Source organism: Sus scrofa, chromosome 13 (genome assembly GCF_000003025.6).
Source record: "Sus scrofa isolate TJ Tabasco breed Duroc chromosome 13, Sscrofa11.1, whole genome shotgun sequence".
NCBI classification, from domain to species: domain Eukaryota; kingdom Metazoa; phylum Chordata; class Mammalia; order Artiodactyla; family Suidae; genus Sus; species Sus scrofa.
The window spans coordinates 88,923,747-88,995,835 of record NC_010455.5 but is presented as its reverse complement, the minus strand read 5'-3'; the positions used below and the strand labels follow the sequence as shown (position 1 = coordinate 88,995,835).

Sequence of the window (72,089 nt, the reverse complement as noted above, 5' to 3'; positions counted from 1 at the left end):
TTTATTGTTGCTTGTAGTAAAATGACTGAGTAGGAAGCCATGGACACTTTCTTACAGATCAGTGGAAGGATTTACTTATAGGGTCTTGAAGATGTTAGGGATTTTAGAGCTCACATAATCCAATCCCCTAATGTTATGGAAGAGGAAACTGGAACTCAGGAAGATTAAGCAACTTTCTCCAGGTCCCACAGTCACTAAATTGTGGGGTTATCATACTTCTGGACCATTTTCATGCATTCCAAGTGTTATTTCTGTGGTGTGCGGATGGGCTTTCTATGCCTAAGGTCTTTGGATTAGATAAATTCACTTATTTTATTTTATTATTAGACATCCACCTTTGCTTTCAATGCCATCATGTTCTATTTCCTTTGGGTGACATCTGGATCTTAGCAAGTATCATGCTAAAGCTATATTGGGATTAAGGATTTTGAGAAATAAAATCAGAAATTTGACATTATGGAGCTCAAAGGAAAGTAAATTAGGATTTATCGAAATGTGTACCAGGAAGCTCATCCACAAAGTTGATGGAAACACTAAGCCTGAACCTATACTTCTTCCCATATGTTTCACGGTATATTCTTTTGTGTCTGCATTACCTGTTAAATTTTTATAAGCATTTTTTTATTCAAGCCAGAGCTAGAAGAATGAAAAGTTTATGAAAGGATCAAAGCATTTATTCCTCAATTTCCTTGAGCTGTGGCAGGGATCCCTTGACATTGGTGAATCTATTCATAGAAACATGTGTCTTTCGTCTTTCAGGGAGAAAGAACAGAAAAACACTTGTTACATTCATTCACTGTGTGTGTGAGAGAGAGAAGGGAGAGAGAGAAAGAGAGGGAGAAAAAGAGAAAGTTATTATTTTCATAAACCGGTACTCTTTTTGGACTGGTGGTGGGATGTTACTCAACAAGATACCTTGAATTCATTGTGAAAATAATTTCCTCTGGACAAGTTAACAACTATTTTGTAATTTTTACCTGACTATAAATATTGAAGATATTGTAAGATAGCTCCTTAAGATATTCTTTACAGTAAATGAAAACATAGCTCAAGATATTCATTACAGTAAATGAAAACAACCTTCCAGGCTTCCGGCTTTCGTCTTCATAAAGTGTTTTCTCAGAGATAGTCTCAGGTATGTTTGTTCCATTACAGTGTTATAGGTTTCCACCTTTATATTGCATCAGAGGAGGGCTGCTCTCTAAAGTGTATATCGGTGTACTTAGAGCTGGTTTTGTTTGACACAAATTAGTTAGAATTATCAATTATTATGTAACTTCCATTTTTTATTAGGAGCCGTGGTTAAAATGGTGGCACAGGCTAATTAATTGGCCCAATTTTGCCTTGTCAGTGAGGCTAGTCCATAAAGGATTTGATGCTTTCTTTCCTGAAACAAACAAAAACAGCTTTGGAACTGTCAGGAAATAACAGCAGCTCTTGAAGGCTAATCATTACCAGCTTTTGTCATGTGGTTGTAATTGTTGCATGAATTCTGGTTCAATCAGGGGAAAATATGCTTAAGTGCTAGTAAAAGTTTTTATGCTGCTATGAAATTCTGCAATTTATGGCTTTGTACAGATCAGCCTGTGTTACTAGGCAACACTGTATGTATCATTCACTCAAATTATTCCTTAATCCCCAGCATTGCTACAAACTCTAGCTAAAAAAGCAAACAAACAAAAAACTATAATAAACTATTATAACAGGGTTAAATGTGATGACAAAATGAAAATGGAAATTGTGATGCTAAAAAAAGAAGCAGTATTTTAAAAAATACACTGGATGGAAAACAATAAGAATATTTAGAGCTTAACTGTTTTCACCTCAGGAAAAAAAAAAATTCAAAATGGATTTAATGGTCATGTAGTTCTTTGATTGGCCATTAAGTAGACCAGGTTTTTGGCACTTAAGCAATCATATTTGTGATGCTGGTTTTAATTAAGAAGTACACTGCAGGATATTCAGTGACCAGGGAAGTGTGGTATTGCTGCTTGCTTGCTGTGCATCCATATGCATTTGAGAGAACATAAAACCCTGAAAGAGGTATAATGTTTCTCTCTCTCCATCTTTTAAATAGACAGTCTGCCTGAGATTGTGCATTGCTGCTCTGACTGAGTCTTAGAATCTACTTAAAATCTGAGCATTGTCATTTAACAGGCAAGAAATTGCAACTAATTCCTCAAAGCAACACCAAATTAGAAGGCAAGAACAGAGCCATAGACACTCTCAAGATGTTTGATGACTCAGAAAGATATTAGAGAAAACCTAGAATCAGTGTGCCTCTCAGTGGAGCAGCTGTAGTCACCTTAGTTTGTGGTTTGGAAGTGTTTTCTGGTTTGAATGCTTTTTAATGTTTTAAGTTTCTGTTTATATTGTTCTCAAGCAGCAAAAATGATATTTCATAGTCACCACGTCATAAGTAACAAGAATTAAGTTTCAGGCAGATTCCCTCAAATAGGAAATGCTTGCTAGGTGGCAGCATATGGCTTACTGCTTAGGAAGTAGGTGATAAGAGTTCAAGCTTGGGCTGAATTCTGACCTCCTGTATTGCATCTTCACTTTAAAGTTTGAGAAGCACTGCTCTTGATTCCTTGCTGCCATAGGCCCTTTGCTTTGCTGGCTCATGTCTTAGGGGCTGGGAGTCAGGACCCAGTGGAAGTTGTCATCATGAGCTAATGAGGACAATCTGCTACTGAACTGAGTTCAGCTTATTAGAGCCACTTGCCCATGGAGCTAGAATTCTCTTTCCTAATTTCCTGCAAACCTACCTTCCTCTTCACTCCTTTTCCAGCTCCTCTGTGAATGACTCACCATTTTCTCTAATTGCCTTTTTCTGTTATCAGAGTTGACCTATGGTGTGATTTTTAGAGTTCTAGAAACACCTTCTGTGCCACAATTCTCTCCCCTCTGTCTGGTATTTAAGTGTTGGAATTCTAGGAAGTTCCTGTTGTGGAGCCTGACTAGTATCCATGAGGTTGCAGGTTTGATCCCTGGCCTTACTCAGTGGGTTAAGGATCTGGCATTGCTGTGATCTGTGGTGTAGGTTCCAGATGCAGCTTGGATCCCACATTGCTGTGGCTGTGGAGTAGGCCGGTGGCTGTGGCTCCGAATTGACCCCTAGCCTGGGAACTTCTATATGTTGCAGGTGTGGCCATAAAAAAAGCAAAAAACAAAACAAACAAAAAAGAGTTGGTGTTCTACTTCTGAAGTTCTGTTCCTTGTAAGATATTGTCCTTATTAAGGCAAAAAGCCTCTGAGAGGGCTGGGTTCACCTTGCAGGGCTGTAGTGTCATTGTAAAATAAGGAAGTTGCAGAAGATCATATCCAACAACTTTTCCTTTCCTATAATTGACAACATCTGAAACTTTATTATAGTCTTTCTGATGGAACTGAAACTTACCTTGATAAGGGGCAGGAGGAGAAAAATTTATAAAAGTAAGGTATTTGGTAAGTAAGAAATTAGCCAAGAAGTATATGAAAAGAATATGTAGTGCAAGGGAACAAAAATTGATCTTTAACTTCAGTAATCACCTGCCCCAAATATTTTTTAAAATGTGAGGTTATATTAACAACATCACTAATTTTTATGCCTGTATGTGGTAAATGGAGAAAATGATTACTTAGAATGTGTACATCTAGGTATTTGTTACATAGTGATTTATATTTTAAAATATAGATGAGGTCATTTAAACATTTTCAAATAGCTTAAGAATATGAGAATTTTTTAAAAACAAAACTTGAAGATATATTAAATGGATATGAGGGGGAAAAAGGTTGAAAAGGTGGTGCCATTTAAAAATGCATTGGATGAACTCCATGAGTGAATCTTCGAGTCTTCATAAGTGGATGTCCATATAGATCCTGGGGGCCCTTCCATACAGAAAACAGTGGATAGTCCCTGGTAAGTAGCAACAGCAGGAAATGGTATTACCAGAATGTCAGAGAAAACATGAGGATGGATGGAGCATGAATCCTGAATAAGTCAAATTATGGTACCCTCCATTCCATTAGAAATTTTTCTGCTTTCCCGCTACTGGGACTGTTTCTTCTACTATTTGAGGACCATTGGACTGTTTGTGACTGGGTGAACAATTCTTTATCTTAGCAGTGTGTGTGTGTAATTGGAGCTCTTTCACCTCAGTATCCTGTGAAACAGGGACATCCTACAGCATCTGTAGAACAGTGAAATGATGTCTAAAATGAGCTGTGGGGAAGCAGATGGCAATAATAAGACCATGGAAATGTAAACTTCTGAGGCTTCTGCAGAAAATTTTGGATATCTTGGACTTTCTCAGGGAGTCTGAGTTAGTCCCTTCTAAGAGTAAAATGAATCTAGAGATACCATTGATATTACATGTATATCACTACTCCAGTCAAGTACATCATTGAATGACTCTCATATCACAGTACTGGATCACCTCACATCACCATCTTTATTGAATTGTTATGCTCTTGGCTTTTATAGAAGAACATTACAAAAGCAACGTGTAAGCTTCAGACCCAAATGAAAAATGTTGCTTGAAATTGATCCCTTATGTTGCTCTACATCTCCACAATTCTATGTGAGAAATCCCCTTAGGAATTTAGCATGAAAAAGACTTCGCTCCTTTTGGGAACCAGGTCTGTTATTGCTTTGACAAAAGTTGCTGGAGATTGGCATTCCTGTTGTGGCTCATGGGGTTAAGGACCCGACATAGTCTCCAGGAGGATGCGGGTTCAATCTCTGGCCTCACTCAGTGGGTTAAGGATCTGGCATTGCCACAAGCTGCGGCATAAGTTGCAGATGTGGCTCGGATCCAGAGTTGCCCTGGCTGTTGCACAGGCTGAAGCTACAGCTCCTGTTTGACCTCCTGTCCCTGGCCCCCTGGCCTGGGAACTTCCATATGCTGCAGGCTCAGCCTTAAAAAAAAAAAAAAAAGAAGAAGAAGAAAAGAAAAAATATTGCCGGGGATGTTGTGATGTTTGTTGTTTCATTCCAAGAAGGTCAGAACCCAGAATTTTTCTCACTCATGACTGCTCTGTTAGCCTGCTTTATCAGTAGTTTCGGTTCTTCCTCTCTGCAGTCCATATTTCTGATTTCTATTATCGTGTTTTAAAGTGTTCTTCATTAGAAGCTGCTCAAATCCTTTATGGAAATATTTAGAGTAAAAATAAAATATAGCTTTGATTTTATTCAATAAAAATTTTCATTAGAATAACATCAAATGCTAGAAATAATATGGAGTGTCCTGGTGGAGCTGCCGGTTGCACTGCCATGCCCACGTGTTTCGTTTCTGCGTTTAGTGTCTTCTCTGAGGATTAGCTGTTCAGTGGCACCCGTGCCTTCATTTTGAAAGTAGAGGTGTAACCATTTGGCTTTATGTCATTCTGGCAGCTGCTTTTGTTCCTAACATTCATGAGTGAATTTAAAATACGCAGCTTTTTGCACAAGCCTAATAGATTTGCCTAGTTAGCCCCCTCAAAGGACACTGCTCTTTTTAATACAATTTTCCCCTGAAACATATGATTTGAATGAAGTTCACATTCAATGAGATTTGAAAAGGTGAGTGAGAACACAGAAAATAGAGAGGGGAGAAAAGGCACTTTTTGGGCAATAAAAATCAGGAGACCAAGACTTTATTTACCAACATGCATGACAGCCAATCACGCTGCTTAAATGGTGCTCTTTTCTTCCTTCTGGACCCCAGGGATTCTCAACCTTAACCCTGATGACATTTTGCAGTAGATAATTTTTTGCTTTGTGGGGTTATCCTGTGCATTATAGAATGATTAACATCTTACCAGGTCTCTAGCCGCTGGATGGCTGTAACACTTTGCTCCCCCAGGTTGTGACATCCAAAAATGTCTCCAGACTTTGCCAAATATTCCCCCCAGGGAGCATATCATTCCCAGTTGAGAATCACTGATCTGCTCCTATGCCCAACTTTCCTATAATGATATGTTTCATTACTACTTTCCTTATTACTACATTTTTGGTATTATATTTACAAGTTCTGGCTCCTTTATTTATTGAAGTATTCTTGATTTGTAATATTATAGTGGTTTCAGGTGTATACCATATTGATTCAGTATTTTTATAGATTATAGGCCACTAAAAGTTATTACAAAATAGTGGCTATAATTCCCTGTACTATACAATATATCCTTGTTGCTTATCTATTTTATACATAGTAGTTTATATCTCTTAATCCTGTACCCTTTATTGCCCCTCCCCCTTCACTTTCCCCACTAATAACCATTAGTTTGTTTTCTATCTCGGTAAGTCTGTCTCTGTTTTGCTATATACATTCACTTGTTTTATTTTTTTAGATTCCATGAATAAGTGATATCATATGGTATTTGTTTTTGTCCAACTTATTTCAGTAAGCATAATATTCTCTAGTTTCATTCATATTGCTACAAATGGCAGAATTTAATTCTTTTTTTATGGATGGGTAATATTTCACTTTTTTTTTGTGTGTGTAAATACACACAATATATATTCTTCATCAATTTGACTATTGATGGACACTTAGGTTGCTTCCGTATTTTGACTATTATAAATAGTGCTGTTATGAACATTGGGGTGTGTGTATCTTTTTGAATTAGTATTTTCGTTTTTTCTAGGTATATACCTAGGAGTGAAATTGTTGGATTATACGGTATTTCCATTTTTAGTTATTTGAGGAAGCTCCATACTATTTTGCATAATGACTGCACCAATTTACATTCCCACCAACAGTGTACGAGGGTGTCCTTTTTTTTTTTTTTCCACATCCTTGACAACATTAGTTGTTTGTAGACTCTTTGGTAATAGCCATTCTGACAAATGGGAGGTGATATCTTATTATGGTTTTAATTTGCCTTTCCCTAATAATTAGTGATGCTGAGCATCTTTTTATGTGCTTATTGGCCATCTATATGTCTTTGGGAAAATGTCTATTCAGATCTTTAACTTTCTTTTAGGGTAGGCTTTATATCGATGAATCATTTTTTGCTTGTCTGAGAAGTTCTTCATCTTTCCTTCTATTCTAAATGATAATCTTGCTGGTAGAGTATCTTAGGTTGCAGGTTTCTGCCTTTCAGAACTTTGCATATATCATGCTATTCCCTTTTGGCCTGCAAAGTTTCTTCAGAGAAATCAGTTGATAGCCTTATGGGGATTCCCTTGTCTATGACTGCTTTTCTCCTGCTGCCTTTATAGTTCTGTCTTTAATTTCTGCTATTTTAATTATTATATATCTTTGTGTGGGTCTGTTTGGTTTCATCTTGTTTGGGACCCTCTGTGCCTACTATACCTAAAGGTTTCCTTCTCCAGGTTTGGTAAGTTTTCAGCTATAATTTCACCAAAAACTTTCTATTCCCTTTTCTCCTTCTTAACCACTATAATACACATGTTGTTATGCTTAATGTTATTGTAGAGATCTCTTAAACTAGTCTCATTTAAAAAAATTTTTTCTTTTGCTATTCTGATTGATTGCCATTATTCTATTTTCTAGATCACTTATTCATTCTTTTGTATCAATTCATCTTCTATTCACTCCTTCAAGTGTACTTTTTAATTTCAGTTATTGAATGATTCATTTCTTATTGAGTCTTTTTTATATTTTCTAGGTCTGTATTAAAATTCCCACTGTGGTCATCTATTCCTATCCCTAACTCAGTTAACATTCTTATTACTAATGCTTTAAATTCTTTATAAGGTAAATTGTTTATTTATGTTTCATTATTTTTTCAGGAGTTTCCTCTTGCTATTTCAGTTGAGGTCAGTTCCTCTGCCTTTTTATTTTGCTTAACTTTATGTGTCTCTGTGAACTTAGGTGAAACAGTTACCTATTGGGGTCTTGAAGGTGTGTCCTTATGTGGGAGTGTCCTTATACAGACTGTGTGATCCCTGTGCCTTTGGTGAGAGAGCGAGCTAGATTTGATATGGACACAAGTCATATCTTTCCTCAGGGTGTACCACCAGCTATATGAAGGCAGATGAGTTCCACATCCTCCAACTCTACAGTCTTGATCAGTCTCCTCCATTACTACTTTTTGATTCATATTGGCTCTTGGAATTTTCATCATATCATGGTCATTCTCTCAGCCATGGGTAAATCACCTTGTTTTTAAGTATTTCCTGTGTAACCACTCCTTTCTACCAGTTCTGCATCCTGGTGAGCATGTTTTTCCTGATCTGTTGTAACTCTCTTCTTAGCTCTAGCTGTTTTGAATAGTGATTTTTGAGGTGATTTTCATTGATGCTACTAGCACTTTCTTCAGGACTCATGGCTGCGAGCGTATCATCTTCTGGTCTCTGGACACAGTTGAGATAAATAAAACTTTTGTTTTCAGTCTCCCAGGTATATTCTATATCTAAATTTACTGACAAATCTGAACTGTATAACTTAAAAGGAAATCTCTCAGAATATAATATAGTTTTTCTACAATGTTTTCTCAAAAGACAACATTCTGTTAGGTTGTAAGAAGATAAAACGACATGAAAAGTTAATGTAGGAATTTCCTTTCCCCTCTCATTTAGTGAGTACTATCTGAATTCCTGGCTCTAGAAATGGCCAGAGCTTTGAACTAATTACTGTGACAGTTATCAGTCATAGCCTGTTTATTTGCTAGACCCAACATAAGCTCATCTAAAATCAAATAACAATAAATGTAAAATCCAGTGTTATCTTGTTTAAGGTCAATTAGTACCTTCCATTAATGAGCCCAACTTTCAAGTTCAAAGATTACGGAAATTTCTAACTTGAGACTCAGTAGGTATGAGCTTAACACAAAGCACAATAATACTCATGTTGACTTTTAATATAATAGACATGGACAATGTTTTGGAAGGTATGAAGGTACTGTGTGATTCATATTTATGCTGCTATTTTTTTGAAAAGGGGAAACATAGTTTATTAAATAAGGGCACAGGAGTTCCCTTCGTGGCTCAGTGATTAACGAACATGATGAGGATCCATGAGGATTAGGGTTTGATCCCTGGCCTTGCTCAGTGGGTTAAGGATCTGGCATTGCCATGATCTGTGGTGTAGGTTACAGACACGGTTCAGATCCCCTGTTGCTGTGGCTGTGGCATAGGCCAGCAGCTGTAGCTCTGATTCAGCCCCTAGCCTGGGAACTTCCATATGCCTCGGGTATGGCCCTGAAAAGCAAAAAAAAAAAAAAAAAAAAAATAATAATAATAAAAATAAAAAAATTAAAATAAAATAGAAAAAAGGAGGCACAGATTCCAGAGTCAGAATGCCTGGGTTTAATTTGACCTTCGTCATTTGCCAGTTATGTTACCTTGGACCAATTATACAAAATCTCTAAACCTCATTTTGTCTCACTGGATAACAATAGAACTGAGAAGACTGATTTTGTAGGATTACATGCTATAATGCATATAAGCAGAGAACTCTGATGGTCCTATGATAAGAATTTGATAAATTGTAGCTATAATGATTTTTGCTAAAAATTGGATTTTAGGATAATCTTGCTGGGAAACTCATCCTCAACTAGCTTAAGATAAAAGAGAAGTCTAGAGGATAGTGCCAATTCCTGGCACAGAAAGTCAGTTCTCGAATGGTTTTATAAAGGCTTGGTTTCTTTCCATTTCTGGGTCCACCCTTTCACTATTTGGTTTCATTGTTGGCTTTTTCCTTATGATTTCTGTGAAAACTGCAGGAAATTTCTCCCTCTCCCTTTGGAGTTACCAAATACTACATCTACTCCTCATATTTATTTAAATTCTATATGATAAGGACAAGCATTTTTGTCTGGTAGCTCCTGGCAAAATCAGGAAATTTACCTGGATTGGGTCTTTTTAGGTTATGTGCCCATTACATTGCAGTCAGAGGAATATATGGGCTGATTTGCTTAGGTCTCCTCACATCTTCCATTACATGTGTTGGCAAGAGGGATAGAGTCCTATCTAGACTCTGTACTAAATGTGGGAAGGGGTGGGCACCACAGTGGAAGTAGGGGGCTATTTCCAGAAGAAGGTGGAACAGATATGTGTACTCAAGGAATAGCTATAAAGATGGTATCTGTAGAAAAGTTTTTTTCTACTATCCATTTGTTACAAGAATGAATAAAAATAGCAGTTACTTATTTGTTAGGACATCAGATTATATGCTTAGGGATCATTCTCTCCCCACCTCCTCTCTCTTTTGTTATTGTAGTTTTTTTCCAGTGATTAAAATTGAGATGCAGCTTTAGGGAATTGATGCATATTCTGTAATATACTTTTCTTTGTATCAGTTCAGTACTACTTAGGAACTTCTCTGTAACAACAACAGCAAGGAGAATTCCACCAATCAAAACCAATCCACATCTGGGGTTCTTCTATGACACATCACTTCTGCTCAGGAGTCTGCATATATGATGCTCTTATCTCTGTGGATAAATCTATGAGGACTTTTCCCTTTTCATGAGCATTAGCCTTCTTTATATCTGCCATTGTACAGAATTGTACAGAATTGAAGCTTATTTTCTGAAAATTATCACTTAGCAACTTTGTGTGCCAGTATGCCATAGCAGAACTTAATCAGTTTTGGAAAAGAGGTTCTATGAGACATAGCCCAACTCCTTGGGACATTTCAGCCAGGATTCCTATTTCTCATCTTGTTCAGTTTTTCAAAAGAAGCTTTGTAAGATATGGAAAGAATCAAGAAGTGGGCCCAGGGGCATAGATATCATCATTTTGATATTTGAGGCAAAGTAATCATAATAGCAAACTGGCTTTTAATAGTTTAAAAATTAACATCATTTATTCATCAAATTTATATCTCTTGTGCACATAGATAAATATTTTCCTATCCTGCTGCTTGAAGGGCAAACCTCAGGGTTTTAAACTCATAAAGGGTTATTATACAAAGCCTCTTCGTCTTTGTATATGAGTGACTTAGAATTAAATATTAATAAAGCTAAATTTTCTCATTCTAAGTTATTATCTTTTGAAAAAAAGAATCTCATTCTGGCTCTTTCTGATTGTAAAAACTCACTTTTTGAGACCTCAGCTACCTCATTTCCTAAGTAAGGACTTGTTGAATGAAGGCCTTTTCTGTGCTATTTGGATAGTGTGGGATGCAGTGTTTGCAGGCTTTTTGAGATCTAGAGAAATCCAGGTCGTGGAGAGGAGAGGGTGCAGGCAGCAGTGTAGGCCATGTATTTGAGCTCTCAGGGGGCTAATTTCCTCTCTTTACTTATATTTAATGCTCTAGGTAATACTTATAATTCCTTGGGCAACAGAAGAGCATTTAACCAGTGTGCCATCTCAGGGGGAGATCTACAGTAGTAGGTACCATAGTGCCTTTGTCCCATCCAAGTGTGGTTCCTTTTACATTAGTGCATCTCTTCCCCTCTAACACAATTGGATGTCCTGGTCTTCATCATTTCATAAGGAGACTTGTGAAGGAGGGACAGTACACATGATTTTTTATTAAGATAGAGATCAAGATATTCTGGGACCTAGATTGGTATTCCTGCTAGATGGTCAATGAGTGATATGATGGCCATTCCAGAAAGGAAATTCTTATCGATTAACCAGAAAGGAACACATGCATATCTCAGGTATAGATCCTTATGTTCTATTCCCTTATTAGAGACATAGATGCTAGTTTCAAGTATAAGGTGGGCAGGGATACAACTAGGCATCAGACACAGATATAATCAAGGACTCAGGTATTCCTAGGACTCGCTTGCTTTTTCTGTTGACTTCACTCTCAGTGCAGACTAGATTTCTCCAGAGTGGAGATGTGGTTGCTAATAGATCCCAAGCTTACATCTCACTTCTCACCCAACAATTTACAACACTGGGGTGGGCCAGCTCTTCTTCTGTATCTTTAGGAAAAATCCTTAGGAATAAATCTGTGAATGCTTTATTTCAAGTCTGGATCAATTAACCGTCTTCTGGGGATAGGTTAGGTAGGAAAATGGCGGCTCATTCTGAGATGGTCCTGTTCTTCAGTGACTTGAGAACTTCCCAAAATAGTGGGAGAAGGGATACTGTGCCGAAAAGAGTCTGCTGCACAAATATGTCAGACAAGAGTGGATGTGTTACAGATGTCATTTAACTGATTCAATCAGACTTTTAAGTTTGAAAAGCCTGACTCTTTGAACATTAGCTCCAATATTCCACCTCTTCCATTTCCTTATTCCATTTACATTTATTCTTCAGTCTCATCAAAACCTCTAGTATGAATGGTTTTTCAGAGGACTTTTTCTATTCCATAATGTAGCCTGAAATCTATAAAAATCATACTTTTTTTTTTTTTTGCCCCATACCATTGTTTACTATTTATAACTTGCTTCCCAATATTTAGATTCCTTCTTACTCTGGTTTATCTGGGTCCAGTGGCTCCGACATGGCTCTGGGGGCCTAAACATCTGTATGCAGCTCTCCCAGAGGTGTGCACACTGAACTTTGAGGTGGTGTGTAGCTGCCTCCAGGCCTCTGCTGCTTCTCAGTCTTTCTATATCTCCTCTGCTCCTGATTTACTTTCTTCATTGCTCATGGGAAAATTACCCTTCATTACCAGTATTCAAAATTCCCTGGCATTCCTTCTCTCATTTCACTTGACTTTTGTGGCCTGTTTGAATCGAATTTCTCTTTAGTTCCTCAGGTTGGCATGTATTGTTGGAAAATACAGTTGGTCAGGTATACAGAGTTAAGAAGCAAATCAACCTGCTCACTTGGCTTGCTTTCATACTTCCCACAGCAGCTAGTTTACTGTGAATTTTTTTTTTTTTTTGTCTTTTTAGGGCCACACCAGCAGCATATGGAGGTTTCCAGACTAGGGGTCTAACTGGAGCTATAGCTGCTGGCCTACAACACAGACACAGCAACACGGGATCTGCACCACATCTCAGCCCACGCCACAACTCATGGCGATGCTGGATCCTTAACCCACTGAGCAAGTCCAGGGATTGAACCTGTGTGCTCATGGATGCTAGTCAGATTCGCTTCTGCTGAGCCACGAGGGGAACTCCTGTGAATTTTAAGCTATATGTTACATAACTCTAGTCCTCCAGCCCAGAATGGGTAAATAATACAAAGTTTATAGAATCCATGAATTAATAAATTATTGACTGAAAAGATGACTATTTCATGGAGGAAAGAAGAACTGGAATGTGTATCAGAATATAATATGTATTCTGATATATATAGGTTGCCCTTGAGTTCTGTTGGGCACTTAGAGCTTCATAGTAAATATTCTTTTCTGCATAAATTTGTAAAATAGTCCAAAAAAAGGACTATACTTAACCTCTCAGGGTGTTTATGAAGAATAAGTCTTTTCTGAGATGTTCATTTGTGCTGGATATTAGATTCCAAACATCTCAGAAAAGAAAATCATGGACTTGGAGAAGAGACTTGTGGCTGCCTGATGGGAGGGGGAGGGAGTGGGAGGGATAGGGAGCTTGGGCCTATCAGACACAACTTAGAATAGATTTACAAGGAGATCCTGCTGAATAGCATTGAGAACTTTGTCTAGATACTCATGTTGCAACAGAAGAAAGGGTGGGGGAAAAATATAATTGTAATGTATACATGCAAGGATAACCTGACCCCCTTGCTGTACAGTGGGAAAAAAAAAAAAAAAGACAAAAATTAAAAAAAAATGTTTAAAAAAAAAAAAGAATAAGTCATGGCATACCATCCTAACATTTTTGTAGGTAGAGTCAACTTCACTATTAAGTTAGTCTCATTGAAAAAGCAAGATCAATCATGAAGTTATCAATATCTGTTTCACAGAAAGGGATGGGGAAAAAAATCACAGTATAATTTGATGAAGTTAAAATGAAAACAGAACTGGAAACTTGTTATTCCTACCAGTTAATAAGTACATGAGATAGAGGCTAAGTACAATTATCTATCAGAAATCTTATCAACTCTAACTTATCAAATGTTTTGGCAAGTTTGAAGTATTTGTAACCATTTGGCTTAAGATGACTGTTGAATAAAAAATGAATTGTTACATAGCTGACTTGGAGGGATTTCAAATATGGTAAGTTTATGTTATAATTTGAAATGAGCTAGAATTTACTTTTTAGCAGTGATTCTTTGTGAAAATAGTAAAAAACCTTTGGAATTAGTGGCTGGCATTATATATTAATGAAGTTAAAAACAACATAAAAGGAAAATGAGACATATGTAGCAATGTTTATTCACAAAATAACTCTTATCTTTGGGAATGTGAATGTAATAAGCTGCTTTGTGGAGATTGTGCCCATCTTACCAATACCTCTCTGAATGCTCCCCCTCACGCACACCTCCATCAGCTCCTTTATACATCTCCTCAATCGTTGGTCAAATTTATGGAGTCAGATGAGTACCTCCACCTGCTCTGTGTAGACTCCAAAGCAGCAAAGGCCTCTAGGATGAGGCATCTGCCAAGGGGAGCAGGAATATCCCAGCACTTTCTTTAGTGTAGTTGTCTTCCTGCTTCTGTGTGTAGCACCTGAATCCTTACAGTAAATTTCCTTTTCTGCTTAAATCTAGTAAATATTCTATGCTACTGAGGCTTTGGTGAGATATGGTCATACATAGATGGTAGTATTATAAATTGTTATAAGTTTTCTGGAAAATATGTGTCAATATGTATTAAGAATATTAAAAGTATTCATGTCTGTGTACTCGGTTGTACTACCTATAGGAGTGTATTAGGAGGGATTTATCAGATTCATGTACTTTAATATTCATGCACAGTGAAACTTATGATATTGAAAAACCAGAAAAGAGCTAAATATTCCAATTTGAATGCTACCTGATATGTCTGTATTTTGCAATGTTATGCAATTATTAAAATGTTTCAGAAAAGATTTAATGGTATAATAAACTACTGTGTTATGACTGTAGGTGAAAAATTTGTATGTGAAGTACTACATACATTATGACTCCAGTATCATGATTTATACATGTATGTGTATATAATGAATATAAGAAAAGTAGAAGAAAATGTACCCATATGTTAAAAATGGTAATTTTTGAGCAAGAGAACAAAAACAAAATATGACTTTTAAAAATGCTTTCCTTATACATATTTCCCATAGTGATCATGTATGTGATTAGAAAAATCCATTATTAAAAAATTTTGTGTATGAGTTCTTGCTGTGGAACAGTGGGTTAAGAATCTGGCATTGTCTCTTTGGCAGCACAGGTTTGATCCTTGGCTGGTGCAGTGGGTTAAGGATCTGGCATTGCCACAATTGTGTCACAGGTTGCAGCTGCAGCTTGGATTCCATCTCTGGCCTAGGAACTTCCATATGCCATGGGTGAAGAAAAAAAATTGTATAAAATAATTTATTATTTTAGCGTTAGAAGGAATAAATTTTTTCTTTGTTTCATGAAAAACTTTGGATAATTCAAAGTATTCCATATTGTGCAGTGGAATGAAATTGTTTTCTATCTTTTCAATGGCAGAATATAAAATCTATAACCAACAGTATTAAACTATCAGTTGTATGAAAATTTAAATGGAAATATATTTGTACTTATTTGCAGTTGCTTTAGAAATAAATCAGTGTCTATTTTAAATAATGAAGATTAAATATGCTATGATAAAGTTATTTTAATGTGAATATAACTTTGCTGGATTTTAATAAAGTAACAACATTTTAGAGATATACATATACATATATAGGTAGAATATATAATTTTTAAAACAGTAAGGCATACTTTATGATATATAATCTTTTTACCACAATATATATATACTTCTCAGATATGAAATAAAACTAATATGACTAGGAAGACACTACTACCTGGGACCAGAATAACACCTTTACAAGTAGTTTAATTTTTTTTCGTGACTTCAGTAACATCATTATACAAATAAATCATTTAGCTGGCATATTTTGGCAGTATGAATCTATACAACACTGGTTGAATTTCACAAAAGTTTCTGAAACCTGACAAAATGTGCAGTAGCAGGTACAATGGAGCCATAGTTGATAATAGCTAAATAGGCACAAAAGCTTTACTGCCCTTTGGAAATTGGACAGAGAAATCTTGAGCTTAGATCTCCTGTTGCTCCTCTCAAGGTTTAACATATTCTGAGGACCTTTTTGTGGAAATCAAAAATAACAGAACAAGAGTCGACTGGGAGGATGGCATTTATACTGGTAAAATTTTCCAAATCAACACATTCATTCAGTTTCTGACATGGTCCTTTGAGTGGACATCATCTATCTAATGCGAAATGTGGCAACATGTGACTCTGCTTTGTATAGGTGCAAAGGGAAAGAAAAGCTTTTGTTCAGAGCATTAGAAAAGTCAGTTCAGTCCACATAATCCATTCTCTTCTTAAATTCTAAAAAGTAGCTCGTGCTCATTTACTAGCAAAGTGTTGTAGAGGAATGTTTCTCTTGCTCTTTCTTTCACAAGATGACTTCACAGGTTTCAAGTGTGTCACTCAACTTCAGTACATGGGGCAGACTTCTTGGTGGAAGAGCTTCCATTTTCTGAGGGGCGGTAGGAAAGTGTGCTCATTTTTGTAGACAGGCTTGAGTGGGATTTGGCCTTTGGAGGAATGTATTTCAGAAGCTGGAGAAAATATTTTTTAAATTTTTTCCCCAGAAAGCCATAAAAGAGAGGATTCAGGCAGTTGTTAAAATACGCCAAGCAAATAGTGATGGGCATGGCGGTGTCGACAATATCTGCAATTTTACAGTCATGTATGATGCCCAACTGAATCAGTACATCCAGAAAAGTGAATATTTGGTGGGGAACCCACGAAAAGAAAAAGAAAAGCACAATTGCCATAATTATCTTGAAAATATCATCATTTCTTGGTTTGTTCTTCTGAATTTCATAAGCCTTCTTTAGGGCTTTCCAAATAAGAGTATAACTTGTAAGGATGATCAGAAAAGGAAACAGGAAACCCAGTATATTCTTGGTTAGGCCCAGACCTACAGGGAGTGTTGAATTTTGGGATTCATAGTGGAAAGCACAAACTGTGATATTGGTATTTTCGATGAAAAATACATTGCGGTGGATTATAGTTGGCAAACTGGCCAAGCCAGCCAGCAGCCAAATAATGATGCAGGTGACTTTGGCCACAAGCATTGTGCGTCGAAGGCGGGACTTCATTGGATGTACGATAGCCAGGTAGCGATCAATGCTTAGACATGTGAGTAGAAACACACTGGCATAGAGGTTGAAACTGACACTGGCTGAAGCGATCTTACATAGGTAATTGCCAAAGGGCCAGCGGTATTCCATAGCAGTGTAGACAGCCCACAGTGGCAAAGTCAGTAAAAAGCATAAGTCAGCTAGTGCTAAATTCAAAAGAAAAACACTGGCCACAGTCTTCAGTTTCATGTAAAAGTAAATGACAATTACCACCAAACTGTTCCCAAATATTCCCACCACAAAGATAATACTGTATAAAGTAGGGATCATGACAAATATGTAATTATGCCTTCCAGCTTTGGGGCAGTCATCTTGGATTCTTTTAATACTATCTTCTGTGGAAGAGTTGAGGATCATTTTGATCTCCTGGGTTAATTAGTCTCAGACACTACGCCAAATGCACCTGGGAAAAATAAAAATGAAAAAGTAAAAAAAAAAATTCTAACTTACAGTTGTAAACAAATAGTTTTAATTCTCAATCAAAAGTAACTCTATTTTTAGGGAAAAATATAGATCATGTGTTCTGGAGAAAATCTGTGCACACTTAAGTTTTGAACATATTGCTTTTCTAGAAAGTGGTAAATATTCTCTAGACAAGTGGTAGTGGGGTCCTATGTGACTACTCAGTTGAGATCCTTTGCATTTTTTTTCTGGAAGGAAATCCTACCTTCCAAATTGATAAAAAAACACAATCTAAAGCTCAGAAAATACTACTGAATTAAATTAGTTATTCAGAAAGACTTGAGTTTTTCCTGAGGTAAGCAAGGCTAATTAATTTGTATTTAACTTCAGAAAGGTGACACGTCCATATCCGATTCTTTGAACCATTTTTTTTTTCATATTACAATCTTAGGTATAAATATTATTAGCATTCTCACTTTAGTGGTCTGAATAACTGCTATAGCTTACTGAGGAATCGTGGTCATTGTGAGGATTGATTTAGGAGAGGATAAAAGGCAGGGCTCAAGGCTTTAGTGTACATATGCTTTCCATAATTTTCCAGGTCACTACAGGCAATAACCACTTATTCCTTAACTTTCAACTCAGTCTAGCAAAAGGGCCTGAATCTCCTAATTTTTATACCTACAAGCCATTTCTGGAGGTAACTCTGAGCTTAACCATTTATCTAACAAGGATGTCAAATGAATAGATTAGATCAGGCTTATCAATAAAACATGTGTTTTTTGGAGGCTCAAGACAGCAGAAGTTTTTCAGGGTTTTAGAAAGAATCAGATGCTGGAATGAGTGCTATGAAGATGTCTGCACATATTTTCTCCAATATTTTACATAATTAACAATCAAGCTATTCATTTGTGTGGTTTAGAAAAAAAAACATATTTTGCCCTAGACAAGGGTTCATTAAAAAACCCTTGGAAGGAGGCTGAAGATGCTATGAGGGTAACATGGCAGGATGTGGCACAGGCAGACCCTGAGGTGAAGGCCCGCACTAGACGCAGGCGAGGCTGGCCAGCAGGGTAGTGGTATTGGGTAAAAATCCTATTGTTCCACCAGAAGCAGGTCCCTAGATGAGCCGGTGTGCATTTCCCTTACCTTGTGTCCTGGGTAAGAAGAGGAATAAGAATAAGACACTACTAATCTGCCCAGGATAGCTGTGCTTGGCATTGGGAGAGCTGGATAAACATGCATGCCTAAGGCAGTGTCTCTCTTGGTGCAAAGTGGTGCTGTGAAAGGGATGACACTCAAGTAGCCAGATTCTGAGAGATAACACTGGGAAAAGAGGGTTCTTAAGTGGCCTCTTTGCCTCCCCCAAGGAGGCAGTTTTTCTCCCTATCCAAGTTTTTGGCTCTGCATCCTCATTATCTTCTCCTTTTGTACTTGTAACTATATAATCTAAATCACTTCCTTTTCTTTTTTCTTTTCCATTTAGGGGTTGCATGAGCATCCACAAACAGGCACTGTCACATCCTCTATGGAACCTTTCTGACTTGTCTGGGCAATTGGCTGTTCCATTTTCTGAGCTGCTTTGGCACTTTGGATGTGGTTTTGAGCTATATATTGTAATGGTCTATTGATATAGGTCTTATCCACTGATTTGTCAGCTGCTTGAGGTTAAGGCCTGTTTCAAATCATCTTGTTTATTACTAGGGTAGGCCCTGGCACCTTCCAGGAGGCAGATGATAAATATATGATGAATAAGAGACCAAGTGCACAAATGAATGAATGAATAGTATATCACTTAAAGCTGTAAGCAGAGAGTATTAAGACTAATTTCCAAGGGCTAATAGACTCAATTTACATTCTACTCCCAAAGAATATGACAGAAAGTACTCAGTGTCAACATGGGCTTCATCGTGAAGCCAAACTCAAACCCAAAGCCAAACCCAACCAAACCAAGCTAAAAATATCAACAGCAACAACAACAACAACAAAAAACCTCGGCACTTTTAGAAATCTGTAGTTTATAAAACAGAAAAAGATGAAAAGAAGGAATAATTTAATAGAAACTGGGGTGAGGCTCTCAGGGAGCTTTGACTTATTTCTTCCCCATCCAGAAAGATTTACCTACATATTCCTGATTTTTCTTTCTTTTTTTTCCCCAATCATAGTTACTGAAATTATGCCAATTTAGAAGTATAAATTCATTTTGGTAAGCAAATACTCTCTATTAAAAATTAAATGCTACATAAAAAGTTTATGGGCTCACAGTCATTTACACCTTAATGCGGATTAATTATTTTCTTTGGCTTCTAACGTCTAGTTAAGTTGGATTTTGCTTAGGGAAAAATTGGAAATGTCAAGGTTAAAGAATCTCAAAGATTAAAAGTAGCCTAGTTTGAACTCCATAACTGAAAACTAGGGCAGAGTTAAATATTTATTTGAGCTTGGGCACAAGGGCTTTAAAGTTAGGAAGGAATGAACTGGATGCATTAGGACCCCCTGGATCCAGTGAACTTGGGTACCTGAAAGCTGTGAGGAAATTCTCCTTTCTTTCCTCTCTTGACCTTACTTTGAGGGCACACAACTCAGGTTGGTTCTGTTAATTTTTTCTCTAGAGGGGAGTAGAATTTTTATTGACTAGGCTGTAACTGTAACCATCATTTATCAAAGAATTTCTGTGGAAACATTTGCATTTGAAAGGACCAATTTATAAACATAGCTTTGGACTCCAATCCCTTCACATTCTGAGGTCAGCCTCTTCTTAACTTTCCATTGATCCATATTGACTAATATTTAATGTACAAAAGGTTGCTCTGAACAACTAGAGAAACATACCTTGACATTTGAGTGAGGTCTCTATATTGCAATGTGTATATTACTTCAGAAACCCTGGGCATAACATTGAATATACTAATTAGAAGAACATTTTAAATAAATGTTTAAGTAATGACTAAGACTTTTACCTAGTAAGGATGAGGGAGAGGAATTTTGGTTGATGAAAATAGCAGAAACAAGCATAAAGAAGCAGAAAAGCAAATGGTGCATTCACCAGGCAATCATCCATTCATCCTATATTCACTAAACACCTACTGTGGACTGGGGTCAGGGATACAAAGTGAATAAAGTCACAGTCTCCTCCTTTGGAATATTTGACTCTACTAGGGGAACAGGAGCCTTAAAGACAGAATTGTCTCAGTGTATTGAATACCATACCATATTAGGAGGCATGTGAAATGTTCTCTATTTATCACCAACCCAGTTTAATAGTGATGTCTGGGATGACCAGGGACATTTCCCAGAGATGGCACTGGACTTTTGAGGGTATATGGGAAACCGAGTGGTTGGAACTTAAAGGTAACCATCTGGCCAGCCAAGATAGAATAGAGATTTGGTCATCACTTGATCATAAATAAGTGAGAGTAGGTTACTTCTCTCTTTGAAGCATGAAAGGATGCTCTTTTGGTGAGCAGCTGAAGGAGAGAGATGTGGTCTACTAGGACACCAAACTTGTGAGTCCTCAGAAAGCAGCTACTTTTTTGTTTCATCCTGCTTTCCCCAGCAGGGTTATAGGTAGATAAGATACTGATTGAAAACACAGGAGAATCCATCTCTCTCTATTTCTGGCTCTCACCATAGCTTTTACTCAGGCTCTGTGGTTTATATGAATTTTACATCATCATTTCATTTCTTCTTAGGGGAAAGAAGATGGAATTTGGAGTCAAAATGCTTATAATAGAAACTTCTTTGCTATTTACAAATACCATTTCTCTGACCATCACCCTCAGCTTCCTCATCTGTAAGAAATGAGAGCAATGATTCTTAATTGCACTTAATTATTGTAGGATTAAATGAGATAACTTGAAAACACTGGGTTTATCTTTCAAATAGTGTTTAATAAATGTTTTATTTGAATCTTTACTATTATTTTTTGAATGCAAGGCAAGCACTGACTCAGCTCTGGGTCAAAAAGCATGAGAAATTAAAAAAGGGGGGTTATCACTGGTAAGCTCTTCCTCTTGCCATTAAAAGGCTAAAAATACCAAGCTGTTGTTCTTTCAAAGTATGAGTAAAAAATAATCTTAAGCAGCTGAATAAATTTGCCATGAGTCAGGTGGGAACTTTCAGTCTGCTGCAAACATAAGCTTGGCTCATGGTGGCCCCAACGCATTTATCTATTGCTTGCTTTAAGTAGGAGTTACCTTGCATTCCTTGACAGCTTCCCTGGTTTTTAAAAACAAACCTAGGAAAGAATGTTTTGTTTTTTCTTTCTTTTTTAAAAGAAATTATCAGAATAGTTGGGTTCATTAACTGCTGAGCCTCAATGGGAACTCCTGGAAATTTTGTATGTAAGTTCTCAGCCTAGTTTCCAACCCTGTACTTTGCAGATACTGCAGATTAGGGCCTGCACCCATTCTCAAATTTTTGCTGGTCTGCAGAAGTTGTCTTAGTCTTTGGTCACAGTGGGCAGTGGTTTTCCAGTTCCTGCCTTTAACTGGGAAACCTGGTCTTAACTGCCGTCAGTACGAGTCTAATGGTGCTGGTAAAGTTGTTTAGAACTTTATCTCAGCTGTGTATCTGGTGTTGGTTCTCTGGCCAATTCTTATTCAGAGCTGTAATGTGATGTTTTATGTATTTAAAGAAAAAGGGTAACATCCATGATTGTTTGATCCACTGTCTTTATCTTGACTGGATGTTGCCTTACACATTATTTGGTGATAATAGGTTGCTTAGATCCGGTAATCTTTGCACTATAGTCTGTCCCTTTTGTTGCTCCCCCACACCATCATGTCCTTTGATGAAGCATCTAGGCCTCTCTGGGGAGCACTCTTCTCCATGCTAGTCACCCTGGCAGCCATGAAGAAGGGAGCATGGCAGAGAGCCTGCATCATAAGGCAAGTGACCAGAATTACTCTCAAGTCAGACATATAGGAGAATACCATGCTCTTGGCTGGCAATCCTAACTAACTTTCCTATGTTAAATACTTCCCTTGGAGGTGATTTGCCTCTGCAATTCCTAGATGAATCTCTCTCTTTATACAAAAATATTTTATTAAAATTATGAATGCTATACTAATTTAGTACTTAAGTCTCCTCAAACTTAATGAATGCAGGTGTGTCTAAGTGATAAGTAGCAGTTTCTGGCCCTCTTCCTAAGTCAGTATTGTTTTCCACCGCCTGTCCTCACAAGAAATGAAAACAGTGCAAGCTCTTTCTTATTTCTGCTCATACCAAGTGTAGCCAACTGTGGTGAAGGTGGTTAAGTGTTTTGTCATCTTCAATTAGTCCTCCCCTTTGCTTTGTCTAAAATAGCCCAAGAACCTAAAGAACTCAGCTTTATAAAACAAAATTCACAAGTACCTTCTAAGTTAGGGTATAAATTTCAAGGAAAGTAAGGTGTTAATCCTGAAATTTGCTTCTTGGAAATTATTCAGTACTTTTATAACTAATAATGTAACACTAAACTACAATTAAATTTTTCTCCACTCAAGAAGCTCCTATTTATCATAAATTATAGTTTAAACAAGTTGGTTTTGATGAATATTCCAAGCTCTTCAAATAACTTTCTTCATTCCTATGGTATTTCCTCCCACTCTTGTTTATCCTACACTCTTGGCTGTCTTTGTTGTATGATTTTTTTTTTTTATTTCAAAAATAAAAGATAGGGATAAAAGATATGTGATTAATTCTATTCAAGTGCTTAATAATCTTCCTTTGACATGTTGGTATTAGAAAATACTCTTCCTATGTTAAATATAGAAGGCCATAGAGGTTTTCTATTGAGCCTAGAAAGAGTAGATCCAGAGACTAGGAGAAAAGGAAAATAGCATCTAACCTGGAAGAAAGCTTGTACAAAAATGAAGCCCTCCTGTCCTTTAATACTCCTAAATTCCTCAAACTTATCGATTCATAGAATTTTCCTGAGTGAATCATAATCATGTTTCACAAGATCAGTATCTTGGTCATCAAGGAAGAGAAAGCATCATTTTTAATCATATGGGGTTTTGGAGAATGTTTATAAGTTTTTCTTTGTTCAACAGATGTAAAAGAGTGCCTAGGTGGGCATCTCAGCCAATAACAGCTGCTTTATCCAATGTGTGAGCAAAACCCCAGATTTCATATGTGAGGCACTCCACATTTGCTTGTTTAGACTTTAAATCAACAGCAGAAACGGCTTATCTCATTTCAAATTTCATTTTAACAGATATAAGGAAAGTTGGGAAGGAAAGGAAGCACTGATTAATTTATACCCTTAAGAAATTATGATAGTGTTATAGAATTTATATGTATTATGAATGGCAGTTCATTTCAAATTAAAATTTTTAACATTACATAAATGACAATCATGAATTTTATTTATTTATTTATTTATTTATTTATTTTGCTTTTTAGGGCCGCATTTGCGGCATATGGAGGTTCCCAGGTTAGGGGTCTAATTGGAGCTACAGCTGTCAGCCTACACCACAGCCACAGAAACACCAGATCCTTAACCCACTGAGCGAGGCCAGGGATCGAATCCACAACTTCATGGTTCCTAGTCGGATTCATTTCTGCTGCTCCACGATGGGAACTCCCATAACCATAAATTTTAAATGAAGCTAGAAGGATTAAATATTCAGCATATTGTGCATACTTCCCCCAATTACCCCATGTCCTGATCACAATAGGAATATTCTTTGAATGATAGTCTAAAAATTGATCCTGCACAATGTGTAAGGAGATGTGGGTTCTAATTTTGGCTTTCCAACACTCACTGGGTAGATGACCTTGAACCAGTCACTTAGCTTCTCTAGACGTCTGTATACTCAGGGAGGCAGCATATGCTTTAAGAAATCTCCTGAAACACTGAAATTTCATAATATTTCCTCTGAATAGGTATACATCTTTTGAAGACAAAGACAGTAATGACTTTACAAGTAAAAATTACCTGGTAAATCATTAAATCAGATATGTCTTGATATAGATATTATTAGTGTCACAGTGGTTTAATAACATTCTATAATTAAAAGAGCTATTTTTCTTAAAAATGAACTGAAAAGAACTTTACCTTTTACTGAAGATTATGAATAAAGAAACTCTACTTAAGATTATTATGTTATAGTGACAGTAGGTTCCTCCTCCCTCATTTTTTAGATAATCTATCTACCCAAAATTTTTAATCCAGCAGAGCATTTGGATAGCTGGTTGTGACTCTAGGTTGATGAGGTAAAGATTATAGGTTTGGACTCTATCTAGACTAGCTGTTTCCATTCTACTTATGGTCAAAGACTGTGAGCCTTTCAGGCATCTTCTGTGTTATTCACTGGCAATTCTAGGTGAAAAGGTAAAGACAGATTGGTTTATGGCTGCAAATCAAAATTAAAACATGACCTGAAGTTAGGGAGTCAAGATTACATCATCCTATGAAAAAAATGGCACAGTGTGTCCCTGTTAAAATAACTTACTCAAAATGAGCCTACTCTCAGATTCTTTGTGGGGAAAAGGACATCTTTTTAAAGTTTGGTGAATACTAATGTGGTTCAGTTGCCCAGATAAAACATAGAGGTGAGGGCATAGTATTATAAAGGAACCTCATAGTAATATACTATTTAGTATGATACTTCGAAGTATTATGTTAGTCAGTGCTTTGAAGAGCTAAATGGACCTTTGTGCTATGATAATGAATTCTTTAAGAGTAATGTTGATTTTATCACAGTTACATTTTTTAAGTACAGTTTTGTATGCTACCTTTTATCGTTTTTACGCTAAGATGCTATAAAAACAGAGAGACAGTAGAAAGGTTTGGCAGAGAAAAGTACTGGACTACAGACCTGTCCAAGGGCTTGTTTTGTCACTAAATTCATACATAGGTAATTTTAGTCTTTTGGGTTTATTATCCCTTAAATATTACAAAATATTTAGAATGGAAAAACCAATACCTGTTCTCACCTCTATTTCATAGATTGTTAAAGTTAAAAGGCAGAAGATAGGAGAGCACTACAATACAAAGAGAAGTGAAATGAATTTAATGAAAGATAGCTCAGAACTTCAGAAAATTAATGGGATTTTTTTCATTCAGAAATTTAGCAGAAATATTTTTCATTCTAATATAATGCTTTTACTTCAATAATTATAAAAAGGTACTTGATTTATGCTGAAAGAAAGGTAAAATGATAGATATAGCATCTACATTTACATTGTAGCAGCAAATGTTTGGGTACAAAATGGGGTCCTTAGGTCAAATCTGACTGACAGGTGTAATTTCTTTAGCCCCCAAAGCATTTTAGCTTTTGGGATTTGAATCCTCTGTGGTTTAGTAATCTCCACCATTCTCTATTTTCTGATTCTTTGGGTCAGTGCTATTCAAGAGAAATGTAATGTGAGCTACATATGTAATTAAAAAGTTTCTAGTAGCCACATTAAAAAGTAAAAGGAACATATAAAATTAATTTTGGTAATATATTTTATTTAATCCAGTATATCCAAAATACTGTTACTTCAACTTGTAATCAATATGAAAAGTATTGGGATATTTTACATTTTTTTTGGTACCAAGTCTTTAAAATCCAGAGTATAGTTTATGTTCTCAGAATATCTTAGTTTAAAGTAGCCATACTTCAAGTGATCAGTCACCACTTGAGGCTGGACACCCAACTGGACAACATAGCATAGGTATTTCCATCAAGTCACCTACCTAGCCCTTCTAGCAATGGTTCTGAGATTGTGGTCCTTAGAATAGCAGCAGCATTACCACCTGGGAATTCCTTTGAAATGTAAATCTTAGGCCTCACACCAGACCTACAGAGTCAGAAACTCTGTGGGTGAGTTTCTAGGTAGGTGGGGTCCAACAAGCTACAGTGTGATGAGCTCTCCAGGTGATTCTGATGCATACTAATGTCTAAAAACCATGCTCTGTTGGCAACTTCATTTGCAACCCTGGCTTATGTGCCCTGTGCCTATCATGATTCATAGGCAAAACCAAATCCAACAAACAAAAGTGCCATCAGCAAAAGTTTTCATCTGGCCCTTCCGAAGCATTAAAACCTGTAGTAGGACAAATTCCTAAATGAAGCTTGAGAATTACTCATTAAACTGTGTATTTCTTTCAGACATTCAGGGCCAGTGTAGTTAAGGGGAGCCCTACAGGATAATCAAATCAAACAACCCCCGTGCACCTACTCATAGATGTTTGGAATTTCTTTAGCTGGAGGTGGATAGGCAATACCCACTTCTATAGCCTCATTTGAACCAGGATCTATCTGGGGGAGGAGACACACTGACTCAGGTGAGAGTTAAGAGTTAAGGCAGTGGATGAGCATGGTGCTGGGAACCAAAAGATCTGAATCAAGTACATGATTTACCTCTTAGGAGCAATGGAATTTTTAGCTTTTCACTTAAGCTCTGACTCATTTTATTTATCTGGAAAATAATGATAAGTTCATGATAATGATGAAGTGAAAAAAATATCTGTCCAATCTGGCTCACAGTACCATTGCAAACATCAAATGAGATCATGTGTATGGAGATGCAACGAGATCCTATAGTTTTGAGTTAGTGTTACTGAAATTACACTGTAGTGTAAATGACTAATTTTCCACCTGCAAGCAAATCTGGAGAAGAAGGGTTGGGAAACTGCATGTGATGCTGGAAGTAGAAGAAGCCAATGTACCTGAAACATGTGGAAAGGCTCAAAGAGGGAGGCTGAAGGCATTGCTGAAAAGCTACTTGACCAACTTTGCTAACTCTAATCATTCTCCTGAATATTACATAATTTTAAAATATAAACTACAATGGTAGTATATCACCAATTATACCATTCTGTCTGCCATTATTTTCCCCTCCATTCATTTTCCATGTGAGGCTACTTGTGTTTTCTAATTAATCAGCCTGTGATAAGCAGCACGGGTGCTGGGCCAATAAAAGGTAAACACTTTTCCAACTGAGAAATACTATGAGATACCAGTGACTGCTGTTTCCTGTGAAAACTGCATTAGCAATAAATGAGTCACCAGATGTCACATATCAGATTTGAAATTAAAATATATTTGTGTGCAATCTGAGCAGGAGGGAAAAACAAACTCTTTGCAAGAGAGTTCCATAAGATAATGTGCCACCTTGACTTCGATTGTTTGTTTCTCCTCTAAATGTAGAATAAATGCATCCGTTGGTTTGTAAAGGGGAAATATGGCATTTCTGCCTACAAGGGCTGCGTAGTGAAGTGGCACATTATTCATAACAGCAGCAACTTTTTAAGGACAAGGTGAATGTTTTCAAACATTCTGTGCCACAACAAAACCACTCTCTCCTCTTGTTTTTAACTTTGCCAGAGCAATTCATCTTTTCTCACCTTCAGCAAGTGATTTCTGCCTTTATTATCAACAATAAAACTGTTCAAGTCAGCAACTGTCAACATCAACTCCATTCTTTCTGAGCTTGCTATAACAACAGCCCTGTAAGTGCTTCCCTTTTTTCATAAGCTATGAAGACTCTCCTCTTGTTTTCCCAGCTAGCTAAGCTGACTCTGTTCTCACCCTCAAAGTTACAAGCCGCTGATCCGAAAGCAACTGTGGTTAGGGAGGAGACCCCACAGTACGAAATAGGACAGCACAGTTTCACTTGAGCCAGCAGAAATTTCAAATGATAAGCCAGTGTAGTAGAAATATCTAACACTCTCTAGTTTTCATAAACAATTTTTTTTTTTTTTTGGCAGAAGAAAGCCCATGTTCCTCTACAATTTCAAAATCTCCACAGTTACTTAGTTCCAGCTGATGACCATGTCTGTTTGAAACTGTTTTTCTTCCTTCCTAGATTATTTTTGTTCTTATCGCCTATAAGATACGTGAAGCTTATAAATCAAATTAAGAGGGTGAAAGTGAATTAGCACTCTCAAGACTCCTCTTGGAGAAATATTTACATAGAATTTCTTTATGCACAGAAATCCCCCAAAGCACTTAAAAGTTTATTTCTGGATCATTAACTACTCATCAGATGCTGAGGATGCAACAGCTACTGCCCTTTGACCTTCACATAAAAGAAGATATAACACCTTCGCAGTAATTAGCCAAGTCAATGGGAAAATGTCATTTTAAACTTTTCAGCTGCATAAATTCAGCACAAAGTGATACACGAGTGTTCAAATAAGCTTATTTAATGTATAATTGATTTATACTCATCTGTGTTTCTACTGGTATCTGATTCACATGGAGGACTTATAATAATAGTAGTTTAATATTAAAAATAGTAACATTTACTATTTGAATGCTTGCTATATGACAAGCATTGTGCTAATTACTTTCATCTCTATGAAAGCCCTGTTATGAACTGAATTATGTCCTCCCTAAAATTCATAGGTTAAAGTCCTAATCTCCAATATGACTATATTTGCTATATTTGGAGATAGGACCTTTTTCTTTTTTTTAATGGCTTCACCCATAGCACATAGAAGGTCCCAGGCCGGGGGTCATATCGGAGCCACAGCAGTGATAATACTGAATCCTTAACTGCTAGGCCACCAGGGAGTTCCCAAGATAGGAGCTTTACCTCCTTTAAAGAGGTAATTAAGGTTAAATGAGTTCATAAGATTGGGGCTCTGATCCAATATGATTTGTTGTCCTTATAAGAGGAAGACAACTAGGAATGTGCTTGCACAGAGGAAAAGACATGTGAAGAAAGTAAGAAGGTGGTTGTCTTCAAGTATGGAAGAGCAGTCTCACTGGAAAACAACCCTGCCAACGCACCTTGAACTTCTAGCCTCTAGAGCTGTGAGAAAATTTCCTTTGCTATTTTGTTGTGGCAATCCTCGCAAACTGATATGAGGCCGATGAGGGAAGGCACCATTATTCCCACTCTTTAGATGAGGAAACTGAGGCTTACAGAGCAGGTCCTTACCTTTTTTGATATTATAAAGTTGCAAGTTGTTTTTTAAATTTTTTTGGGGTAAGGCCATCTCTTCATACTCTGGTTCACTGCTTCCCAAGCAGGGGTGATTTTGCTCTTCAGGAACATTTGGCAATGTCTAGAGACATTTTTGTTTCCCATAACAAGGGGAGAGGGAGGAGGGGTGTTGCTAGCATTTAGTGGGTAGAGACCAAAGATACTGCTAATCTTCTTGTAAGGCACAGGACAAGGCCCCCTGCAAAGAATTATCTAGTCTAAGATGTCAGTAGTGCTGCTGTTATTTCTAATTCAGATTTTTTCCCCCTTTCAATTCTTGATAACCTGTAGTTCTTATTGTTCATCGAATAAATTAACTATACACTATGTTTTATTGGTGGCTTTTGTTTCATGTATTATATTCATATCTTCTCCAGGAAACTACAGATCCCTCAAAAGATCAAATAGATCCCTATTCTGTCAGGTAGTCTTCAAATGTTCAAAGTCATGTTGAATACTTAGGAGCTCTAAAATTGTGAGTTGACTAAACATCTATTGTATCAAACCATTCTAGAAATTATCCTAAGCATTTTCCAGAACTCTAGGATTCTGTACAAGGACAATGGAAGAGAGAAATTGAGCTTAGACTCATTATAAGGTCTTCAAGGAATTTGATAGCTCTTAAAGTAACCCCAGGGTTGCCTCTGGAGGGAGGTAGCCACCAGGTCTGGAAGTCACCCTGCCCTCTAGTGGTCTCACTGCCATAGACAACTGTTCTGTCAATCTAAGTTATTAGTATCTGAACCAATTTTACTATATTTGAATGTAAATAGCTTAGCATTCACATTAGGCTTTTTTTTCCTTTGTGGATCCACACATTAAATATACCTTGCCATCAAGGCTCTCACAAGAATCAAACCAAGTAGAGAAAAGTGAGAAAGTAAGGATAAACATTCCTAGTTACAAATAATAATCTCTCCAAGTTTGGCAACCAAACAGTTTCAACTACTTAGTCTGAGTCTCTCTGCCTTCTCTACCCAACTGCTTTTCTGATCCATAAAGGCAGTGAGTAGTTATCTTTGTATTTGAAGAGGAACATTTCTGGAAAAAAGAGTTTCTAAAAGACCAATATTAATACAGATCTATGACCAAATATTTTAATTGTTTATTGGTTCCTGTGGGTATTTTCCTTGCAAATTTCTTACAGACTAGTTCCAGAAGAAAAGCACCATTGTGTTTGAGATACCAGCTAAATCTGAGGAAATTACACTTTCTCTTTTTTTTCCATTAAGAACTCTATTCTCTCACTAGGAAAACACCACTGTACTTCTTATCACAGAATGCAGCCTTTTCTGTATACTGATGCCAAATGGGTAACATTTTAGTGGGGCATTTGAAGTTGTGATATGCAACTCCATGGGAGACAAACAAGGTCATTCAGAAGGTCTTTTCATTGAGAACATCAGAGCTTTCAAAAGACCCAGGCAGCCTTTCCTGAATAATTGGGGTAAAACTGGAATAAAGAAAAAGCCCATAAAGTACAAAAATAAGCAATCAGAATTAGGAGGGAAAAGATATGGTGAATGCTGATGCTGAATCTTAATATATAAAACCAAGAGCAGTGAGTAAAAAGCAACATAATTTAAGCAGTTGAAGAGTAGAAATCAGTTGATTGCTGGAGTTAGCAGGAGAAAAAAAGACTGAGAACAAATACCAGTCTGGAACTGGGGGGTGGAGGACTTAGCGGTTTTTTTCTTTGACTCTCTAGAAATTGAGACCTTAGGCAAATCATTAAACCTTCACTGAACTTTGCTCTGACAAAAGGGAATGAGACTAAAGCTTCTACCTTGTCCTTGTAAGAATATTGTTAAGATTCTATGTTTAATTTCCTCAAAAGACAGTAAATTATACCCATTCACTATGAATATATTATATACCATAAAAACTGTCATGAAAGAGCCACTGCCTTTTTAAAATAAATCTTCTGTGGTCTTGTTTTTCATGGCTCAACTGTCTGATGTAATTGAGTAGAGGTTTGCACTGAGAGACTATGGTTTAGGCCTTAACCCCATGAAGTATTACTTTTAGCCTATGTTTGTTCAGACTGCTTTCCTCCACCAATGTGAACAATCTTTTTTTCCCCAAACAGTGTTAAAAGCCACTTTCCAGGGGAGTTCCCGTCGTGGCGCAGTGGTTAAGGAATCCGACTAGGAACCATGAGGTTGCGGGTTCGATCCCTGCCCTTGCTCAGTGGGTCAAGGTTCCGGCGTTGCCGTGAGCTGTGGTGTAGGTTGCAGACGCGGCTCGGATCCTGCGTTGCTGTGGCTCTGGCGTAGGCTGGCAGCTACAGCTCGGATTCGACCCCTAGCCCGGGAACCTCCATATGCTGCAGGCACCGCCCAAGAAATGGCAAAAAGACAAAAAAAAAAAAAAGAAGAAAAAAGCCACTTTCCAGCACTTGACTTTCTATGATGTAGATTCACTGTTGTAACATACATATCCATAGTAACTATCCAGGTAAATCCAAATTTAGGGTGGAAGTGTTGAGAAGCGTGAATTTTTTTGTTGTTTTGTTTTAGAACATTATCCAGAATGGCAGCTTTAGCAGATGGTCACAATCCATTTTTTAAATCAGATTTTATTATAAAAATCCAAAGTATCCTACCTCTTTGTCAAAGATAGTCCATAGAAATATTTCAAACAAATAGTGATGCTGTACTTTTTAAAAAAATTGTTGCAATATTAGAGACGCCATTGTTACCTTTTTTAAAAGATGCATTTTGTTTGCAGGTTTGTGAAGTTCTTGCAAACTGATACAAGACAACATTTTAAATAAATTCTCAGGCATGTTTGCAAATACGGCACATGTTGTATACATATTAGGAAATTTTACTTTTATTAATCTTTTTAAAGTATGCCTAATGAAAGACATTCCACTATTATAATACATAATGCTCAGCTTTTCATAAAGAAATATTGAATTGTTTATACAGGTATTTCATACAGTACTTTGTTCTTTATAGTACAGCCACTATAACTTGATAACTCATTGCACTACTTTAAAATCCTTAGTAATATCATGAACTTAATTTGCTTAAGATTTAGTACATTTTGTAACTCTTGAACTCTTGACAAATTACATTGGGAAAAGGAGCCTTTGTTAATAGTTATTGAGTCTCCCTCACTCCACGCCTACTCCAGCAGAGCACTCTATTCATTTGGAATGGTTTTCTGTTTATGATATGTTTGTTTTCAAGTAAAGTTCAAAATCTACAACTCAGTTCAACACAAATCTGTTTAGCTTTAAAGTGTATTTGAAGTAATATTAAATAGGCATTTAAAAACACAAATTAGATGTTTTTAAATTTATGCATAGTAATTTTGCGCTGTAAAATAATTCCCTCCCCCATTCCCTCTCTGCCATTTTGAATATGCTTATTAAAACATTTTTTTAAACGTAAAAAAAAAAAAAGGTATGGCTGAGGTGGAAAGCTGATGTCTGTATCAAGAGGTGTACGTTAAGCACTTAGAATCTTAAAAGGGAATGTTGACTTAATGTCAGCAGAGTCTGGTGGCTGGCGGACATCATGGGAAATAAACTGTAAGCTTTGCAGTCACAAAGGTCAGTTAAGACCCTGGCACCACCTCTGACTAATCTTGTAACTGGCTAAGTTACTCATCCTCTTTGAGCCTTAGTCTCCTTATCTTCTAAAACATGATGAAGACTAGCTGTATACTGTATACAATATACTAGCTCTATACTGTATACTGTTAATAGGATTAAATAAAACATGGGGGAAAAAGATTGCCATATATTGAACACTCAATAAATATTACATATTATTACTGTCATTTTATATATTCTCAATATATGTTCATATGTCCCTACCCAACACTAAGGAAATTATCCCATGAAATTATACTTTATATATATATGTATAATTTGTCACATTATTACATACATCCAAGCAGCAGACTGGAGTGATGTTAGGAGATCTGTCACTTCAATGCAATACGGTGGTGCAATTTGTTATTAATCCCATAAAGCAATGTGATGCATCCAGGAAAGATCCATTTTTTAAAAGAAGTGGAAGTACAAACATCTAAAGCGCAGATGATTTTAAAATTACTTTAAGCTAGAGGGGGAAAAATGTCATACTATAGACCTTTGGTTGGTGAATCATATCTAGACTAATTAAATGGCAAAAATTTGCTTCAAAGTGCAGGAGTCAGAGAAAAAACTTCCTTTCCCAACAGCTCCCCTAGTATTCATATAAGTCTGCTCCTTGAATTATCTAACTTAACATGTGGTAATTGTTACTCTTTAATATGATTTCACAAGATTCGCTTTCTAATAATTATACAACACTGTACTGTTTCTGGTAATAACATTTTTTGTATTACTTTATTGCCATATAAAATAGTGGAAAAAAATTAGGCTAAATGTTTTTATACTTAGAATAGAACAGGTAGATTTGTGAAGTTCATTAGAACTTTGTGAGAATAACATAACATGCTAATAATTTGTATATGTTGATATGAAGAGGTTCCAATCCAGAGAAAAAAATGTTTAGAAATCAGTCTGTTTCAGTATAAGTGTTGCTATATACACATGTCAATGATTAGCTTAAGGCCATTCTCCAGATAAATTACATGGTTCATGTTACACTAACATATTAAGATGTTCTCTTTCCATAAAAAGTCATTCTGCAACTATGGATTTTCAATTTAGGTTTGGAAAATAGCTTTATCTCAGTGTGGATCAGGAAGTTAACAGAAATTTCTGCTGAGAGGAAATTTATGGGTCATATTTATTGTTTTTATTCTTTAGACAAATACGAGAATATATATGTATGCACTTTGTCCCTATAAACATACACAATTACTACATTTTAAATGAGGTCTTGGTTGTCAGGTAATCCAAGCAAAGTCTGTTTTAACCTATTATTTTCTATAGTCTTTTGCTTTTATCGAAACAACTTGAGTCAGAGATTCATAACATTTTATTGCTGGAATGGTCCCTAGAAATGACATGCTTCTGGGTTCACCTATTTAAGTACTTCTAGTAGCTGGGAATGACAGAGATGGGGGAAGCAGACATGATGGGTGAATGGAGGACACTTTCCCTGAGGAGGCGGGGATGGGGATCTCAATTGTGCCAACTGTGATCAGAGGGAGATATAGGCTGATTGTTTAAGACGAGCTGGAAATTTCAAATTTTATGTGGAATATAATGTTTTCAACTAATCTAAATGAAAAATAGAGCAACACTGTGTAGAGCTAAATAGAACTCTTCTACAAATCAGATTTGGTCAAGGGCTGCCAATTTACAACTTAGAATCCAGCCAACCATCTAATTTTACAATTAAGAAAAAAGACTTGAAGCCCAAGCAAGATACCAAAGACCCCCATTACTAAATACTTGGGGTGTACCACTATTAGACATCCCCCATTCCATTTCCACATTCAACAATAATCCATGACTGAGGAGTTGCTGGCTCGTGGGAAAACACAGGGATGTGATGGGATGAAGTTATTATCTACCTCTGCTCTCATGAGGATGGCTTAGCGTCTCATAATGGCAACCTGGACTGCATCTCCCCACTTCATTGATTTTGCCAGCAACTTATCTTTCCTTTTTCTTTTTTGGTACACTATTATGTGTTCTAGGGCTGTTATTGCATTTCAGTAAAGTAATGTCTCCAGTGGGTGAATACAGCACACAATCTGTGATATATGGATATTGCATATTATTTTAACATTTAAAAAATATCTGGAGTTCCCATCATGGCTCAGTGGAAATGAATCTGACTAGTATCTATGAGGATGCAGTTTTGATCCCTGGTCCCACTCAGTGGGTTAAGGATCTGGAATTGCCATGAGCTGTGGTGTAGCTTGTAGACTCAGCTCGGATCTGGCATTGCTGTGGCTGTGGCTTAGGCCAGCAGCTACAGTTCTGATTAGATCCCTAGCCTGGGAACCTCCATTTGCCATGAGTGTGGCCCTAAAAATACAAATGTATATTTTTAGTGCTATATAAAATTTAGTGCTCAAAAGATGATCAGTAGTGAAAGGGCCCGTGATATACTATTTCATAGAGCCATAAATGACCTAGTGGCCCTGGTTATATAACTGGTGATAGGTTATATTTTAAAATATTTTTATTAAAGAAAAAAAATATTTTTATTAAGTGCTGAAAAATATTTATTTTTGAAAGCTTCCTTGTCAAGTGTTTCTAAAGTAAACTCTGATGGTCCAAGCATGAAATTATTTACACATTTGTGGTACAAGGCTACATTTGCATTTCTGACACTATTTTCTAAATTCATTCACTGCAGTTTAAGAACACACAGAGTATACAGAAAATATATCTGCTATTGATTAGGTGGGTACATTGAAGGAATTACACAGGATTAATACTGGATAATAGGGGGTGTTTCTGATGAATAGTAAGATTTGTCTAGCATACACACTTATTTGGATTCTAGTCCTAGTAAAACATCTTAGATACTTAAGTTGCTATTTTAACTTTGTTGGGAAAATATTTTAATGCTTATGAGCAAAATAGTATTCTGTAAAAGGACTACATGTACATTTTAGTTAATTGCTTTGTTAACTGGAAGAACACAATTCCTGATTTTATGCATAGAACCTTGGATAGGAAGGGTTAGGAGCTATAGAAGTACTAACTTCCATTTTAATTTTGGACGAAGAGAGAAAATTTCATGTGTTTTCAAACTTATGAGTTTTCCAATGAGATGGAAAATTTAGAGGGAAAATGGTGGTCTGATAATGTAAACCTTCTGGTAACTCAGAAGGTGCCATGTTGAGGACTGCTAGCAGCTGCTTCACTGAGGAGTCTATGCTAGAGTGGAGAGTTAGTCCATGGAAGGTGGTGCCATCTGCTCCATGGGCCAGAGACAGGCCATGGGGATCAGAGTGAGATGGGAAGGGGCCCCTGTGGAGCCCTTCAGAGAGTCTGTTGTCTTCAGCTGCTAAACCTCTCTTGAGGGAAGCAGTCACCTGAGAATTTCAGTATTAAATCTTAATTTTTAAGTATTAGGCTGCTGGGAGCAAACTCAGGATCCAGGGAAGAATATTATAGGGGCAGTGGAAGGAAAACTTTGATAGTGTCTAAAGTCTTGGTTTGAGGTTTCAGCTCCAAAAATTCAATTTCAGACTTTAAAAATATTGTCCACAACTCTTCAATATGTTCAAACTTTCCTCTAGCTTCTTGAACATATGGAATACAGTTATAGCCATCTAATGTCCTTGTAAACGAATTCTATCATCTGTACCATTACTAACTCTGTTTCCATTAATTGATTTTTTTTCTTTTTATGGATTTTATTTTACTGCTTCTTTGCATGCCTAGTAATTTTTTAATGGATGCTAAACACTGTAAATTTTACTTTTTTGGATATTGGATGTTTTTGTATCCTTATACAAATTCTCCAGTTTTGTTCTGGGAAGCAGTGAAATTACTTGCAAAGAGTTTGATTCCTTCAGATCTGGCTTTTAACCTTTGGTTTGTGAGACCAGAGCAGGGCTGATTTTTCCCTATTCCTGAGGCAAAAACCCTTCTGAGTATGCCCCATGAATTTTGAGTTTTGCCCCCCTGGCTAATGGGAGCAACAACTATTTTCTGGCTTTGGATGATCTCTGGGAATTGTTGCCTCTAGTCCTTTTGGGTGATTCCTCACTGACATGCACTGAAACACACAGGGGACCTTTTGCAAATCTCCATGTTCTTTCTTTGTTAAACTCCCTAGTGTCTGGTAATCTGCACTGTGAACTCCAGCTCCTTGCCTCTCTGGACCCCCAACTCCATCTCATCAGCTCAAGGAGACCTGGGAGCTCCTTTTGGATTCTCCTTTCCTGAGCCATGGCTTGGAACTCCCCCTAGGAAGTGAGCTGGGGTGCTCAGAGTGCTCACTTCACTTGTTTCCCATCCCTCAGGGACTACTGCTCTTTGTTGCCTGATGTCCACTGTCTTGAGGATCACTGTTTCATATATAGATATAGATAGAGATATAATATTTTAGTAGCTGTTTTAGGTGAGAAAGTAAATCCCTCTCAATCCATCTTGGCTGGAAGTAGAAGTCTTTGGATTTACGTTTGACTTAAATCTTGTGTGCTATTTAATTTTGGAAGAATTACTCAGCCTCATCATCTTCTTTATTTATAAAATAGGGATAATAATATAATGATTAATCAATGGAATCACATAAGGTAGAACATGTTGTAGTCTATAAAGTTAGGCAAGGAGCATCCATCCATTGAGAGTGGACTTAAAAAAAAAAGACCTGCAAGGGGTGAACCTCTTTCTCACTTGCAGGAATCACCTGAGCTTTTTTTCTTTTGCCCAAATAGAGATACTTCCTGTATTTATTGCTGTCCTGCCTTTACCTTGTACATCTGCTAATGAAGGGCCTATAGGCCAAAAGGCAACTTGTCTCTTCTCAGAACTCACAGGGCCCAAAACAAGTTTATTTGAAACATTTTGTCAAAGCTATACTAGCACACAACTGTAGTAGTACCTCAACAGAGTCTATGTGATTTGTGGTTAAAAAGAAATCAGTTTTTTTTCTTACTTACACCTCAATTTAAAATAGATTATCATCTTTGCCAAACTCCTGTGAAGTAGAATGTATAATACTATTAATTGAGAACATCAGTCTACTATTATAAATATATAGAACTCATTCAGTTTATAGTTAGTACATTAACATTTGAAAAGAAAGTTTTTTTTAAGGGAAAGATATCTTCCGACATTAAAATTCCAACTTACTAAAGTAGTAAAATGAGTGAAAAAAATAATAAAATCATATGGCTTTTTTATTGCATGTTTATTTAGGCCAAACCAGTATGAGGCAGCTGGATTAATTACTTTTATACTGTTAAGTACTGTACATAGTTAATTATTTCATCTAAGTCGTATCTGAGCCAAACCTGTGAATTACTGTTCATGAAGGGCAATGATGATAATTTATGTACTCCCTCCATGCTACAGCCTGTTAATATATTATTTTTGATTTGAAACTAGATGTAAAAGTTTGCAAGAGGTTTTTAAAGACTACCCCATGACATAGGTTCTAAAATTATGGATTTCAAATTAAGGTTGACTACATGCTATGGTAGGAACTTATTTAGATGATGGATTTTGTCTGAAAAATCCATTTTTTTCCAAGGTTTTATTCTGATCTGTTGACTCTTATGGTTTCAGCTTGTGCTTTTTATTCTGCCTGATTTTACAATATTGATGTTACTTTGGGCCCTTAGTAGTTTTTCAGCATTCACAAAACCTCTTTCACCCAATCTCCCAGAATGGCAAATCAGATGTTTAATCATGGTTGAAAATGCCTAATGATTTCAAGGGCTAGAGAGGTGCCCACAACCATTGTGAACTCAGCAAACTAAACAGATGACACCAAATCCACCTTTAAAATGTAAAATCTTTATAAAACTTAAATAATAGGTTCCCAGAAATAGTTGTACATAGTCAAGTGAAAGAGAACTTTAAAATTCAGAAGTTATATTTTGAGATGCCATGAGTAAAAAAGTAGAAAAAGATGAAAAAAAAAATCAGTAAAACACGAGATGTATAAAACATTTAGAGAGGAATTTCCCATTGTGGCTCAGTGGTTAAGGAACAAAGACCTGGGTTCTATCCCTGGCCTTACTCAGTGGGTTAAGGATCCAGCGTTGCCGTGAGCTGTGATGTAGGTTATAGACATGGCATGGATCTGTCTTTGCTGTGGCTATGGTGTAGGCTGGTCACTACAGCTTGGATTTAACCCCTAGCCTGGGAACGTCCATATGCCATGAATACAGTCCTAAAAAGACACACACACGTAAAAATTAGAGATTTTATAGTGTCTCCTTGCTGCTCCCACTGTGGTCCTGGATGCAGCATTAGCAGTACCTGAGAACTTTCTAGTAGTGCAGTCTTGGGCCCCACTCCACCTACTCAGTCAGAATATGAATTTCAGGAGATTCTTCAGGTGGTTTGCACATCTATTCAAGTTTGAGAAGTGCTAGTCTAGAGAGACATTTAGTAATCAATGAAGCTTGTGCATGAATCCAATAGATTTCCCCTCAGATGGAGAACCACCCCCATAACGGAGTCCCAGTCCAGTGGAGTGTGGCTGTCCCATGGAGAAGACCTGGGAAAGGATAGGCAAGTAGTGACTATGTGAAGATCTCTTGCATTTTCACGGGAAGCCCTTGGAGTTTAGAGAAGAGTCCCATTGAGACAAAGCTGTGTGCTAAGGAAAATGGAATCTGTTTCACATAACACAAATATATGTCAGCTCCATTCATATAATAAGTGAATTGGATGTTGATCTTTCAAAGAAAAACAATACAGATCCAGACTTCTTGCTGGGGCTTCATAGGAGGGGACCTTGCTTGTTTTGGAAGAATTGAAAGCATCTAAAAGGATGGGAAGTGCTCCATCTTCCTTTACTGCACATTTTTTTTTGTTGTTGCTGTTCGTATGAAATGTGTGAATTTTTCATTGTGAATAATTTTAACTTGCAGCTGTTTTTCCTTATAAAATGCAAGCATTGATGTACAATTTCCTTTCCTTGCAGAGGCTTTCAAACTGTTCAACCACTAGAGGTCTGTATTACCTATTGTAAAAAATCATACTCAACTGGTTGAGACTTTCAGCTCTCAATTTCAACACCTCTTTCTGTGTTTTAAGATTTAAAATCTTTTAAAAAACATAACATCAGGGAATAAAAATCACAACTTTAGGAAATGAAGGAGAAAAGCTAATAGGAACCCTTTCATTCAGAAGAGTACCAAGTCTCCCTGCTCTTCCTATGAGACAGCTTCATACTAGAAACAGAAATCAATAGCTAGTTACAAGTGTGGGGAACAAATTTGTTTTTTTGTAAAACAGTTTTTCCCCAATACACTTTAAGATCTCTGTGTTTTAACTTTAAATTTTTAAAGCATTTCTTTTCCTATTGCAACAAAAGTTAAAGCAATTTAATTCTGTTTAATTAATTTATAACACCAATTGTACTACTTTTTTTTTTTTTTTTTGGTTTGTGCCCATGGCATAGAGAACTTCCAGGGCCAGGGATTTAACCATGGCCACAGTAATGATAATGCCAAATCCTTAACTGCTAGGCCACCAGGGAACTCCCTGATTTTACTACTTTTATGAGGGCTTTTATTTTTTTATATTTTACTTTATTTCATTTTTTTGCTTTTTAGGGCCATGCCCAGGCTAGGGGTTGAATTGGAGCTACAGCTGCCAGTCACAGCCACAGCCACAGCCACAGCCACGCCAGATCTGAGCCATGTCTGTGATCTATCCCAAAGGTCACAGCAACACTGGATCCTTAACCCACTGAGCAAGGCCAGAGATCAAACCCACAACCTCATGGTTCCTACTCAGATTTGTTTCTGCTGCGCCACGATGGAACTCCTTTTTTTTTTTTTTTTTTTTTTTTGCCGAAGGTTTTTAATAAGAATTTATTTTCTTGTCATCCAAGATTAGACTAAAAATTAACATTCTTTCAGTCTAAATTTAAAGGCTTTTCTGCAATTTTATAAACAAATGCGCAAGCCTGGGCTTGCCTGGTTAAAGCTTTAATGGTGGTGATGATTGCCAGTGGTACACAGCAAGTTAAGCCTCCCATGTTTTTACTGGGTTCCTTGTTCTTACTGGGTTCCATGTTTGCTGAGGATTTTCACTAGCATAGCCCATTTGAACCTGCCTTCTGCAGCAGTAGCAAGGCTCTGAGCCTTCCAGAAATTGAAAAATAAGGTGTCTTATATACAGGAAACCTGATTAATAATGATGAAATCTTTCCATAGCATTACATAGCAGGCCTACTACAACACCACATACTCATATATTCACATACTTAAATGGAATGGCTGAAAATACTACAGAGGCAAAAAGCTGTAATTTACTGAGTAGGTATTGCACCAGGGGGTTGGGATTTTGATGCTGGATTTTCACAGATTCTAATTACCCCTGCATTTGGAGTAAGTGGTTACATTTATTTCCAGACAAGGTGTAATGCTAAGAGGCTCCCTTCTTTTAAAAGGCATTATTGCATAATGTTCCTGGCCTGTAATACCCCCAGAAACATAAGCAGATCTAGGGTGGCTTTTCTCTCAGTCTGTCGCTTTATTAAAACACAACAATTTGCAGACGTTATTTAGCAGATCAGCTGGGTTCATTTCAAAGGCTAATATTTAACAGAGGGGAAAAAAACCCATCCCAATCCTTTTAAAAAGTGTTTTCTATGTATTCTCAGGCAAATTGCCAAGTATTTTATATAGATCTCAAAGCTAGGATTCAAGGATAATTTTAGTAATGTCTTATTATACTGCTTGTCTACATAATCCAAAAGATCAATTCTACAGCAGAAGGAAACTAATTCATAGTGCAATAATTTGTACTACAGACCGCATTATTTAAAGTAGTTAAATTTTTTAATTTCCCATTGCATTAATGCATATGGCTGGTGGCATATGAATTAACAATTTTCTCACTGAAACGTGATAGAAAAATATGTTTTACCCATTCCTAAACATTACTTTCAGAGCTCCTGACTCTTCTACTGTTATTCAAAATGATGCTAGCTTACACTTGTATCCAGTATCAGTATAAACCTATAATTGAATATTAGCACAGTGTTCACTTGTTTACATATATGTAAAAAATACTGATAGTATAGCAGTTAGTTAAAAACAGAGAAAGCTCTCAGGCTCTGGAGAATTTGATGGGTTATATCTGGGAGAGAAATGGTCAGAACCAGGGTGCTGGAGTCAGTCCCAAATTCCAGTTCTTGTCCTGGTATTGGTTAGCAATATGGGCCCCTTAGACTCACTGTCTGAAAAAGTGAAGCCAATAAGAAAACCCAGCTCTTCGGGTTTTTTTTTTTTTTGTGTGAATTAAGTAAGAAAATGAAGATGAACTAACTGACCCAGTCCCTGATCCAGTAAGTGTCCAATTTGATAGCTGTTAACTATTATCTTCTCTGATCTTGATGTAATACAATGGCAATAATCCTAGTTACTTTTAAGTGTTGTTGTGAGAAGTAGATGAGATCAAGTATACAAAACAGTGCCTGGCTCTGGTTGCTCCCCAAACTGGTCTCCCAAAGTTTTTACCCACAAAACAGACTGCAAGTTGGGAGAGTTTCAAAGTGGATTTGAGATTTTTATTTTTCTTTATTTTTTGAGTGAGAGGATTGTGCCATTTTGATTACATTATAAGTTTCACTTTTTTTTTATGCTCAGGATGATGACTTAAATTTGTAACTCTACTAAATTAAGAAGATATAACATTGTCCTGAAAAAAGAGCCAACTAGAGACAACTATTTTCAGGGCTGTTAAAAAAATTGAAGAATCTGTTCAGCCTCAAGGAATTGAAAGAAAAAACTTGATGCTTAAAATGCTATTTTAAACCCTTTAATTACCTTACCTCTAGCTCTTGAGAAAAGTGTGTTTTCCCTGAAAATGCTGTAGAGTATCTCCTCTCAGGAGAAAAATCTGTGGGAGAAGAGTTCGAAGGAAGCTGTGACTGATCAGCTTCTTATTAGGGACCTAATACTGATTAAATTATAGGCATTATTTTAACTCAACTTGTCTTCCCAATACTTTTGGGGTTTAGAATTAAAATTGCTATATTTTTCAATTAGCACTGAACAACTAAAAGGTTTTACTTAGGAGAAGGACTAGACTTTGGCCTTTACGCAGTAATTTCCAAGGACACACTGGAGTTACAAAAGAGATACATGCTTCCTGAAATCACAGGCCCTTGCCTGGACAGAAGTCCATGTCAATTCAAACCAACTTTCATGTTTTTGTGTGAGAAAAGGAAAACTCTCATTTAAAGTTATGTGTTGTATATTCTCAGAATGTTCTAGATCCTTTGCAAGGCTGATTTTATGAGATGTCAATGATATGAGGGGTCCTGGGAAATAAATTCCTATACAGTTGTAAATAAATAACTATTTGTACTGTTAACTAGCCCTAGGACCTGGAAATACACAAGAAGTTCTTTCTGGTTTATATTTCAATTTAGAGAGCCAGTCACACATTAACAGTTAAGGAAGGACTGAATCCCTTGTCTTTCTGTCAACTCAGTACAACCTCATTTCCAGAAACCTCCATCTATTGCCACTACTTCAGAAGTTAAATCAATATTTCCTTGTAAGTACATACTCTATAACTCTCTAAATGTGCAGGAGAAGTGTATGAACATGTTTAGTTTAGCATTGTTAACCAGCCATTGTATATTGTTTTTCTAGAATAAAAGAAATTTATTTTTCTCCTCATTCTGTTCATGAACAGTTATTTCTTACTTTGGGGAAGTCTCTAATGGAGGCCTGTAAGGCAGCTGGCCCATTTGGGGGAAGTTTGACATCACAGATGCTTGTCTTTTTCTTGGTCCTTCTGCTGGAAATAGTAACTAAGTCCTTTGCCTAAGCTGGTAGGAGAGGAGCTGCAGAAAATCAAATTAGCAGTAGAGAAACTATTAGTCTTCATTTTCTTGTTTCCAACCTGCAAATACAGATTGTTAAATATGCCTGTTCCCTAATCCTCATTAGGAAATCTTGAAGAATAGCAGGCCATGAAAAAGGCATGGGGATTATGAAAAACCACCACCACTAAAAAATAATACAAAGTCAGAATTGTTCCTTCTCATTCAGACTACCTTACATGTTTAGAGGTGGCTGTGACTTAGAAATTTTTCATTAGATAATTTTACTCCTAGTTATGTATAGATGGGTGTCATATATACAATCCCAAAGATAGCTTTTTATTTAGAATTTTCTTTTTGTTGGACTTAAAGACAAAATAATTTAAATGGAATAACCAGTATATGAAATCATTTGGTATTCAATGGTATGCTGAGGAATTATGTTCACTGGTGTATTTGTGCAAGAAGGCAAAGCTTGCACTAAAAATAATCTAATGGCAATGTCATGCACCACTAACTCTCTGTTATGAGGAGTTTTAGTTTCAGGCCCAGAGACATGAAATTACAGGCCAGTGATAGGCAAAGTGTTTTTAAAGTATGCCAAAGGTGCTAAATAAATCAGTTGGTTGTTCAGGAGGAACTGACATCAAATACAGGTTTTTAATGATTAGGATTCTAGTTGTAGCTGCCAACTTTGATGGCTACCTAACCAGTCCCTGGGGATTGAATCATGCACCTGACTTTTTAAAATTTCATATGTGAAAATATTTCACTGAATTTCAAAGCATTTTAAGTCTTTAAACCATTTAAGTTAAAAAATTCTATTGTTTCTCCTTTTCTAGCATCCATTCTAAATAGATCTCTAGTCTACCTGTCAGTTTATACCTCTTAATACTTGATATCTGGATACTAGCCTATTTGCTGTGTCTTAAATATGCCAGCATAGTACTGCCCCAGGGCCTTTGCATTTGCTGTGCCCTCACCAGAGAGGACTCTTCCTCTAGATGTTTACATAGTGCATTCCTTCTTAATAAGGGGGCTTTCCCTAAACACTACTTCCACACTGTATTTCCATTCTTCATGTCATCTGACATATTCTTGTTTTTCTGTCTACATGCACTAGACTATAAGTCCTATGAGGGCAGGGATTTTTGTCTGATTTGCTTACACTTTTGCCTTACTGCTGAGGATAGCGAGTGATGTGTAGGTGTTTGATAAATATACCTATTGAATGAATAATAGCAGAATCTGTTGTAGACTGCAGCCCTAAGTAGGAATACCTTGTATTTTATATAACTTTCATTCAGAAGAATTTTTACTCTCATGACATTTCTTTGATATTCCCATTTTAGAATCAGAAGAAGTAAACTTTACCCCATTCAATAAGAAACTTCTAGGTCATAATAGTTGCAAACTGAAATGCTATCAGGATTTAGACAGTTAATAAATGCGTTAAGTGCCTGTTATAAGGCATTAAGGAGTGGTGGGGCCTGTGACAAATAGTTGAGTTCATATACTCATTCTACTTAAAGGCATTCGGATTTGAAAAAATAAATTTAAACATATACCTATCTAAAGACAACCTGTCTACCTGTGGTTTCAGAGGCTCACTTCAGCTCAGTTTGTGGCCAAGAGGACCAGGAAGACATTTTCTAAGTCACACTTTTTTCTACCTGTCTCCAACCATGTTCCCAGGCTTGGGTATGTGCCCAACTCCACATCAGGACAAGAATACTCAACTGATCAAATCTAATTACATTTGCTTCCCAACTAAATTTATATCACCTTCCCCTCTTGTGAGGGAAATGTCCCCTCTTGGGTCCTCAGCATCTGATTATTGCAGACCTAATTGATTTGCGACATTTCATTAATAAAGTTAACTAAAACTAATTATACAGATTGAATAAAAGTTTCTTGTGAAATGAATTATTCTATTTAGCTTAAGGGTTCTTAATTGTTAGAATGAATTGCTGAGGCGGACTGCAGCATTACTTTCTCTTGGGATCTCTGCCTCTCTCTGTCTCTCTATATATACCAACTGTGTGTGTGTGTGTGTGTGTGTGTGTGTGTGTGTGTAAAACCAATATGGATTGATGGATAGTGATACCATAGAAACTGAAAAAAAGGAAAAAAAAGATTAAACATGAAAGTTAAATATATCAAAACATCCTTCTAAGAAGGTGAAAATCACAAAATAGGTTGCATATAAATTTCTTCATTTTAAGATGTTAAATTAAGTCTTATGTTTGTCATATAAAGGAAGCTAAAATCAATTTTTAAATGTATTGACATTTATTATATATAGTGTAAATTTTCCTTTATTTAATTGTATTTCTTACCCTTTAATTCAGATGCTATATGTCTAATTCATCCCTCTAATTAAATCTAAATTCTAGCAGAAATCTAGGGGAAGCCTATCTAACTACTTTAATTGCCACAAAATAAGTAGATGCATTATGGGTCAGTACTTAACACAGGGCTATTTCCAAAATTCCCTATTTGTTCAGTTGTCTACAATTAAATATGGTCTATGTAAAACAAAGATGAGCATTCATTAATAGGTTTAGAGTTGAATAACATATGGTTGGGCCCTTAGTGTCATAGAATAATCTTATATATCACATAAGAAGCTGTTGTCATTAATGATGCAAATTTCATCACTTTCACACTGCCAAAGCAGGTTGGATTTCCTCCTTCACATCATTAGTGGCATCATTAAAGAAGATACTCAGTTGTTTTATCCTCCTGCTCTGTACAGTGACTGCACTGGAGAGACCAAGAAGCAGCAAAAATGCCCAAACCTTTCTCCCTCTTTGGCCTGGAGAATCGCTGAAGCGCCGGGTTTCAGACTTTAGGTCAAAAGACAGCCTTTACCCGCTGCCTGGTTTTGTCTATAGTGGCTTTGTTTACTTTTTATGGTGGCCCATGCTGTGTGCAGAAGTGTTTTGATTTTTCCTCAGATAAGAGGAAGAGGAAGGCTGCTCCTGATGGATTTTGGACCTGCCCTATGACATTGTTTCTGTCATCCCAGGGACACCCTGGACAAGTCCAATATTTTGTTTAAATTCTGAAAAGGTGTCAAAGACCTACTTCTGGATAACTGGTTACCTTCCACCAGGTCTCCACTGTACCATTACATTTCTGAGATATCCTAGATCTTTCTGGAACTTAAAAAAATGACTTCTATATATCTAAATCATCATAAGAGTCTTAAAAGGAATGATTATCTAGTCGAAGGGAGAGGATGACAACACCTTGGGTAATAGTGAAAAGTGCTGGCAAGCAAAACAAAACCTCTAATTTTGGTTTTCTGGGCTCTTTTAAGTGTTAAAAATATGAATGGTAATCCAATTTAAATTAGAATCTTTTAAATAGTTGTAAGACAAGTATATCTGGCTATATTATTTAAACCTAGGAACAATGTTAATGTAGATAAACTGTGTGAATAACAGCTTATTTGGAGTAAATCTGTTATTCTATAAAGAAAGCTATTTTTTTGTTTTTTGAGGGAAAAAAACCCACTACAAATGGCTAACCTTTAACTTTGCCTTCTTTTCATTTGTAAGACTCTGGGATTCATATTTAACAATTCCAAACTCTGTCCAAACTTCTATTATCAATGTTTTCATTGAAAAATGATACTATTAAATGAGTAAAGAGAATATTGCCTGGCTACTTATATGCCTTTTTCATATTAGTTATATAGATATTTCAATTCTTTGATGCTTCAATGTCTCAAAGATAAATTTGTTTTTAATTTCTTGCCTTGTGTAACATACAACCATTAGTCTAGGAACCAAATTTAAGTGAACTACTAGGTATAAGTGACTGAAAAGTAATTGAGACTGATGTTAAATAATGGGGTTATATTAGTGGAAAATGAATACACTATATAAGGGGTGACTGTTAATTAAAAATTAAAAATAAACTTGTTATATGTGATATATACAATTTTGAAATCAAAATGGAGACTATTAATATATTACATATTTCCATAAAAAAAGAAAAAAAGAAAGAAATGGCCTAATTATTTTGTTTGGTTCTCCAATTGTTTAAAAAACATAAATCAGCTTTATTTAACCAGTACAATCTATCATTGTAGAAAAAATAAAATCTTACAGAATATAAAGAATAAAGAAAAACTATTAGTCTTTAAAAATGATCCTACATCTTTTCCAGTGTTTATTTGGAAATGTCAGTGATTCAGATGAAAAAGTCAACATAACTGTTACCACTTTTCATAATTTTTAAGGAAACAGAAACCTCTAACTTCAGAAGATTACATAAAATATTTAAATAAATAATTAAAATATTCAATCCCATATATTTAATATAATAATAAGCAGGAAAAAGAAAAAGGGGCCTGTGAGAAATATATGCCAGATAACCTACAACTAAGAAAATTAGAATTTAAAAAAATATTTTGAAATTTCCAAATAAGTATAAAAGAGCATAAATTTTCTTACCAAGTAGCAATGAAAGACTATTGCATTACTAATAATTTGTTTATATCAGTACTGTCTTAATAACTTTCTATAATGAGGGAAATATTTTATATCCATGCAATACAGTAGCCACTAACTACATGTGTCTATTGAGAACTTGAAATGTGGCTAGTACAAATGAGGAATTGAATTTTTAATTTCACTTCTTATAATTAATTTAAATAGCTACATGGGGCAAGTGGTTACTGTATTGGACAGTGCATGTCTATAGATTTTAAGCCACTGGATATGGTCTTCGTTCTTTTATTATGTCCTAACCAGGTTTTCCCCATTTATCATAAGTAGATTTCAGCCTAAATATTTTTGGTTCTGTAAAACAAGCTCTGAAATGCTGTTTACACATTACTGGTTTAAATCAATAAGAGATCAAAGTTCTGTAGTTGTAAATTGGTGAAAGTTTTAAAGTGACAATACGAAGTTCAGAAGGCCCTTAGAAAACACTTTTTTACTGCACTGTAATGACGGTGGATTGGAATGGGGCCTTGGAGAGTCTTTCGCAGGAAACCAAAGACAAAGTTGCTAGTTAGTAGTACAATAGGTATGGCATTAGTTCTTTAACAAAAAGTAACTTAATATTAAGCATGTTTTACTGAATTCATCTGAAACAAGTATTTATAAAAGTTTAAAATTTTACAGAATGTTTTCTTATTTCTAAGCAAAGTGTCATAGTTATTTGGTAAGTTTGGCTACAAAAGTGTGAATGTTAAGAAGAAACCAATATATAGGAGAAGAGAGTCTGGTTTAAGAATCATTTCCAGCAGGAACCTGCCGTATAACTGATGTGATTCTTCCGCTTTAAGGCTGATGGGGTATTATGGACAAAGAGCTCCTTCTGTTCAGTACTCTTAGGGTGTAAAATGAAGCTTCCAGTCTTAGTGTCTTCCTAACTAGGACATATATTTTAATGTACTTTTTCCAGAGCTGGATTTTTGCTGAAAGTATACATGGCCCAGCTTTCTAAGTTTAACTACACCTCACAAAAAAACCCCTAAAGAGTTGTAGTGGCAGAACTCTGTAGAATGTTACTATTTTTGTCTCCAAGATTAAGGCAGTCCTAAATAGTTTCCTAACACCAGTGTGGAGTGCCTTCCAGCAAGTTGTTCCTACTTGTCAATCAAAAAGACTAGTCATATCTAACGTATGTCTGCCCATCCACCACCCATCTATCTGCCTTCTAGTTTGATAAAATTCAACAGCAATATATTCAGAAGGGACAATCTACTTGTTTTATTCTCCTTGGAGGAACTAGGGAGTGTCTCCCTTATGATTTTGGGAAGCTGAGGGCTTGTTCTTTGAGCTGTGTTTGTGTCAGCAGAAAAAAAAAGGTCCTGATAGCTGAGTAAATCCAGGAGTCTTTTAATGAAAAATATCATACAGGCCCATGTGATAGGAGTTGCATCCATGCAGCAGTCCCCAGCTGCCCTCCTGGGTTCTGAGTATAATGCCTACTATGTGACTCTGTGGGATGCATGGCTACAATGAGGGGTTGAACTGATGGGAATTAAAGGGTACCTCTATATCCAATTTCAGAGTCCTTTTCCCTATATCTTCTTGGGGTAAGGGAGACTTTTGTAAGAATGAGACACTGAGACATTTGCATTTTCTGAAGGTGAGCAGGTAGTTTAAAGTTATGGTGTTCAGATATATGCTTCTAGAAGTGATGGAGTTCCCGTGGTGGCGCAGTGGTTAACGAATCTGACTAGGAACCATGAGGTTGTGGCTTCGGTCCCTGCCCTTGCTCAGTGGGTTAACAATCCGGCGTTGCTGTGAGCTGTGGTGTAGGTTGCAGATGCGGCTCGGATCCCGCGTTGCTGTGGCTCTGGCGTAGGCTGGTGGCTACAGCTCCAATTCCACCCCTAGCCTGGGAACCTCCATATGCCATGGGAGCGGCCCAAGAAATAGCAAAAAGACAAAAAAAAAAAAAAAAAAAAAAAAAAAAAAAAAGATAGAAGTGAGTGCCGGGGCATCACAGAGCCCGAATTCCCCATTTGGTGGCTTAACGAGAAAGCACAGCCATTTCTTCCTTGCCTCCTAAAGCCCTACATAGTATGAAAAGCACTGCTTAGAACATTACCTATGACCATGAGGAAATTCTTGCTGAGAGGTTGCAAATCTCTCACATAGTTTATCATCAATCCATGAATATCTTGGTAATTCTGACACTATTTATATTTAAAATCATATAAATATATGTGTTCTTAAGCTGCCTATTGGAAGGGATAGTGTAATAGGAACTTCATTCTTTTCTGCTTCCTCAGTTTTTGTCACCTGATAAAGGTGTATTTGGCTTCTTATGCTACTTTCACTGTTGTTAAGGGAAAATTACTGACAGATGCCCGTTATAGGTATAAGACATTTACCTGGATGTAGACCTTCTGCGATGACTTCAGTGACTTATTCAGATAAAAACCCGGCCATTTTAGACCAATTTATCATGTATCAAATCTGGAAAGAAAAAAAAAATTAATGTGATTCACTGAATATGGTCAGAGTTTTTATTTTCTAACTTATAAAATAAGCATTAACACTATATCTTAAGAATGTTTTTTGAAGGGAATGAAGCCATCTATCTGGTCCATATCAAGAACATATTTTTTCTTATATACAGTTAGGCTCTACTAAGCGACTGTCTGTCTGTCATGGAACCTCGTCATATTCCTGCTTACAGTCAACATCTTCCCCTCATACCCTTTTAATTTTTTTTTTTTTTTTTTTTTGGTCTTTTGTCTTTTTTTGTTGTTGTTGCTATTTCTTGGGCCGCTCCCGCGGCATATGGAGGTTCCCAGGCTAGGGGTTGAATCGGAGCTGTAGCCACCGGCCGCGTCTGCAACCTACACCACAGCTCAGGGCAACGCCGGATCGTCAACCCACTGAGCAAGGGCAGGGACCGAACCCGCAACCTCATGGTTCCTAGTCGGATTCGTTAACCACTGCGCCACGACGGGAACTCCCCCTCATACCCTTTTAGATTAACGCTAGAGAAGGAGAAAAAGAATGTTTTGGAATAAAAAATAGTACAATCTTTTAAGGAATTTATGTAGACATAACTATTAAATAATTTAGAAATATCCTAATAGAGTTTTACTTGTGAACCTGTAGTTAAACTTTGATATGTGATACTTTTTTAAAATTTATATATATATATTTTTTTTTATTTTTATTTTTTTTTGTCTCTTTGCTATTTCTTTGGGCCGCTCCTGCGGCATATGGAGGTTCCCAGGCTAGGGATCGAATTGGAGCTGTAGCCGCCGGCCTACACCAGAGCCACAGCAACGCGGGATCCGAGCCGCGTCTGCAACCTACACCACAGCTCACGGCAACGCCGGATCATTAACCCACTGAGCAAGGGCAGGGACCGAACCCGCAACCTCATGTTCCTAGTCAGAATCATTAACCACTGCGCCACCACGGGAACTCCGATTCTTTTTTTTTTTTAATAGAAAGTTTATACAAGTGTTAATGTATGATTATTTTGTATGATTATCTTGAAAAAAATCGTTTTAAAAAGTTTTTTTCTGATTTAATTTTTCATAGGTGTAATACATGCATGTGATATAAGTGTCAAGTTGCACAAAAGTATAAAATACAAGTACATGTAATATTCCTAACTCTCTAATTGTCTCTTCAGATCCACTTCCCAGAGATACTACTAACAGTTTCTTATGTACCCCTCTAGGACTTTTAAAAATGTAAATACATACATAATAAATGTATATATCCATGTTTCTGTCATTTTACATACCATATATTCTGTCTTTTGCTTTCTTTTTTCAAAAAATTTAGCTAGCAGAACTCTCTATATTATTAGTATATAGAAATTTATCTCATTCATTTTGAGAGCTCTGTAGTATTCCATTCATTGCACTGAAATTTGATATTTTATTTAACTAGTCCCTATTATGAGCTTAAGGTTTTCTTTTTTTTTTAATTTTCCCTTTTTGGATGCTTTAAAAAAGCCTCAATGATGATCATATTTACACATATACATTTTTGTACTTACAAGATTATATGGGTAGAATAAGTCCCAAACATAACTGTTGACACATATTGTTTACACGCTAAGTTTTTGAAAGATACTTACTTGTCCTCTATAAAGATTACATGAATTTATGATACCAAAAATCTAGCTTGTATCAAATCCTAATTTTTTTTCTCAGCCTGATAAGTGAAAAGTATATTTGTTTTGGTTTGCATTTTTTTAGTTATGAATGAGGTTGAATTTGTTTTTGTTTTCTTATTTTTTTTGTAATTATTTTTCTACTAGTTTGCCCAGACATGGCCTTTGCTCATTTTTCCATTGGATTGTTCATTGTTTTTCATTTTAAAGAGCTCATGCTGGAAACTGGCATTTTACATGTAATGTGTGACAAATAGCTTTCCCAAGTTCTTGTTTATCTTTTGACTTAATTTATGGTGCTTTTTGCTGTACAAATATTTTAGTTTTTTTATATAGCCAAATTCATAAAATTTCATTATAGAGTTGGGATTTTTTTAAGTAAGAATTTTTTTAAGTTAAGGAGTCCTTCAAGAAGACTGTGTAGAGGTTCCTTTTTTTTTTTTTTTAAACAACCATGTACACTGGCTTTATTATCACATTGTGATACAGAAGGATTTTGGCATTAGAGGGATCTATTTTTATCCCTGTTTTTTGGTGGTTTTGTTGTTACAGCAAAAATTTTCTCCTTAGATGATTTTTCGTATAAAATACCAATCTGGTGTAAAATCCTACTCCTATAAGGCTCTCATGTATTATAGGAAAAAAAAAAAAAAGGGTGATTTGCCAGTATCATTCTCTAGATGGTAATAGTGGTTGTCTATGATCTGCAACCTAAAGTGTGAGAATGAAAGGAAAAGAAATTCCAAGATAAACAGAAAGTATGGAGTATAATAGAGGTTCATTATAGAAAATTTTGACAGTACATGCAAAAAAAAAAAAAAAAAAGAGGGGGAAAAAATGTCACCCTTGATCTTAGCCTTGATCTTAATAATCCTCAAAAGCTTTTAAGATTTGTTATATATTTTTCCAAGTGTTTCTTATCTGGCTCACAGTTTTGCAGTCATTTTAAAACTATATTAGTGATTTTACTTACAAATCAGTGCTACTGTAATGAAACTATTTTCATGAGAACACCAATGCCCCAAGTAAAACCTTAATGGCACTTTGACAAGAATCTTCCAAACACTTATATACACACATAGGCTTTCACCTGATTTATATTTATTACACTGCTGTATTCACTTGTGATTATCTTTCCTTGTCATTTTATATTTTAAATATATTAAAATACGTAATGATTATATAATATCCCATCATATGGCTTAACCGAATAGGAATTTAAAAGAACAGTTTTGTGTTTCTCTCAGAAATCCATTCTGTTAACGGAGTAGATCAAACGCTTGGACACATTCAGGAAATCATTACGTAGGAATCACATCAGATTCTTTTCCATTCCTGATAAAGTGGCAGCAATTAACTGTGTGAAGGTTAAATGCTGGAAGACATCATGGTACAGTGTGTTTTATGTGAAGTGACATCATTTGAATGGAAAGAGAATTAGATTATTAAAGCTGGGTTAATGGAACATTCTTGTTCTAGTGGCATACCACATAGATTTAGAAGCATTATAAGATGCATTTGAATTATATAACAAGAAGAGTATGGATCAAAAAGTGAAGCAAAGCATATGTGGTGATAGAACTATAAATGTATGAAGTTTACTAGAAGAAATGCTGAGATTTTTAAAAAAAATTATTTAGGAAAAAACCTGGTGTTCCCATTAAATTCAACCATAGTCACAGATATTTGGGCTTAGTGAGACCACCTGGACTATAAAGTGTCATAAGAGAATCACTGGTACTTTATCATTTATTAGCACTAAGAAACTCTGCCTGCTATATGCAGGATGTCTACTGCCATGAGTTCCCCTCTGAGCCCTCACTGCTTGGCTTTATGGCATCTCTGGGTTGATTTTGCTCTCAGTCATAACTTACAAGCTAGACATTGTACTGTTAGTTTTGCTGAAAGTTCTAGATCTAAGCAGCAGGTGAAATTCTGTCTCCCAAGGATGTCCCTTTATCATGGAGAAAATGGTGGTTGCTCAGTTTCAGTGACACACCTCTCCTCTCAAACATGATCACAAGGAACCCAAACTCACCTCAGTCTTTTGATCGACATCAGTGAGCCCCTGTCAAAACCACAGACATTTGACCAGATCCAACTGACTGCTCTCAGAGAATCTACATGCATTGGAAGAAATCTTTCAGAGACTAAATCATTTGGGGAGTCACTGGCTTAAAATGTCATGCTTGCTTGCAGACTGACTGGTTGGTAATTATATTCAACTAAAATTTTGTAAACTGTGCTTATAGATAAATCAGTGTTTATAATAAAAGCTGAAAGAGTAATAAAGCTGAACAGTTTATGTATGTAGGAAATGGCTTATTAAACTCAAGAGAGAACTTTTTTTAAGTTCATCAGAACACTGAAAAGTAAAAAGTAAATTTCAGATAGGTTATGTGAAAAAATAGAGGTATCAAATCTTAAGTTTTAAATAATGGGCCATCATGGCTTTTGTATTTATTTCCTAACTAAAGAAGGAATTTCTAGAACTCTTCATTATTGCGGTTAAAGGTAAGATGATAAGCAAATGTTATAATGAAAATGCAATAGATCTTGTTTTTTCTATGAGGGAATAATTTGATTTCTAATTATAACTTTAAATAAATTCTTAAGTAATTAATTGGCCTTAAAAAGCAAGAAATCTAGTGTAGAGCAGACAATGTGAATGGCAGCTCAGAGCACAGGAATCAAAATTTGTGTTTAAATCTCAACTCTACCAGTTATCAAATTTGGAGATGCTATTTATCTCCTTACTACTCAGTATCCTGACCTATAAAATAGGGATTAGGCTGTGACTACTACACGGGGATGTTGTGAAAGTTAAACATGATATTTAAAGACACATTATATGTGCTCAATAAATGTTATCTTTACTAAAAGTGTTACTTTTTTGGGGGGTCTTTTTAGGGCTGCACGCACGGCACAGGCACACGGAGGTTCCCAGGCTAGGGGTCGAATGGGAGCTACAGCTGCCAGCCTAGGCCACAGCCACAGCAATACCAAATCTGAGCCACATCTGCAACCTATACCACAGCTCACAGCAATGCTGGATCCTTTTATTATTCAGGTATCAAACCTACAACCTCATGGTTCCTAGTCGGATTCGCTTCCGCTACGCCACGACGGGAACTCCAAAATGTTACTTTATTAAAAAGCCAAGAAAATAACTTCTAGGTAATTATGAACAAGCCAGAGGTACTGTCTACTTGTACCTCTCTAGCTTTAATGTACATTTGAATCATGTGGAGATTTTGTTAAACTACAGATTCTAACTCAATGGGTCTGGGTTGGGTCTGAGAGTTTGCAGTTCTAATAAACTCCCAGACGATGTCCATGATCCTAGTCTGGGGACCTTGACACCTGAGGTAACTGTGGATGGTTGCTTCTAATTTCTAATAGATGTGGTTCTTGATAGGGGGAAATGGGGAAAGGAGGGAAAAGAAAAGTACAGACAATATGTAGAGATTTAAAATGCTCCCCAAGTGATTGTCATATGCTTGTCTTACTGCTCCCTAACATTTGAAGAACTGCTGATTTAATATTTCCACCTTTTATTCTTTTGCATCTCTCCTTTTCTTACTCTTTTTCTCTACCTCTCCCTTGCCATTACAGCTTTAGACCAAAAACATGGTATTAATATTTTGTTCCTCAATTAGTGAGACTAAAGCATCAATATTAAGTCATTTTATTGTGTGTAATAGGAAATGGTCTCTCTCTAACATTTCTCTTCTACAATATAAGGACCTGAAAATGTATTTTATGGTCTATAATTTTAGCCACAAACAAACAGGCAGGAAAGTGACTTGTGGAGCATTTAGTAATAGAATACAAGGATGCAGTTGGGTGTGGTGCACACCATCAAAGGAATTATAACCCCATGGGGAAGGGAGAGTTGTGGTGGTTATTATTAAAGTAGCCAGAATCAAACAATGTAACCACATTAGACATTATATCTGGTCTGAAAGGTAGGAGGAAAGAGGTTGTTTTTTTAAATGACTTCCGATCCCAGTGGCATTGAGGTGATTAGAGAGACCCATATCTAAATATGTACTTAGCTTGACCAACATCTCTCTTAGGACAAAGACCATTTTTTTTTTAAACTTTGGTGTGTCCTTAGGGCCTAATATCACTCAGATTATTGTATTCCCTCTGTATCTTCTACTTTTGTTGATATTTCATAGATATAATTCTTCATTTTCTAAGTTAGATAAGAGGAGCTTTGATTAATATAAAATGGGAAATAGCTAAGGAAAATTTAGATAGCAAATTAGCAATCACAAACCAAATGTGTATGCTCCAATATTCTTATTCTGAAGTTAGTCACAGTACTTTACTTCATTGATCTAAATGAGATCTTAACATCAGATGATGAAGAACAAAGCAGCTTCTCTATGTATAAAATGAACAAGAAATCACATTAATGTTGACCCAAACTGAATGAGTATTAATTCTATGATTTAAAATTTTAAGGACATCTAGAATTGGGACTTGGAATATGAAAGCACAGTGGGATTATTGAAAATGAAGCATACCTACTTCTTACCCATTTTCCAACTTGTAAGAATTAGAAAAGTAATTAAATATGAGATTGGCAACACAATTTAAAATATTTTTGAGTATAGGAGGAAAAAACAAATAATAATTAGCAGATTCTAGACAATTTGTTTCTACTTGAGACATTTAGATGATGTACCTGTTTAGAAACCAACCAAAAAGCATTTTCTAAATTGAGCTATAAAAATAAGGTTATATAAAGCAGTGGTACAGTATTTACAATATGTAGTACATTCTTTGTTGGTAAAACATTTTGAAAGAAATTTTGATTTTTATATTAAGGGCATTCCACCCTTGCTCCCGTGATTGCTACTATGAAGGGATAGAATCAAAATCAGAAGGACTTTTAATATTTATACAACTATGTCTAGTAGCAAGATTCACTTGTGATTTTTATGATTGTTCTAAATATGTACTTTACTTTCTAATTGTCAAACTTGTCATTAAAGTAACCACCAACTGGTAAAATATCTGGCAAGTTTATGGCGCTTTAGATTTTTTTTTTGGGGGGGGGTCTGTGTTGTATTTTAGAGCTTTTATAGGATAATGGTAGTCATATGCCAAATCAATTGAATATTAACTTAAATCCCTATAAGATACTCCTTGATTTAAGATGGCTCTGTATATTCATTGAGGAGTCGAATTTTGGTAGCTAAAAAATTATATCATGAATAAAATAGAAAATGTAAAGTGATACCTAAATTTAGGCTGGAAACGGAACAAAATTTACTTTTGCTTATGGGAGCTTTATTGTGCTATTTTAATAAGCACTTATGTGAAAAGAAACACGACTCATGTAATCCAATGACTTCAGGCAATTTTGAAAGAGAAACCTTATAACATTTAGAAGAAAAATAATAGGACTTTCCAATGGCGATGGGTTAAAAAGCTGATTTTTCCAGTTGGTAGTTAACAGGGAAGAAAAGAGTTCTTAATCCACCTTGGATACCTCGTCATATTTTGTGGCTCTGTCTGTATATTTGTTTCTTGCCACAGAAGACAGCTTTTTAATTTTCCCAACACTTGGAACTTCAAACTTCTAAATAAAATTCTCAATATGCTAACCTACTTGGGATACTCTATGGCATTGCCCAGTTATAATCAAGTGGGAAACAGACTAGGTAAACTAGTAAGCTTGGGGCTTAAGACTGGGAGCCTGTATGAGATAGCCAAAACATCTAAGTGGGATTGGACTTGATCTTGGTCTCTATAACAAATCTGAAAGCAAAATACCACAACTGTCAGCTGCTTGAAAAGGACACTCTGACAGCACAGATAAAACAATAGGAGACATGCATCATGCATTTTAACTAGGAGTTTCAAACTCCTTCTCAGCTAAGTATTTTACCTGGGCTTTGGGTAAACAGCAGATTAAATTTTCTTTTATTATTTTCCCTCTAGCATAGGGCAAGCAATTGGTCATAGAAAAACAACAGTGTAATAAGCACCAGCAGCAACAAAAAAAGCAAAGTTATATATACATGTATACAAACAACTTTTTACTTTTATTTACTCAAACTAGGTCAATAAAAAAGGAAGAAACCTGAACAATCCACAAAAATCACAATTCGAACACTGAAGGAGGGTGAGAGAGAGGAAAGATTTAAGCTCAGAGCTCTTGGGATGCAGAGCATTGCCAAAGCAACAGTTGACTGAAAGATACTTTATAAAACTCAAGGAAGACAAGTCTTCCTTTGGCATCAGTAGAACAAAACTAGTTTTTTTCTGAGTTAGATGATGGAGCAGTTGATTCAGTATAAGTTCAAAGAAAAATGGAGCTAGAAATCAAGGCCTCATGATGGGTACAAAGAACAATGAACGCAGGGAAAAGGGGGTGGGGGAACAGAGTGGATAACAGACTTGACAGTAATAATCATGAAACCAGTAAGTGTGGAGTAACTTGGAACCACCCCCCGAGCCTTAAGCCGGGTTGTAGGAACCGCCCCCAGTAAGTTGGGGGATGGACACTGGACCTAATGATTTTCCAGAGCAGATCATTTACCAGGAGAGCTATTTAGATAGTTCTGAGGACCACAGACATGTGATAAAAGGGTAATTATCTTAGACTTTTATTTTTTAAGCAATAAGTAGGAAACAAAAGGAATCAAGGAATTTTATCACTGGAGGAAAATGTACAGGCAGGGACTTGAGGTTCAGAGTTGTGAAATAACTAATAGCACATGGCCAGCTAAGTGGGAGTCTCCTCGTCCAGCTCCCTGTGCTTCCCCGCCCCTGCACTGTCTTCCAGAAGGGTGGTGGAATCTACCACAGCCTGACGAGAGATTACCCACGTCGGGCCTTTAGAGCTAGAGAAACACTACAGGGGACAAGAGAAACATGCAGTTTCCTTTTTAGAGAAGACTTATAAAGGCATTACAGCTTATGCTAAGGACTAAAAAATGTTCAAGGACCCAGGATCCTTGGGTGATAACTACCAAGAGACACATGTTGGGGATGAAGCACCTTTAGAAGGAGATACAAGCTTCTCAAAAAATTTATTCGACAGAGCTGCAAGGGTGCCAGATTTCCTCACTGTTATGTTCTCTTTCCCAAAGGACACTAGAAGTAAATGTAGCTAAGATGCAAATGTGATCCCAGGGGAAATTGAGCACCCAAACTTTCACCAAGGAGAGAGGGCTCCAGAGACTGCTAGTGGGTGTTTAATTCTAAATGAGGCCATCAGCACAGATTAGGTAAAGAGGCCCCAGATGGGTTCATCCAGGTCTCTAAGGGCTGCCCAAAGTAAGGTCAGGAGATGCTTTCCGAAAGACTTGCTGAGGTCTTTTAGAGACATAGTATCTGGCACTGTGAAGAGACTGGGCTGGACATTTAAAAGAACTGGAGAATGGGGTGCTAGGTAGAGGGGTGATTGAAGGAAAGGAGCCAGCAAGAGTTTCTGTTTAGTCTTGGGAGCTGAAGAGCTTCTCCTAAAATCCCCTCAGTTAACAAATATATCCTGGCCAAGGCTGTGGGGATTGAGGTGTGGAGAAGCCAGTGTATTTTCCCTCTTCCCTCCCTAATTTGATGAATCAGAGGACCTGGGAACACCTGAGGTGGGGCTCTGCCAAGGACCCAGTGATAGGGTTTTTGGAGAGGGGTTTGGGGGAGGTGAGCAGTGCTGGTGGTTGGCCTGGGAAATAGAGTGTGGGGACACTCTTCATTTCACTTTTTGAAGTAGCATAACTCTTAAATGGACACCCCAAGGAATTATACACCCAAGTCACAGTTAAAAGACAAGAGTTAGCTAAAAGCCTCAGGAAGAAAGTGTACTTGGTTGCATCCCAATTCTACAGATTCCTTGCTAGTACTCGATAGAGTCTGGTCAAATCAGAATGAAATTTCCGGTGCGTGAAGCAAACAAGCTCAAACTATTTCTTCTCAGCCCAGGCGCCCCTCATTGATTTGTGGAAGGGCCTCCAGCTCCGGGTGGGTGGGTGCCAGCCAGAACTAAGCTCTCTCTTACCTTCGTCTCTGGGAGCCTCCTGGCACAAAGCCCACAGTTGAAACCTTGGCAAGAAACTGACTGCCCCGTCCCCCCACCCCCAAGCCCGAGCCACTCACCCGCACTCGGGACGCTGCGCCCAGGTCTGCTGAGCTGGAGACTCTGGTATGGGGTTTGGGTGCGCCGCCTTGTCCGGCTGGGCTGTGCGCCCTCACTCCCGGGGTCCGCTCCGGCTCCTCCCCATGGATCACCACCTCGGGCCAGCAGAGCTGCTAGTCCTGTGTCCGCACAGGCACTCTGTCGCCCACTGCCTCCGGCCCGTGGCTGTCAGGCGCTGTAATCATTCTCTGTGAGGCAGCTCCAAATTTATAGCGAGGGGCGTTGCTGCTCTGTGAGTTCCTTGGGCGAGGCTCGATTTTGCACTCCCTCCTCCTCCGCCCCGCCCGGGAGACCCCTCTAGGCCCAACCCCCTTTCCTCTTCAGATGCTGACGGAAGCGGGATGATGCCACAACCATCCCCGTGTCACTTACTAGATCTGTGAGTACCTGGCTCAGAATCTGGCACTGAGGGAGGGAGTGGAGAAATAGAAGAGAGCTAGGGGTGCAGGAGGAGCCATTCACACTGAGATTGATGTTCCCTACTTTTTTTTTTTTCCAGACTTGGGAAACTTTTAAGGACGAATTAGAGAACTTCTTTCTCTTCCCTGGGAATAACTCAAACTTAGACAGTACCATTGTGGATCATAGATCCATGCCATAGATTAATTTCAGGGTTGTTACAGAGTGAAAGGGTAGACATTCATTTCCTCCTATTGGATATGCTAATGTAGTTGCATTTTAAAAAATGTAAAAATAAAGTTAAAAAACAAAATATGACCACATATTTAAAGAAGAATTAATATAAATTGTTCCAAAAAACAAAAGAGGATGTATCACTTCCCAGCTCACACTGTGAGGCCAATATTATCCTGATACCAAAGCCAAATGAGACATCAGGTGAAAAGAAACTGCAAATCTCTCTTATGAATGTAGATAAAAATCCTATTAGCAAATCAAATCCGGTAACATATTAAGAGGATTACACACCATGATATTGTCCCAGAAATGTGCTATTTACTGAAAATCAATTGATGGAATAAACCATATTACTGGAATAAATAACAAAACCCATAATATCATCTTAATAAATCAGAAAAGCATTTGACAAAATCCAACTTTTTTCATGATAAGATAAGCTAGGAGTAGAAAGGAACTTCTTCAAACTGTTTAGTCTGTCTATGAAAAACTCATTAACATCATACTTAATGTCGTATGTTTTTGTGTCTAAGATCATGAGCAAGATAAAATTTATGGTTTTCTGCACATCTGTCAAACATCATAGTAGAGGTTCTAGCTTGGACAATTGGACAAGAAAAAGAAATGAAAGGCATCTAGATTAGAAAGGAAGTGATGAAATTATTTTCATGGACAGATAACATGATCTTGTATTTAGAAAATGCTAAGAAATCAATTAAAAGCTATTAACAATAATAAAGGAGTTCACGAAGGCTTTGTGGTACAAGATCAGTATACAAAATCAGTTATATTTCTCTACGTTGGCAATGAGCAATCCAAAAATGAAATTAAGAAAAAACTGCACTTACTATAGATTAAAAAAAATAAAATTCCTAGAATAAATTTAACAAAAGGGTGCAAAACTTATATTCTGAAAACAGAAGACATTGTTGAAAAAATTAAATTAGACTTAAATAAATGGAATGAAATTCCGTGTTCATGGATTGGAAGACTTGATATTGTTAAAATAGCAATAATATCCAAATAATATACAGAGTAAACACAATCCATATCAAAATCCCAACAAGCTGTCTTTGAGGTAATTAACAAGGTGATCCTAGTGATCCTAAAGTTCATATGGAAGTAGAAGGGACCCAGAATAGCGAAAACAATCCTGAAAAAGAACAAAGTTAGAAGACTGTAACTTGCCTTATAATATCACAACTGTTCGGAATCATTTATCACAAGATCTTTTGTAGAAAAGCCAAAAGTGTGTGACAACCAAATTCTAGAGAGTCCGTGAGTGATATTAGGAAATGCTTCTTGAAAAAAAAAAAAAAAAAAAAACCAAAAACACAAAAAAAAGAAAACCAAAAAAAAGAAAAAGAAAAAAAAAAATAAAAATAAATTTAAAAAAAAAAGGAAATGCTCCTTGATTATTGTTTAAGAATCAGGAGAGCTTCATATCTTTAAATGTATTGAGTGCTATAAATCACTAACCATAGTCATGCCTGTACTAAATTCCAACTTGATTTTAGAAATGATCAGCATTTTGAGGACTGGAAGCTTCTTAGAGGGTCAGCTGTTTTGAGTGAAACTTCTTTAAGGAGTGGGGTTTAACCAGGGATGTTACATCATCAGACACAGGCAGATGAGAAGGACGTGTTTCCAAGAAATTAATGATGTTATTATTATTGTGCTGAATCAACTGAGTAATAGTATGGTTTAAACATCTAACACTTAAGCTGAAGCCCAGCTTTGCTGCTTATTAGCCTCTTACACTTACACAAGATTACCCTCTAATAGGACTTAAAAAAAAATACAGGGTAATAATGTTCTCTAAACTCTTGTCAGAATTAAGGAAAAGAGTATATATAAAAGCTTCAGATACTGTGCCTGGTACATACTAAAATGCTTAGTAATTGCCGTCATTTTTACTGAGTAACCAGCAGTTTTCCATGCTGGTAAGGGATGTATTGTTTTTTTGGTGCCTTAAAAAAGGTAAACTTAGAATCTGGTGTTGCCGTGAGCTGTGGTGTTGCTTGCAAACTTGACTGGGATTTGGCATTGCTGTAGCTGTGGTGCAGGCTGGCAGCTGCAGCTGCAATTTGACTCCTAGCCTGTGAGCTCCCATATACCATATACCCACACCCCAAAAGATAAACTTCTTGATAACTTTCTGATGATTTAATTTGTTTCTGGAATTTAAAATTTGAATTTTTTGATATAAATGAAGTCTTCTTATAGAATGGACTGAGGTGTAGACTTTTTTTCCCCTCTTTCTTCTCTGTATGTGCCATGTGAGGCAGGATCCTAGTGAGCCATCACCATGAAGCTGGAAGTGGGAACACAGAAGGAAAGGACAATGGGCTGTCCAATGCTAAGAAAGCCAAGGCAGAGCCTCAGTGCTGCTGAGGCCAGGGCTTGGCTCATGTCAGATTCTAGGTAGTCTAAGAAAGACTCCACTCTGAATATCAGTCTGGGGTAAAAATTCAATAGGACATGCAAAAGAAATGTAATGCCTAATAAATATGAAAAAAAAAGGTTTACTCTTCAGTGTAATAAAAATGTCATTTAAAGTAACAAGGTACAGTTTTTCACCTATAGAATCACCAGAGATTAAAGAAAAAAGATAACAGAAATCAGTTTTTGTAAGGATGTAGATATGTTGGTATTGTCAGAAATAAAAAAAATACATATGATTCTGTAGGATTATTGTATGCCCTCATCAACCAGGAATTTATTCTAAGTAATAATTCTGGATATATGCAAAGATTTATGTACAAGAATGTTATTTACATTGTTATACATAATGGAATAGAATTGGAAACAGTTTTAATGTCCCCCAAATAAAAGGTTGGTTGAGCAAATTACAGTACATCTAGAGTAGAATTTAGCCATTGAGAGTAATATAGAAGGATATTTAATAATATGGAAATATTCAGGATATGTAAATTAGTAAAAATAAACTTACTGAACAATATGTACCTGTTACCCAAATTATCTAAAACACACACGCACACACACACATGTATGTATGCACATAAATGTGCAAATGGGTGGAAAAATATTAGATGTATACTCCCTAAAATGTATACAGTGGTTTCTTCTGAATTCTGAATGTAGTGATTATAGATACTTTTAAATTATATTCTAATGTTTGTCTGTATTATCCAAATTTTACACAACAAATCACCATAAAAAAGTTAGCAAAACGAACAAGAAGTCAGGGAACTTAACACAGGGTCTCTTTGAAGATTGGGGAGTGGGGGACATCTTTGGACAGTTTTTGCTGACACTAAACTTGAAGGCCCAATGGCTTCAACCCTGTGAGTGTGCCTATACCTTGCTGTTTTTGAATATGTCACGTAGCATGATTTTATGGGAAGAGAAGTTAACTAGAATTCAGAGACCTGGAGCCCATTTTCCATTCTCTCAAGAGACATCAGTGAGGGTTGGCCAAGTCAGTTGACCTCTAGATCTTTCCTTAAAAGAAGGGTTTTCTAGTATCCATTTACTAGCTGTGTGAACTTGGGCAAATTATTTAATATCTCCTTTCCTTTACTCATTAGCAAAATGTGGGTATGATTAGCACCTAATTCAGTATAGAGGAGGATTTAACAAATTAGATATAAAGCAAATAGAACAGTCTGGTTTGTGGTTAGTGCTAAATGCATGTTAGTTTTTTTTTAATTAACCCTAATAATTCTACATCTGTGTTGTCCAGATATTCAAATACAGTCACTATTCTAAGAAATTCTTTCAATAAGACAAGGATTTATATTATTCATATATTTTTACCAAAATTGAAATCCCTGCTTTAAATAGTTCTACAGGAGTATAGAGAAAGTGATGATTATGACAAACAAACAGAATTGTTAAACATTCTTGACTGGGGCATGTAGAGACCTTCATTTAGTGTAACTGAGTTTTGCAATTCTAATGAGAGTCTACATCTAAGCTGATTTATTTCATTTGTCCATATTGTATACTGTAGAAACTAATATGTAGAGTGAATAAAATCTGCTTTACCCCTCTGATTTTCTGTTTTACAAATCTCATGGCTTAAAAAAATTATAAACTTCATATATCATTAGTCAGACAGAATTTCTACTATTTCTTATCAACCCATTTATAAAGATGGAGAATGAATATTTATAAGATTCTGAAACTCACCATAGCATAGAGATATTATCCAATAAGCTGGTGAATGTGATAAAATTTGTAGAGGCTTAGAAGACTCTAAACAAGTAAAATATATTATTCAAGTTATATTTTGCTTTAACTATTTAAAATTAAAATTAATTAAATGCTTATGAGAAAAAATGAGAAAAGTCAGATGTATTAAATGAAGGATCAATTTAATATAGAATTAATTTCACTTTTTTCGTCTTTTTTTTTTCCCCCAGGGCCGCACCTATAGCATACGGAGGTTCCCAGGCTAGGGGTCGAATTGGAGCTGGAGCCACTGGCCTACACCATAGCCACAGCAATGCCAGATCCGAGCTGCGTCTGTGACCTACACCACAGCTCAGGGCAATGCCGGATCCTTAACCCACTGAGCAAGGCCAGGGATCGAATCTGTGTCTTGATGGATGTCAGTCATTCATTTCCACTGAGCCACGATGGGAACTCCTAATTTCACTTGCTAAAAAAAGCAAGGCTACTATATTTACCAATAAAAATATTAATAGATAATAGGAAAGAATGAGATATTTTATTTATTAGACAAATATTAATTCCCAACTCAAAATTTATAATATGTGAGTGTTATATATTTGTAAATATCATTGTTAATAAACGTTGCATAAATACATCATCTGTATAGAGGGACTGACATACTAAGAGTTGTATCAATTTCCTAAACATTTAACTTTTAGAGGAGGAAGTTTTATGTAAAAAATGCTAAAAAATGGAAGTGCTGAAAATGACGTGTCTTGGAAGAACAAGGGAGCTATTTAGGATGGCAGAGGATATAGTTTGACTTATATAAAGAACTTAATTGATTTTCAGATTCTATAAAATGCTAGAAAACTGCCCAAGGAAAGATGAGATTAGGCTGTCCCAATTTAAATTACCGTTGTCTTTAGAGTACAATCCAAATTTTTTCCACCATATTTCTTATTTTGGTTCTTTTTTTGTGGGTGGTCCCTTCTTTACTGTCAATTCTTTACTGTCAGATAGTTCATTCACCCTGTAATGCTTGCTAGCAGTCCTTTACTCACCACAGAAGTCATGATAACAAGCTGTCCACTTTGGCTGACACTTCTCTGGCACCCAGCCACCTTGTGAACACCCCTGTTGGCTGAGGGCACATGAGCCTGTGATTGAACTGTGTAACTCCTGGTCTAAGCAGAGGGCACCTCCCTAGTCAATGAAAGGCAAGTCTTTGACAAAGGGGAGATGTTTTTAGCTGATCTGAACTCTATTGGTTAGAGACAATTCTTAATGAAAGAAGATTCTTCTGGTCCGTTTAGAATCTTCAGCTTGATCCTTTAGTCCAAATACTTCCATACACACAAGTAAATTATGTTTAAAAAAGTAAAATGACAGTCATTTAATGAACTCACCTGCCCCTGGATTGCTAACAGCCATCATCTTTTCAGGATTTCGTCTACACTAATTTTCATGATGCAGGCAATCACAAAGTTGTCCATATTTGGCTGCCTCAAAAACCACCTATTAGCAAGCTTTGAGCAATTGTTTTTTTGGGAGATAAAGTGTGAATATTGAAGTAATGCCATCAGCAATTATATGCATCAGTTGGAGTTCAGTGGTGGAGGTGTGGTTGGTTGAAGGTATCTTCTGAATAGCAAGTTTTTTTTTTTTTAATTAAATGTTCTCTTTCCTAGTATATAAGCCAAAAGTTAATTTTATATGTTTCGTTATAGGATTATCTTAATTGAAAGCACTTTTTCCACAAGGCTACTGGTATAATTTTAAATATACAAATTCAGTTTTCTTTGGCTGATGCTGCTTATACTCACACTTTCTATTTGGTTTGTATTCCATGGGCTTTCTACATGAACTCATGCTGCTAGTTGCTCATTAAATTGTTCTTGCCTAAGTACTTCCTGATCAATTCTATTATTATTTGTCCTTTTCTTTCCTGGTATTGATGTTGACTGCTTGGTAATTTCCTGAATCTCCCCTTTGGCACATCTTAAAGATTAGAATAGTTATTATTATAATTATTTTCTTGAATCTTTCTTCAGCCCATCTGTCATTCTCTGTTTTTTGCAAGTTTATGACTTGAAGGTCTACAGGATATAGACATATTATTCATATAAGACAAATATCTTATTGTGAGGATAATCTGAAATCTCTTAGCAAAGAGATTTATGTTTCACTAAAATATATTTTGAACATAATAAAATAAGAAAATTAGAGGATAAAATAAATATTAACAGCTAAGTATGACTTTATTGGCAAATCATTTGGATTCTCCTGAATGAACAAAGTGTAGAAGTCAAATTTTTGAAATTATTATCTTAAATATGCAAATAAAGTACTATTTTATTCAAATTATTTATCTGTGAACAAATATCTCTTTAAATACTATTTTACTATTTGATTTTTTTCAAATATTGCTTATTATTATAGTATAGATTTAAGCCAGTTGTTTGGCCTTAGTCACAGAGGAGACAAAACTCATTAATCAAAGCACCAGTAATGACTACAGAATTAGGCATGCAGATATAAATAAGACACAGCTCCTGAATATAAGATGTAAGAGTAGTGGTAATATAAAATCATGTGTTTAAGTAATAGAGATATGTTTAGAGAATACAAAGAACACCAGAATTAATTCTCATAGCAGCAAGTTGGAAAAAGTTCCTATGCCAGAGGAGATATTTGAGCCATACCTTAAAAGTTAGGATATTCTGAATAACAGTCATTTAATGACGATGTGCCTTTTCTTTTTTTTTTTCTTTTTCTTTTTTTGTCTTTTTGCTATTTCTTTGGGCCGCTCCCGCGGTACATGGAGGTTCCCAGGCTAGGGGTCTAATGGGAGCTGTAGCCACCGGCCTATGCCAGAGCCACAGCAACGCAGGATCCGAGCCACGTCTGCAACCTACACCACAGCTCATGGCAGGATCGTTAACCCACTGAGCAAGGGCAGGGACTGAACCCGCAACCTCATGGTTCCTAGTCGGATTCGTTAACCATTGCGCCACGACGGGAACTCCCAATGTGCCTTTTCTAATATGGGTAGAAGGGAATGCAGTGGTACATTGTTTAATATTGATCTCTTCTGCTGGATTGGAATACCCCAGCAAGCAGAAACCATCCTGCTCTTATTCACTGCTTTGCCCATCATCTGGCATAACACTTGACACATAGTATATGCTCAATAAATATTTGTTGAAGGGATGAATGGAGGTAAGGAAAAGACTTTGAAAGGCCAGGTTCAAGTGTTTAGATTCATCCTGTGAGTAATAGGAATTACAGGGGTAATTGAGCAGGGAGTCCTATGAGCCCATTTGTTATATTAGAGGATGAAAAGTAATTCTGGTAGAAATATAGAGGGTAAATCCAAATGAGATTTGACTGCAAGATCATTGAGTTAGAAATTCCAGACAAGAAACAAACAGGACTTAAACTAAAGTGGTAGCTCTGTGGATGGTGGGACAAGCTTCTGAAATGCAGTGGAAAGGTGTCATTGACTACTTGGAAATGAAGGATGAGAGAGGTAGAAAGGAAATGAGATTTCTGGGTTGGGAGACTGGGTGGATGGGAGTGCTGTTAACTGAGATCAGGAATACGAAATGGGAATATACTTTAAAGGAAGGATGAGTTTAATTTGGATGTGCTCAGCTTGCTTTCTTGAAGGACATCTAAGTAAAGCAAGAGCTAGAATGGGATTTGTAGTTTTGGGAGTCAGGGGTGTGGAGATGATGCCTGAGGCCATGGGAGGAAATAAGGTTTACAAGAAAGAGTGTGAAGAGAAGAAGAGAGGAAAAAAATGAATGTGAATCTTGAGGAATACACATCTGAGGGGTGGATAGAGGGGGAAGAGTCAGCAGACAATAGCATTCACATGGACTTGAACACAAGCCATGAGAAGGATGCTGTCCTAGGTACTTGAGTATGTTGTCTTGTGTGATCTTCACAACAGCTCTGGGAGGCCTCAGAGAAGAAGGAGCTTTTTCTAGGAAGGCATCCTGAAATCTTGGCTGGAGGGAGTTTAAGTAGGCATATGCGAACTTTTTCCATAAAGGGCCAGATAGTAAATATTTTGGGCTTTTGGGGCTATACCGTCTCTGTGCCAACTGCTCAGCTCTGCCTTTGAGGCACAAAAGCAACCATGGAAAAGAAAATAGATGTGTCTATGTTCTAAAAAGCTTTATTTATGAACACTGACATTTGAATTTCATGTAATTTTTGTATGCCAAAAATATTTTTTTGACTTTTAACCATTTAAAAATGTGAAAACTAATCTAAACTCATAGGCTATTTTAAAAACAGGGAGCAAGCTGTGATTTGCCATCCCTTGGTTTAAAGAAAAAGGGAGTGTTAAGTGTCAGATGTAGACATATGAGCCCTAAAAACATCCCTGAATCTTACAAATAGGATGCAGTTAATGACCTAGCAGAAATGGTTTCAGTAGGATGGAGAGAGAAGCCCTGTTGTAATTTGTTGGGAAATAATCAATAGAGGAAGTATAGAGATTTTCCTAACAAGTTTGCCAAGGGAGAAAAGATATGATGGCTTAGGCCAAACTTCAAAAAAAGGTAATCTTCCCCCAGTGCAGGGAACCCTATATCTTCCTGTCTTTCATAGGATGTTGTTCTGCCAGTGATCTCCTCTCCTAAATTGATAATCCCTCTTCTTTATTACAAGGTCCCTTTACCTAAAAAAAAAAAAAAAAATCACCTAAATCCTAAAATAATGAAACAAAACAAAAAACCTCTCTAGGCTTTTCTTTGAAGAATCACCTAATTCTGTCTTTTCTCCCTTGGCAAAATAATTGAGGAATGTTGTGGAGATATAATCGAAAAATAGTGAGGGAGGGATTTCCTGTGACGGCTCATCAATAACAAACCCTACTAGTATCCATGAGGATACAGGTTTGATCCCTGGCCTCGCTCAGGTGGTTAAGGATCTGGCATTGCCCTGAACTGTGGTGTAGGTTGCAGCTGCGGCTTGGTTCTGGCATTGCTGAGGCTGTGGTGTAGGCTGGCAGCTACCGCTTCAATTTGATCCCTAGCCTGGGAACTTCCATATGCCTCAGGTGTGGCCCTAAAAAGACTAAGTAACAAACGAATAAGTAAATAAAAAAATAAAAGTACTGAGGGAGCACAAGCAGTGGTGTTTAAAAACTAAATTCTACCTGCAGTTTGAGTTTTGCCAGGGCCTCAGTAGATCCACAGCTGTTTGGAGACAGTGCTACCTCACCTGACCAAGAAGTAACTGTTTCCTTTGGTTTGCCCCTCCCTCTCCTCCCTGCCAATGCCACAATTTCTAAACCCTTTAACCCTGTGAGTCCTTAATGTATATTCACCAGGAAGGGAAGGAGGTTCCAGGGAAAGTCATTTAAAAGGAAAAATGAACAAACATATAAACAATTAATGCATCTGGAAACATTTTAGGTCATGAAAAAAATATGTTGTGAAAAGGAGTTTGATAGAGGAAGGGAATCTTCATATAGCTTCAGAACATATTTCATTTAAACATAGAAAAAAGTTAAAGAAACAGAAAATATGCAAGCACTAAATTATTATTTAAATATTTCTCATCACTCATGGTAAGTGATATCTCCAACATGCTTGCATGTGAAAGAAAACGAATGCCAAGGTGTAACAGAACATTTCTAAATTTTAAGGAATAGAAATCAAATCTTGTATTAAGACTGGATTATTTTTTGACTAAATTATATCACAGCTCTAATTAGGATTCTGTTTTAAGTTACATTTGATTTCATTAGGGCTTTTGCTCTTGCCCTAGACTTGGTTGCTTTCCACTTTTCTGCCTGAATCCCTGAGGACATCACTTTCTCATTACTAACCTTGACCCTTACCCTGATAATTCCCTGAGTCTAATGTAACCCAGAACCCAACTTTATATATTTTTTGGAAGACTTATTTTAATTATTGTTCAATGATGTTTCCATACACTTATTCTTCTCTTTCGAGACCAAATCATGCAGTACTTCCTATGCTGTATTTTCTTTCAGAGGAAGATGCTTGGCACATATATTCTGGGACAAATTGTTTTCATCAATAGAGAAACACCTAAGATATCTTTTCCAAAGAAGTTTCAGAAACAAAATGTCTGGAATTTTCCTTCTAATTTATTACATTTGGCAAGTGCTGTAATTAAAGATTAGGAACCAAAGGACATTATTTCAAAGCTCAAAGTTCCTGGAAAGGAATTATCTGACTAATTACCAAGAAGGCTCCTCATTGTAAAATTCAAAATTTTCAAGTAAAGGAAACTCAGGTACTGATTTTAAAAACATTTTTATTGTGACGTATTACACAGATATAGAAAACAAACAGAATAAACATACACTATAGTAAATAGTTACAAAGCAAACATCCATGTAAACACCATCTATTATAGACTGAATTGTATCCTCCTTAAATTCTTTTGTTGAAACCCTAACACCAATGTGACTGTATTTGGAAATAGGGCCTCTAAGGAAGTAAAAAGGTTAAGTGAAGTCCTAAGTATGGACCTTAATCTTATTGTAATGGTGTCTGTATGAGAAGAATAAGAGATACAAGAGAGCTTTCCTACTGCATGGGAGCACAGAGAAAGGCCATGTGAGGATGCATTGAGAAACCAACCATCTAAAGCCAGGAAGCAAAGCCTCAATCAATGATGGCACCTTGATCTGGTACTTTCAGCTTCTAGCTCTGAGAGAATATAAATGTCTATTGTA

The 72,089-nt window shown here is 36.5% G+C and overlaps 1 protein-coding gene across 1 annotated transcript; it reads right to left on the bottom strand.

The window, feature by feature from the left end:
* Nucleotides 15,519-60,963, bottom strand: AGTR1 (angiotensin II receptor type 1). The gene is made up of 3 exons (XM_003132469.4): nt 60,547-60,963; nt 50,672-50,756; nt 15,519-17,501 (listed from the first exon to the last, which is right to left on the bottom strand). The coding sequence occupies exon 3, from the start codon at nt 17,453-17,455 to the stop codon at nt 16,376-16,378; it is 1,080 nt and encodes a 359-aa protein (XP_003132517.1). The 5' UTR covers nt 17,456-17,501; nt 50,672-50,756; nt 60,547-60,963; the 3' UTR covers nt 15,519-16,375.

Excerpts from the sequence above, each read along its gene's own strand:
- AGTR1 (XM_003132469.4), bottom strand. The coding sequence starts at position 17,455 with ATGATCCTCAACTCTTCCACAGAAGATAGTATTAAAAGAATCCAAGAT.